The sequence below is a fragment of the Solanum pennellii genome, chromosome 12 (genome assembly GCF_001406875.1).
Source record: "Solanum pennellii chromosome 12, SPENNV200".
Taxonomy (NCBI): Eukaryota; Viridiplantae; Streptophyta; class Magnoliopsida; order Solanales; family Solanaceae; genus Solanum; species Solanum pennellii.
In genome coordinates, this window is record NC_028648.1 from 3,847,486 (window position 1) to 3,919,574 (window position 72,089).

The following is a 72,089-nucleotide window of genomic DNA, read 5'->3' on the forward strand; positions in this document are numbered from 1 at the left end:
TTTCCGAAAAATATTTTCTACTCACCAACCAAACATGAGAAAATAAGTCCAAAATCTACTTATTTTATAGAAAAAATTTTCCATGGAAAACATTTTCCTTCATACCAAACACACCCTTTGTCTAATAAATTTTCCAAGAAAACTTTGGGAAGTAATTAAGAGGTATTATTCATGTATTTTGGATAAGAAAGAATAGAATGAGTAAAACTTTAAACAGATTAATTACACAAATATTATTCAAAAATGGAAAAAAAGGTTTAAAATATTTTTAATACATTATATATATTTTTTATTTTTTAAACTGAACCAATTACTCCAAACTTTTACTTCTTTCGTCTCATTTTATGTGAGATAAATTGATTAAACACGAAATTTAAAAAATAAATTTTTAAAACTTGTGATCTAAATATAAATGATAGAAATTTATAAAATTATAAATTAATTCATTAAGAATAAAGATAAATTATTACCTAATACAAAAATATATCATTATGTATCATTTTTTAATGGGGTAAAAGAAAAATAAGTCATATAAATTGTTTCGAAGCCAGAGAAGGAAAATTTTTACATTGAGCATGAAATCTTTGAAGTTATAATTTCTTGTTTGATAGAAATTTTTGAGACAAATATTTGCACATATTTCTATGCTAAAGTCAATTTTATTTTGTTTTGTGTTTGTTTCTATGGGTAGGAAAAGATAGAGAAACTTATGTAAGCTAAAGTTTTTTGATCATATAATGATTTTTAGTGATAGCTGAGCTATTATAGAAAAAAAAAAGTGTTTGCTATTAGTTTTAATGAGATTATTTTTATATATATTATTAAAATAAAATCTTATATGTGAGTTATGTTTTTTCTTTATTTTTGTACTATGAAGTTAGAATATTTTATTTATTTATACAAAAAAATGTGACATTGCTTACAAAAATTTGCATATGGCCGCCAAGTACAATGAACAAATTGAGTAATTATTGGTGATATCTGATATGAATTTTAATCAACTTTATATCAGATATCTAAATATATTTCAATACCACTTAAAATTCAACTTCTTAATATTGATGATTAATATTTTTATTATTAAGATATCATTAACTTTACAAATTGAAAAATCATCTTTTAATTTTAATACGTGAATGTATTATTAAAATTACGTTGAATATGTTATTTTAGACATTGTCTAGTCCCTTCTATATTCTGTGTATTAATTTCCTGTTTTTTTAATGATTATGAATTTGAACCTTTTTGAATTGATTTTGTTTGGAATACTTTTCAGTATTAGAATATTCTACAATTTTCTATCAATTAAACCGATATTATTTTTTTAAAAAAATATATCCAATGTTCATTTTTCTTTCAAAATTTACCTTTGCATTTTTTTATTATTTTATAATCTATAATTCACTCTACGAGTTTAAATTTACTCACATAAAACTCATCTATATTTATGTATATTATAAAAAGAAAATTCTAATTCAAGGCTCAAGTTAAATATAGCATTAGTTAAATATTCTACTTTTTCTTCTACTAAAAAAATGAAAAATACATTAATTTTTTTTGGCATGAGATTTAATTATTATTTTTTGACAAGGCAAGAGATTTTAATTCAACATGAAAAATAAAATAAGAACGAGAAGACTTTTTTCTGCTTTAAAACTTTTATATCGAGGATACAAATTAAGCATTATGAATTTACATAACAATAAAAATTATTTTTAAAATAAATAGACACATTAATAAAGAATATTAAAATTTCTTATCATTATTAATTAAGTGTCCATTAGATTCAATATCGTTAAAAGGTTTTAGAAACATATATAAAGAGTGCTAATTATTGCTAAATACACATATTTAACACTAATTAAACTATATCGTTAATTAATTGTCACTAAATATTTTTTTTTAAAATGTAGTGTTATAATCTACATAATTTGAAAGTTTTGTAGCTTAATGATTTTAACTCAAACTTGTGCCATATATTTTATTGGTTTTTATTTATCTTAATTATTATTTAAATTATTAAAATATTTATCTATTTAATATAGTTTTTTTTTAATATATTACTTTGGATCCACTTTTAGAGTGACGGAAAAATAAATTTTGGGTCTAATAAAGAAGGTGCAGATAATATTGACAAAGACTAAAATATTCCTTTCTGATAAAAATGAGGCTCCACATGTCCTTTTTCACAGAATCTATTTTTTTATATATAATTTATACGATATTGATTAGATAGATATATAAAAAATAAATTATTTATATAAAAAATTATTATAATATTTAATTGATAATTTAGATATTCGTATACTAATAAATCTATAAATTACAAGGGAAGTTATGTAGGATAAAGAGTAGTATAACTAATTCATGCCTAATTAATAACTAATTCATGCCTAATTAATTTTGACATTGTTAATATTTGTATAACTCTAACCAACTATCAAGTGACATTTTAGGACGTGTTCAATAAGAATGAAAACACAATTATTATTTATGTTTGATTAATCAAACTTTATTCCTATCTTTTGAAATAGTGATTCACTTTTTCATTCAAATTTTCGTTATTGTTTAGATTAAAGAAAAAAATGAATAACTGATAACTAAAGAAAGCAAATTTAAAATCTAGATATTTTAATAAAAAAAGACTAGAAAATTAATATAAAAAATCCACACACCTAATAATTCAGTGTGAAGCTCAAATTCAAAATTGAGATCAACGACGATTGTAGTGGAGTGATAAGTACTGCTTCATCCTTAATCAAGAGATTTTGTATTTGAGGTTTCTTGAATATGGAGTTGCCTTTGTTAGGAAACACATTACCCCTAACTTGGGACTCCCGACGCTAATCTTACTCCAATGTAAATATTGGAGATCGAATAAGAAATCAAAAGAATATAATTTAAAATTAAGATATTTTAATCTGTTTTTACTCTTTAACTCTTTTAAAAAAATAACCATAAATAAAGAATCAAGATTAAATTATTTAGAATATTTCCTTAATAGACTCGACACTTAAAAAGAAAAGTAGGAGACGATATTGCTTTCTTTAAGAAAAAGATAAATTAATTAATTAAGCAACAACTCTTCTAACTGAAGATAAGGATAAAGTCATTAGCAAAAATTGATCAAATTTTGTCTATGTAAGATACTTATCTAAATGTTTTTTTAGCTTTTATAAACGTACTATTATATGGAGATTTAAAATTAAAGAATCATGAGATATATTTAATGTCAAATGAAATAATATAATATATCTTAGGATATAAACAATTCTTTTGCATTTTTTCTCTAACCAATAAGAAAATTCCATGACAGTCGAGACAGTGACACATGAAATGGAATTATTATTTTTATTTGTTAAAGAGAATAATCTTACGTTGGATTGAGACGAGAATTTAATTTTTTTTTTATGATTTTGATTTTTTTCTTCTTTTAAGTTAATTTTTAAGATATGATCTATAAGTTCAAAATTTAATTTAACAAGATATTAGAATCAGACTATATAAAGGGTTCTGAATATACTTTTGATTCTTAAATATCATACTTAGATCAAATATAATAAAACTTCAAATAAAAGAAAAAAAATTGAGTCAGGCATGAAGAAAGAGAGAGGTAATTATGAGAATTTTTCATATTGGATTGAAATTAAAACTTTAAACTCTTCATAAGAATTAGACATACATTGTCACGTTGCGATGGAGATAAGTGTCAACATCAAAATTTTTTAAAACTTTATAAGACGAGTTCAATTTTAATTAGGATTTTTGAATGATACTCAACTCTAAATCTTAATTCATATTTTATATAAAGGATAATATATCTTTAAAAAGACATCTCAAAACTTTATAAATTTATAAAAACATACACAAATAAATATCATGGAATGACCCTCAAATAAAGAAACATAGAAAAGAAAAATTAAAAATTATATATAAATTTATACCGATAATGTTCATCACTTTAAAATTTATCGTAAACAAGACATATTATCAAAAAAAAAAAGAGAAGGATGAACTTCTAATAACGCACGTCCTTCTCACACTAAGGACAACAATAGCATGAACACGACAGGCAAAGTTTGTAACAATCATATAAACAAATGTAAGTCTCATAAATAGGTCATTAAAGTGATCCTATATTAAAAAAAATATTTATTATATAAAACCTCAAATTAAAAGAAAATATAATTTTAACCTACAATCGCACACCTTAATGTTATTGATATTTGATTTCCATTCTGCTATTTTTTCTCCTCTAAATTATTTGTTATAATTTATCTATTTTAAAAATTAAATTATAAGAACTTTGAACAATATTTTAAAGTGTATTTTTCATATGAAAAAAAATTATAATTTACACTATTTTTAATACAATTTTTGAATTTATTCGCTCATGCTTTCGAATTCCACCACCAACTCCGTCACCAATGCCTCCACCTCAACTACCACTTCGTTATCCACCTTTCTGCCACGTATGCACGAGCTGCTTTTGGCGATGAATACGTAAAAAAAAACGTCTAAAAAGTATTATGAACAAATAATAACATACACGGTGTAATTTCAGAATTGAAATTTAGAAAGGATAAACGTGAACCTTATTTATACATAGACACTTAACATGAATAACTATTACAAATCAACTCATAGTTGCTGCACTGGCTGACTTACTTGTTTTTGGTGGTTATTACACGTTGAATTGTTATTTAAATATACTGTTTGTTTTGATTGTTATTTAAATATTACTGTATAGTATTGTTTAAAATTCATCTTTAGATAACGATGAAAAAATTCATTTTATGTAACGACCGATTTGGTGTGATTGCATCGTTACCTTAATATTTTCTTCTTAGTTTGTCTTTATTTAATATTTAACAATCATATTTCATCTTTTATCCTACCTTTTCATAATATATAGCTCTATCTCGTACCTATTATTGTATTTATTCATTAAAATAATACAATATGATATATTATGAAATAATCCGTAGCAACTATCCTAACAAAGTTTTGAGGAAAGAGTTCTTTTCTGGGCCGGGCCTCATTTGGTAATATATAGTTGGGCCATTATATTAGTTTTGGGCTTGTTTAAGAGGAAGCCCACTTTTAGATATTTGAACCTTTTTATATTGCAAGGTATAATGATAATTTAATACTATTGATTGTAGATGTGTTTTTTGTATCAATGTATTTGGAAAAATATTTAAGCACTAGCACTCTGATTGGATGGTTGTTACATATTGCTTCATATTATATTGTATTGCTATATTGTACTTTAATATTTTGATGTATAAAATATTTCGATGGATTATATCATTTTATAGCGTTAGACAATATCACATATTAGTAATTTAATAAATATGCATACAAGAAAAAAGAAAATATTATTTTGTATCAATGTATTTGGAAAAATATTCAAGTTAGTGTTATATCGTACTTTAATGTTTTGATGATTAAAATATTTGAATAGATTATATTAATTTATATCTCCAGACAATATCATATATCAGTTAGTTGAAAAATAAACAGTCAAGAAAAAAAAATATGATATAGAGTAGACTGTACTACCATAAAAATTAAAGGTATGATAAAAAAAATATAATTATTAGATAATAATTACTCTCTCCTTTCAAGTTTATGTAATATATTTTCGTCTTTTTACAGTCAAACAATTTAAGTTTAATCGAGAATTTACGGATGAAATCTTAAATTTTTTGAAATAAAATTTATAGATCTATAAACTACATAAATAGTGTTACAAGCCACAATAATTCAAAAGTCAAAATATTTTTTCAGAATTTTATTAAATTTTTTTTGTTATATTTTGAAGAATGATTACAGAAAACAGCTTTAATATCAAAATTCAATATAAATAATTTATTAACACACATGTCATGATGGACCTGAAAACATAAATTAATGGGAATTTAATTTTGTGAGATGTCCTAACAAAATGTCCAAAAATAACAAATATTGCCATGTTTGTTTATGTAAGTTCTGCAAAAATGATTTCCCAAAATTAGAAACTTTTTTTCTTTGGAATATAAAAAGATAAGAATGGTTATAGAATAATTCAACTAAGAGTCCAAAATATTTCAAAAATTCAGAAAAAAACAAACTTTTGTTTTTAATCTTTTGGATTAAACCATAACAAATAACTCATAATCTTTTGAATATGATTACTTTGACCTTTCCTTGTTTAGAAAATAATTAATCGATTTTTCCCCCTCATATTATATTAAGATTCTTCAAAATAACTTATACTACTTAATTAGTCATCACAATTATAATTTAATATGATTATCACTCTTGATCTCTTATACTATGTTAGTGACTTAGTGTAATACACGTTATTAAATAATCGTCTGAATTTACTTTGAACTTATATATATTTGATTTGGTTTTTATAATGAGACTTGACTAATACGAAGTCATATGCATAAAATATAATTTTTAAAAATATTCTTTTATATAAATTTTTTATATTCAAAACTTGAACTCGAAATCTATCGATGATCTGAAGTCGCTTGCTCGTTAGAATGTGTCAACTTGCACTAGTTGGTATTATTAATATCTTTCTAGTTCTTTAAAAAAAACATTTGTTCCACGTGCTTCAATCATGTAGACTTAAAAGGAATGGTAAATTGTTCCTCTTTATTTAAAAAATTATTTTCACTCTTTGTCATCACTTTTTACCATATAAAATGAAAAAAATAAATAATATTAATTTTTTAATACTTTTTTTTATTTCTTAAATTAGTTTTTAAGTTTTAAGACTAAATATTATAATAAAATATTTATACCAATTATTTTTTTTAAAAAAAATATAAAATAAATAAATAAATAAAAATGAACGATAAAATAATTTACATTTTTACCCTACACATATATTGAAAGAATCAAAATCTTTTATAACTTTAGTTTGTGGCCTGTCGTACCAATGTTCACATAATTGATTTTTTCTTCTTTTTTGGTAATAACATAATTGATTTAGTAGGTTAAAAGAAGCTTACCACCTTTTCCTATTCCTTTTTTTAATTAATATTTGGTTTATTAAGGATGGTCGTAATTCAATTTATAGTAATCAAAATATTTCATTCATTAAGATATGATATAACAGATGAAGTTATTTAAAGATTTCATGTTCAGATCTTAAACATAAAATAAAAAAATTAATAGGACTTATTTTTTTAAGTAAAATTTATACGACACGAATTCAAAATAACCAAATAAAAGAAAATTCGTAGTTTAAATTTGAAAGTTTTGATTAAAAGAAAAATTCAATGTGTGTTGTGATAGCGGTCATTTGATTGAGAATATATTATTCTGAGATTGACAATTTTGATATAAGTTATTTCGGATAAAACTTATCGACACCGTGTGTTTATATCAATTCAATATATGTATGTTATGTGTTTAAATTTATAGTTTATTTTATTTAACTTTAATTAATTAATATGTTTTACTTTATTAGATCACATAATAATGAAGATTTAATTAATTTGGTGTAAACACATGATGCAAATAAATTTTTTTCAAATTATTTTACCATGTATATGCAATAATTTATCTCATCATTATAATATAAATAATCGAATAAATAATCTCATAAAATTACCTAATTAATACCTTCTGTCAAAAAAAAAAAATAATTTTATATTTTATTTTGAGATTATTATCCTAAAATAACTTTTTAAATATGCTTTCATTGGTCCTTGGAATAAGAAAAAAGTATCTATGAACACAATAATTACTTCATGTCTAGCCATGAAATTGACCAAATTTTGGATTATATTCCATCTAGCTAAATTAATCATTTATATTATGAAAATATTACCGTGTACATTTTTCAAACAACAATGCAATTATTAAACCATGACAAAATCACCATCAAATAATTAAATAATGGTACTTAGTTGCCAAAAAATAACTAAATACATCCAATAATATTATCGTCGATTTTGTAACATTAACCAAATAAATCCTTACTTCACCATTTGATTCGCGAATAAAATTATTTAATTGCATATCTTTGGATTAATTTCTTCCACTATTTTCAGATAAGCATTGAAATATAACTTTAAAAAATGAGATAAATGTCAAAACACATCTAAACTATATTATTTTTTTGAGTTTTATACCTAAACTATTGGGAGTTGAGTTTCATACATAAACTATCACTTTTTAGTTTGAGAAACACACCTCTCTCTTTTATACCACTTTCATCATGGTGTGTGTAATATACTCTCTTTTATTATATAAAATTATTACATCACACTCCACATGGACAAAACAATAAATAAAAAAAATTATTAATATTGGTAGAAATTAAAAATTAAAAAACTATTATCCAAAAAAATAATATATTTTATAAAATAACATGTAAAATATGTTTCCAACCCCACTCCATCACTTCCTCTCACCGTCCTCACCCCGCCGGCCATGTTAGTTTTTTTTTTGTTTAAATTTATTTTATAAAAGCTTTTTTTTGCTTCATCTCCGCCCCTCCCCCCCTCTCAAATACTTCAGATATTATTTTAATTTTTTTAAATAATAATTCTGTCCACCTCACCTAATTCTCCGCTTCCAATTTTTTTCCTCATTTTGTGTTAGATATATACATATAGAAAATAATTTTTACTTCCCGCCGCAAGATCTTTTTTGTTTTTCATTTATTTATGTTCATAAACTAGTAGAAAAAAGTTCTAAAAATATATGTACGTACATATCTAACAAAAAATGAGAAAAATATAAAATAAAATAAAAATTAGAAGTAGAGGGTAATATAGGATGCGGTAGAATTTTTAACTTTTTAAAAATAAAATAAAAACAATTTTTTTTTTTGGGGGGGGGGAAAGGGGGGGAAGGTTACGTGGAGGAGGCGGTGGAGTGGGTAAAAAAATAATTTAAATTTTAATTTAAAAAAAATCATTTTTTAATGGATAGTAATACTTGAATCTTTAATTTTTAATTAATATTAATAGTTTATTATATAATTTTTGTCAATGTAGAATATTTTATTCATGTGGAATGTCATGTGTCAAGTTTTTTTCAAATAAAAGAGAGAATGCATTACACGCATCACTGAGGTGTGTTTCTCAAACTAAAAAATGTTACTTTAGGTATGAAACTCACACTCTTAATAGTTTAGGTATGAAACTCAAAAAAAGGATAGTCTTGCTGTGTTTTTGACTCATCTCTTAAAAAATTCAATACTTGTCATAATAAATATCTCGAATAAATAAGTATATGTCAAAATCAAACACTCCTTTTTAAAAATTTTGAAGTGCGTTTTTATCATATTAATTTATGCACGTTGCTAATTCATATTCACTACACTAAAAAAGAAAACTTTGCAAATAATTCTATTACTATTATTAATGAATATATTCAATCAAAAGAAAACTTCGCAAATAATTCTATTACTATTATTAATGAATATATTCAATCAAAAGAATTACTATTATTGATGAATATATCCAATCAAAAGAAAACTTTGCAAATAATTCTATTACTATTATTAATGAATATATTCAATCAAAAGAATTACTATTATTGATGAATATATCCAATCAAAAGAAAACTTTGCAAATAATTCTATTACTATTATTATTGAATATTCAATTAAGTAATTTTTTTTAGTAGAAAAGTCTAAAAAAAATTAATAATTAGTGTAGGGACATTAGCAAAATCTTCATGCTTTCTTAACTGCAAACCTATCACATCCTGCAACGCGGAGATTCGGTAGTATTTCCACCTCAAACTCGATCGTCCTATCAATTTGATTTTAATTTGATATGAAATTTTAAAAAAAATAATAAAAGACTTTTGAATTTCATTATTCTGACTATACTAGAGATTAGATATCGAATATCCTTCATTCTTAAAGTCTTAAATATATTATATGAAAAGTCAGAATTTAGAATTATCAAAAGATGAAAAGAGATAATTTCTTTTTTGAAACGTACTAAAAAATTAAATAAAACGAACAAATTAAAATGAAGATAGTAATAGATTAGTATGTTTTTACAATATATTTAGGGATTGATTGATACGAATTTCAAAAATATAGTGTTATTTATATCCGCATTTACCCCTAACTAAACGACCCCTAGGGATGATTGGGTTTCTTTAAAATGGTTTTTACGATAAAGAAAAAGCCCGACGAATGGAGGTGATCCTACTAATATACAAGAACAAATGTGATACTTAGAATTGTAATAATTATAGGGTTATCAAGTTGTTAATTCATATCACAAAAGTTTGAGAGAGAGCGATGGAGATGAGGATGAATGTGTCTATTTTATAGAATCAGTTCGGATTCATGTCAAAGCACTACTATGGAGAAGTCATTCAACCCGTAAAGGAGACTTGTGGAACAGTATAGGAAGAAGGTTCTACGGAGATCGATGCTAATAATAGGCTAGAGATGTGCCTATGGAATACATTAGGACGCTCAAGGACATGTATGATGGAGCCCTCAACTAAGATCAGGATGAAGATAGTGAGAGCAGACTCGAATTACTTCCCAGTGATGGAGTTGCACTAGGGGTCTACTCTTAGTCCATTTTTATTTGCCTCGCTAATGTATATTTAACACGACAAATAAGGTGAGGTTTCATAATGTAGGTTATTTGCGGATGACATATTTTTGATTAATGAGACTCGACGAAATTAATGAGAGGTTTGATAATGATTCCCGAAGTCTATGTAATTCAAGTTGAATAGGACCAAGACAGAGTACATGTGAAGCAATTTAAGTGACATAAACATATGAGAAAAAGTTTCAAAGTAACTTGAGTGTATTACTCAAGAAAATGGGGAAACTAATAGAGATGTCATTCACTTATTGGTGCATGGTGAATGAAGTAGAGGATCACATCTAGAGTCTTGTAAGATTAGAAAGTGTCACTAACATTTAAAAGTTAATTTTTACAGGGTAATAGTTAGACCAATTATATTATATGGACGAAAAGATTGCATAAACGAATCAAGTGTCTATATGAAACAACCCTTCTACATCTAAAATAAGTTTATGACATGCATAAATTCTATTCTTATAGACTTCACTTTGTGTCGGTATTGATATTGGAGTACACTATTCATTGGTATTGGAGTACACTATTCATTCGATAGGTAAAATAGATATTATTTTCCGAATTCAAATGCTCAAAGAAGTTAAAGTAATTTTGCTTAGAAGCGTTTTTCTCTTTAATAAACCTTATCTAACGTGAATTTGAAATAAGACCTTTTATCGTGAATTTAGATTAATTGGACCCTTCAAAGTTCAAACAGACAACAAACACGAATCGAGAAAAAAAAAGAAAAAGAGCTAAATATTAATATCTTCTATCCTCGTGCCTTAATTATAGCCCCGCCACTCCCTCCCTCCCTCTGTCTTGTGTGTCTCTATCCACATTCTCAGCCTCTTCAACAGCTTACAAAAAATCTAGTGATCGATCATATCAATTATCAAACAACACAAATAATGGTTTTTTCCCTTTAAAGTCGATTCCTTTTCATGGAATTCTGTTGTGTTTAGCTCTTTCTTGACGTGACACTAACTTCTTCTCTCTCAAAAAGTCCAAACTTTTTCTCATAGTTTTCTTGATTCTTCATCTTTCTTAACCCCCCCCCACCCCCAACCCACAACAACCCCTCTTCCTGCGGGAAACACGGGTATTTTTTTTTTGAATTTTTTGGTTAAGGGGTGTGTCATTTTCCAAAAATGAACACATTTGTGTTGAAAAGTTTGTAGCTTTATTGAATTCAAAGAAGGGTCTTTGGTTTTCTTGAGTTTTTGAGTTTTGGGGGTTTGAAATTTTTGGCTTGTTTGTGTTCTTGATTGAGGGGTTATTTTAGAAAAAAGAGATCTGTTTCCTTTTATTTCTTTTTTAAAAGTTTTCTTGTTAGGTAAAAGGGTAATAAAATCCTGTTATTGTCTCTTCCCCTCTCTACATTTCCCTTTTTCTTCTGTTTTGTGTTTGTTTTTCTTTGTGGGGTATCCTTTTTTTTTATCATCATATAGTTAGAAAGAGAGAGAGAAGCAATCAGTTTCATTTCTCTTTCTCTCTTGCTCTCTTTGTGTTTGTTCATTTTCCCCTTTGAAAACAATGGAGAAAGGCTCAATGCAATCAAATCTTGAGTCTTTTTTGGATTCTACAACACCATTAGTTGCCTCACAGTTCCTTGCCAAGGTTTGATTTTTTTTTACCCCCTTTTCAATGAATGATCATTTTTGTAATTTTGTATGATGTGATTGTTTATTTGCAGAGTGAAATTAGAAACCTTAATAAGCTTTGGCATCCTAAAGAAAGAGAGGAAATTGAATACTTCACATTGTCTGATCTTTGGAATTGTTTTGATGAATGGAGTGCTTATGGTGCTGGAGTTCCAATCAGATTAGATTCTGGTGAAACTTTAGTTCAATATTATGTGCCTTATCTTTCAGCAATTCAAATTTTCACCAGCAGTTCATCTGTAAGCATTTTAAGGTACCATTTTGTATGTTACATTGATATGTTGTTTACTTTTTAAAATTTCACATTATTTCGTTGTTGTTACTGCTGTTTAAGCTCTTCGATAGTGGAAACAACCTCTCTATCTCTACGAGTTAGGGGTGAGGTTTGTGTCTACTCTAACCTCTCTAGACCCCACTGGCTATGTTGTATGTCAAACTAATTGGGATCTTTTCTTTACTTGAAAAGTTCTAATTTTTGTAACTGATAAGTATAATTCTTGTGCAACAACTTTTGGATAGTCAAAGTTTGTGATGATGGTCCTTTTTCTTTAAGTTAAACTGGTGAAATCTTAATAATTTGTTATAGGGAGGAGACTGAGTCTGCGTGGGAAATGAGGGATTCTTGCAGTGATTCATTCAGTGAAGAGAGTGAGAGTGAAAAGCTTTCGAGATCGGATGGGGGTTCATCGGAGGAAGGTTTATTTGAGCAAGATAATCAGTTGCAAATGAATAATAGATTGGGTTACCTTTATTATCAATACTTTGAAAGATCTTCTCCATATGGAAGAGTACCTCTGGTGGATAAGGTATCTTGTTTGTTCAAATTTATGTCATTCTTTTCTACTAGTAAAAACTTTTTTGGGATTGTTGAATATAACATTGATTCCGCTAATTCATATTCCTCTGCTTCCAGACAATTTCTTTAACCCAAAATTTGTGGTATTAGCGAGTAATTCATGTATGATAGAAGTATAAAGCTTAGTTGTATTCTTTCCAACTTGTGCTTTTACTTCCAGTTTCCGCTATTTTCTTGTTTCTTCTTTGAGCCCTTGTATTATTCCTAACATGATTTCTGATAGAATGAAAGAATGGTAATGGTTAACCGTTAATGACAGGATTCTACAAATGATCACTCCTTTTTTTGCATTTCTTATCTATTACTACTATTGCCATTTGATGGTATAAATAACGTATCATTGATTCAATTCTGTCTGATATTATAGTAGTTACTTACTTTTCCCTCTTTATGTATGCGCCTCTGGTATCATTAGCATTTATTCTTCCTTTCTGCATTAGAATTATCCAATGCTTTCTTACTAGAACAGATTATACTATTCCGAGCAATATAATTTGAATTTCTTAAGAATATGATGCATTATTTTGTAAGTTTTATGTGACTCTAACTATTCATTTTGCTTTCAGATTAGTAGCTTAGCTGAAAGACACCCCGGATTAATGTCATTGAGAAGCGTAGATCTTTCACCAGCTAGTTGGATGTCAGTTGCTTGGTAAAATTACTCTCTCTCTCTCCCTCTCTCTTACGATCATGGAAGTGATGATTATTCGGGTGCTTTTAAATGTATAAAAACTTTCCCGATCAATGTTCTTGTATTTGGTGCCATTATTATACTTTCACCTTCTTGGTGTTTGAGGGGATCTTGTTTTCCATGTGATGGATCTTAATTGATCGTATCATTTATGTCGATGCTTTAGTTTCTTATTTGTTATAGCTTCTTTATTTGCAACCAGAAAATAACGAAAGATGGAATCAACGAAAGATGGAATCAACGAAAGATGGAATCACTAATAACTCTATTGATATGAAAATTACAGGTACCCGATATATCACATTCCCATGGGAAGAACCATTAAGGACTTGTCGACATGCTTTCTCACATTCCACACCCTTTCTTCTTCTTTTCAAGGTACTAATCGTTTTTTCGCCAATGTTACTTGATCGATAATATGCAGAAGATTCTTACCCTATATCACTGGGATTATGCAGATATGGACCTTGAAGATAACACAGAGAAAGGTATTAGGAAACGTAACGAAGGGGAAGCAATCCCACTTCCACCTTTCGGTTTGGGAACTTACAAGATGCAGGGTAATGTTTGGATTTCAGACAGAAGTGGGAGGGACCAAGAGAGGATGGTGTCACTATTAAGCGTGGCCGACTCTTGGCTAAAGCAATTAGGGGTCCAGCACCATGACTTTAACTACTTCTTGGGCATTCGTCATGGCTAAAAACTCCAATGATGACATACTCTTTATACCCCTCCAATAGACCGATACTGGAGTTGCCCTTTCTTGGCACTGAGGTCATGTCTTTTTTTAAGCTCGGAAGCATGAATATCCTCGAAAGAGGATCATAGTAATGTCTTCGTTGCAAAAGCGTTAGGCTTTTTTTTTTTTTTTCGTGATCCCCTCACCTTGATTACCAAAAGGAGGTATGTAGTAATGCAGTCTCTTAAACACCAGACCTATGTGATTTCTTATGTATAGGGATTAGCTTAGTTTTGAAGGGATAAATTTTGAGGTGAAGTGAGAGATTAGCGTGGACGCGTCGTATAACTGTGGATGAATGATCATAAAATGACTATTATTAAGACCTTCATATTGTGAGCAGTTCTTGCAAGCTTCTGCAAAAAAAAAGCTCCTTATATTGTATGATTTTGTACAAGTTCAACTCTTTTTTTTGTACATTTCATGTAAATGTCTTTAGATATTACATTCCATTTAAAAGTGGAGAAACAGCTAATATGATGTAATGTTTATAAGCAATTTTTTGAACTCCTCTTCCCACCAAACTAGAATTGTTTCATATATTAAGGTGATAAAAATTAGCTTATACCTAACCTTTTGGTGAATAGGATTCAATTGAACCATCTAGCCATAAGTTAGCTCCGCCACTTATTTAACGTCATGATAAATAGAGTTATATTTTCATATTTGTGTAAATTAATCTAAAATAATCGAGATGTATCTAAACCGTTAACACCGCGTTATCTCAAAAAAGTACATGTGTTGATGATGATGACTTGAGTAATGGACTAATGTTAGTGGATGATGTTGACTTACTTGGTTGATTGCTTTTGCATTTCACATGAAGTCTAAAAATATGAGGACATATGGGTCCATTTTTGTTGAATAAACAGCCAATGATTCTTATGTAGTTGGGAGTTCACACAGTATCACATCATATTCACAGCTAAAAAACTCATGAATTATACTAGTTATCGAAAATTTTTATAGCTAAACGATAAAATTTATTACTAATTTTATATAGTAATGAATTAGCCATGAATTATCGAAAGAAATTATTTGCTATGGAATAATTCAGTGCCGGATTGATGATAAAAAAAAGATATGACTTCACCAAATTATTGTGACAAAGAACATAGTATTCGGGGTAAAACTTATCCGCACCGAGTGTTTACACCAAATCGATATACGCATACCATGTGTTTAGATTTATAGTTCATTTTACTTGATCATAATTAATTAACATGTGTTTTACTTCATTAGATCACATAATAATGAATTTATTTTCTTAATTATATATTTCATATTTGAACTATATATGTTAGTGTATATAATTGTGTTTATCAAGATGCATTTTATTTTTAACGTACAACTTCGCTTGACATAAATTTAAATTTAATCGAGTTCCAACTTAAATACGGAAAAGCACAACCACTAACTATAGAAAACCAAGAGTACAATCACTAACCATAAAAAACCACTCAAACCAATGTTTAATAGCGAAGTCGGATTCAGGATTTTTATTAAGGGATTAAAAAAAATAAAGTATAGTGTCTAAGATTTAGACTTGAAAACTCAACGTGAATTTTGAATTCCCTAAATCACAGTAAATAAACAAAATACCTTATACATATAATATAACTTTTTATTGATTAAACTCGAATAAACACCCTCGCTTCCTCCTAGATCCGCACCCACAACTTACATCAAATAACTCTTAGATACACATGGAACATTTTGGTTTCTTGCAAGTAAATAATCAAGTCTATAGGCATGCTTACATTTGTTGTATTCCACTTGTTCTAGTTCATTTCTTACCTAAAGAGCCACTATTGATGATGAACACTTTTATATTGTAGTGGATGAAATTGACTTAGTTGTTTGATGTTTCTTTTTTCCTAATTGAAAATGCCAAAAAAATTATTTGAGTACATATGATTTCACTAAATTATTGAGACAAAGAACATAACATTAACCTCTAAAGTATTACCACTAACCATAATAAATATTCGAGAGCAATCGCATCGACAAATAACTGAGAAGAGAGGGTTGTTCAAATAGTATACGTCCTCCACCAACAACGTTGCGATCGTAGATTCTTTGAACCTTGCTCCAATTCAATTTTTAGACCATGTAACAACTAACATGTATGCACGATAAATAAATTGTGTGATCCACTATGGGAATCAAATTAGATGCACTACTAAACGTGTTATGCTTAGAGGAAGACAGTTGATCATGTATTTTGTTGAGATAATCGATAGAGCCTAGCTTATCGAAAAAATAACTATATAATCGATAGAGCCTATCGAAAATAAAATTAGTTTTTAAAAAGAAAATTGATAGAAGTCCTTGGTAAATTTTACATAAACATGGGCAGAAACTATGAAGTATGAAATTTGGCTGAGACAATTTCGAGAATCACTATAATAAAAATAATTTTTAGCGGCAATAAATACTGACATTAACAAAGAGTGCAAAAGTCTTTATCAGCATTAGTTAAGTGTTATTAGAATCTATGTCGCTAAAGATTTTAGGGACCTATACAAGAAATATTAATTGTCACTTAAAATATATATTTAGCAACAAATAAAAATTAATTACTGCTATGATCATTTTTGATATAGTAAATAATCATTGTCCTATTTGGTTTACAATTTCTTAAATTGGTACAAAGTTTTAATCTTTTGACATATAACCTTTTATGCTTTAGGCAAGAAAATAGACTTGGAGAGATAGAAGAGAGAGGCGAACGAGTTATATCTCAATAATTGAGATATACAAATCTCATATATACGAACACATAATCTCCTCACTCTCTTTCTCTTTCGATTTCACACAAATACACATATTAGCTTTGAAACTGAAACATATATAGATACAAATATATACGATGTATCACCCCTTAATAAATGCATAGATATACAATCCGTATCAATTGTTTTGTGATACATAAATGAAAAAAAATTGTATATAGTGACAAACTAATAATTTAAATTAAATGCTATAAAAACACTTTGATTTAATTGAGTCCTGTAGCAAAGTATTTGTCAGTCACCTCTCTCCCTCAAACTATCGCTCTTCACTCTCCCTCTCTCGCTCGCTCGTCTCTCTCGTTTTATACAATCAGAAATGTATAAATTGCGTTTCTGTTATTATAAAACGAGAGAAAATTGTATATACACATGCAAATACATATATCTATTCGTTCTATACACTTATAATTATACAATATAAATATTCCCCTGTCCAGTTCTCTTTTGTCTTTCTCTCTTTCTAGCTTTATATAAACACATATTATACAAAATACAATGTATAGTTTATATTTGTATAAAGCGAGAGAGAGAGAGCGAAATTTGATACGTTAAGTTAATCACATAAAATATGTCTCCTCCTTTTAATTGTTCATGATGTACACATCAATTGGAACAAACTTGAGATTTTACGACTTATTAAGTAATTAACTTATTTATGCAACATGTACTTGAGAATACATATATATTGTGGAGATCGCTTTTCCAAGATTCCGTATTAGAAATATTTTATCACATATTTAGATGTTTAATCAGAACTAATGAAATTTACAAACAGATTATCGATGTATCTTGCGATTAAAAAAATGAAACAAAGAACTCTCATTGAATACATATGAGAAATGATCCTACAAATTAGACCCTACACTAGGGAACTAAAGGATATTAAGAAGTACTATATGTTACATATATGATATTAGTTGGAAAATTGATAACATAACTAACATATAGTTTTTTTTTTTTTAAAAAAAACTAATGGTTAATTAATTAAGGTACAGGGTATGATTTGTTATGACACATACATTTGTAAGCAACAGGACAAGTCTCAGCTTCTTCTAATGATGAACAAACAAAACTAACCATCACTAATCTACAAGGTTTACATGATCCACATGCATGAGAACAATCTGGTAATCTTGATCCTGCTACTTGCAATGTATATGCTCTTTTTCCCATCACCATATGTCTTTCATCTAAAAAAAATAAAAATAAAAATGAGCATCATTAGCACAAAGTTTATGTGGTAATTAAGAGAAAGCAAGAATATTACGATAACAATAATATATTAAGTGTGATCACATAAATAGAAATCGTAAAGTATGAAAAGGATAGAGTGTAGGTCGACTTTATTAGTCATTTTTAATTATGGACATAGTAGTTTTATACTAAAATATTTGAAGACCGGTAAATGTCTTACTTATAAAGGTTGAGTAAAAATCTTAAAAACAAACTCTCTATTCACCTTAAAAGATATTTGTCACGTTTCGTGTTTTTTTATATAATTAAACTATATGAACTCTGATTAATATTTAAAGATGTACTACTATTTTTTTAGAATTATATTAATATGAGAAAAATTGTTAACTTATAGTAGTTTGTATGAGAAGAATTGAATTTTATTTTATGGGGCACCAATTTGATGAAAACAAAGATTTATGATTTGTGGTTTTAAACGTGTCATAATATTTGTATGACTATAAAAAAATTTCATTCAAGGTAAAATGAAAGTTTAACATTTTAATTCTTTGCAAGCATAAAAAGATAACATTTTGTTTTCAATAAACTACCAAAGAAAAACGTATCATGTAAAATAAAATACATATTTGAATGAAAAAGTAATTATTCATCAATGAAGTTTATAAAATTGTCTGTTGATAAAGAAAACTAAAGAGTTGATTCTTCAAATATTCACTCAACTAATAAGTAGCTATTATATATAAAAAAAATATTACGACTTTTTGAAATAATAACTATCAGTTCAGTAATCGAGAAATAAAAAGTTAAAAGAAAGAAGTTGATCATACATGAGTTAATCTTGGGAATTTGCCTTGCATTCATGACAATTGGAAGGAAAACAAGAAAAACAATGATCATAATTGCAATATACTTGAAACTCCTCATTGTATACATCCTTAATTTGTTTTTGTTTTTTTTCTTCTTCTTAAGCTCTTTGATCACCTAATTTATTGTTTGATATTATAATGTTTTGTTGAAGGAAAAAAGAAAGAAATGAATGGATATTTAAAAGAGGTGAGAATTGAATCAAGTCACAGGCAAGAGTGAGAGATGATATAACAATAAGCTAGGTCACATGAAATAGGCACATTTACACTCATAGGGCTTGAGAACCCTGTGAATCACACTTTGACACACTTTCATTTTTCGTTCCGTGCATTGACAATATAAAAAATATTTTATTTTACGTCAATTATGTCACTTAGCTTGTACTGATAATGCTATATCAAAAACTATCTTTAACGGTAATAGCTTATTGTCGCTAAATATATATTTTTAGCGCCAAATAGAACTCTTTGTAAATGTCTTTAAAGTCAATAGTGACACTGAATCCAATGAAAATTAACTAATGTCGATAAATTTTTTTACACTTTTTATTAATATATATTTATTGCCGCCAAAAGGATATATTCTAAGAGATATCTATTTTCTCAATCGGATCACTAATAACATAATTTAGAAGATTTTTCGACTAAATTAAATTATAGTAATTGATAGTGTAATGAATTTCTTACATTATGAACGTAATTTAATATGTTATGAGCTTATTAATTCCACTTGATTACCCGGACAGTGCTTCTATTAAACAAATATAGTTGTAATTATATTTTAAATGATTTGATCGTACAAATATCATGCGATTAATTCATATCTTTTCAATTAATTCTAAGGGAAAAATGAGAAATATTAATTAATATTATCTTAATTTTATAATTAATTAGACAAAGAGAATATTTCTTAATTTTTTTTTTGTGAAGTATGGTGATTAATTTATGGTACAAAGATTTACTATGACAAAGAAAAATGTTGTTTTAACGTGAAAATTTGAATGGTGAATTGAAGTAGGTTTGTCAATTTTCATGGACCAGCTTTAAATGAAGAAAGCATATATTATAATAAATATTATATTGGTAAAAATTATGGTAACATGATCTCAAAGATGAAAAGTAAATATAGTAAATTTATGAGCTTAGTGTACTCAAATGTGACTGCTATAAATGTTATTTTTACTCACACAAAATTAAAGAAAAACTCCAAAATGTGATTTCTATTGCATGTGATGTATTTATTACTTTTATTAAATATTAGAGTATTCTTTTATGATTACTTAAATTGATAAAATGTTCATACCCCATGTGAATATTTTCACATGTTTTAACAAGTTAATTGAATTGCTTTGACACATCAAACTGAGGTTCTATATTTATCTATTAAACGATAATTTGGAGTTTTTTTTTTTTTTATATATTTATATATATTTTCGTTTTATATGTGTTGTTCACTTGATTATATATAAATATTTACTTGATCTTTTAGAAAAAAATATTACTATCTTTTATTCACTTTTAATTGTTTTGAGAGTCCAAATAAGTTAATAAGTTTGAAAAAGTTTCTTTCAGAGAAGTAGGTAAATGGTAAATTATTTTAACTTCTTTTCTTATTTAAGATTTTTTAAAAAAGCATGTAAAAGATATAAATTGTAGAATATATTTATCATCTGAATGGATATAATTAAACAAATATGTTTTATATGAGAAGCTATGTACACTTACTAAGTGCACATATAAAATGTATTTCACTATTATTATGTATACATGAATACAATATATTCTGCTAAGTTTTCAAAATCAAAATACTTTTACAGTTTTATAATGAAATAAAATCTCATTATTTTTCATAAATATAGATGCAAATAACGTTATTAACAAAAAATTCTCTTTTAACAACACCACAAAATTGAAAATTCAATCCAATTAAATATGGGCAACTTTCACATATAGCAAATAAAAAATTTATATTTGTATGTTATAGCAAAGTTTGCATAATGCGCTCCATAGCAAACATAGAAACTGTATAATTCGCTATACATATACAGTTGAAGCAAATTGTATAAAACGAAGTGTATAATACAAGAAAGAGAAAGACACTTGGGCAGATAACTGTATAAAAACGAAGTGCATAAAACGAATTGTATTATTATAAGTGTATAGAACGATTATATACAATTTGAATTTGTATAAAATGAGAAAGAGAGAAAGACAAAAGAGACTTGACAAGGAATATACAATTGAATCGAATTGTATAAAACGAGAAAGAGAGAAATTAGATACAATTTGAAAATTGTATAAAACGAGAAAGAGATAAAGGCAAAAGAAACTGGGCAGGTGAGTATTTTTATTGTATAATTATAAGTGTATAGGACGAAAATATATGTACTTGCATGTGTATATACAATTTTCTCACGCTTTATACAAACAGAAACGCAATTTATACATTTCGCTTCTGTTTGTATAAGTGAGAAAGGCGAGGGTGGCGAGCGAGATTTGGGAGAGCGGCGAGCGAGATCTGGGAGAGGGGAGAGAGGGGAACAAAAATATATGTATTTATACAATTTTTTCTGCTTTATACAATTAGAAACAATTTTTATACACTTGTGTTTGTATAAAAAGTGAGGAAGCGAGCGAGAGATTGGAGGAGAGTGGCGAGCGAGATATTTGGGAGAGAGGCGCCTGACAATTTTTTGCAAACGTTTGCTATAGAGCACAATTAAATCAAACCCTAGCTACTCCATTTATTTTAGGTTATTAGTTTGCTATTATATATAATTCCCATTAAATAGGTTGTTTTTTCTTTTCTTTTCTTTTTAATTTCATATTGGGCTTCATGGTGATGGAGAAGCCCAATCTATATATAATGGGCCGTAATATTTGGTTGATGTTCAGTGTATACACTTATTATTCACTTTCAAAAATATTAAAACACGTGCTTAAATTCTTCCAAAACTATGCTATGATTTAGTTTATATATTATTTTGGGATAATTCATAAGTACCCCCGTCCGAAATCCCAGAGACACTTATACTATACTAAGGTCCTATAAACCCCTGAACATATTTTATAAATAATTTTCTACCCCTTTTTGGCCTATGCAGTATTAGTTTGAAAAAAAATGTCAACACGCGCTGGTCCCACAAAATAGTGCCACGTGGACAAAAAAGAGATAGAAAATTATTTACAAAATAAATTCAGGGGGCAATAGGACCTTAGTATAATAGTGACTCTGAAATTTCGGACATAGATTAAAGGAGTACTTGTGCATTTTTCCTATTATTTTTCTTACTATATTGTATATTAAGCAAAATTTTATTATTCTAGTGGAATAAAAATAATTTGTCCGATGGTCATTTCTGAAAACATAAATTCAATGTTTTAGGATTTAATTAATTACATCGATCCATTAGTCTCAACTTCTAGATATATTAAATGTTTTAGTTAAATAAATTGCTTCATTTTACAATATCTTAATATATTTTAGAATATAGTATAGTCTTGTTTCTTCACTTATGGAATGTCAACGAGATTTAGTTAAATAGCGACCCTATCGATGATTCTTATGATAAATTAATATTGATGACATACATGACTAGGACCAAAACACTTTTTAACTCGGTAGCTGATAATTATATTCTTATTAGAATTCTATGGAATTTTATAATTTTTTTTTATTGATTTAATCAAAAAATATATATAAAAACAGCCAATGAACATTATAAACAAGGAAAAAAACCATATATTGTCAGACTATTATCTTGTTGTTATAATACTAAACAAGTATATCCCTTCGTTTACAATTTCGTCCAAATTAACCAAAATTATTCAGTTTCTATCAAAATTAGTTATTACGAATAAATTTTTAATTAAATCCGACCAACAACCATCAAATATTTCATACTAATATTTCTTTTTAACAAACAAATTCCCCAATGTAACATTTGATTTTAAGATGACCATATGAAAACAAAAAAAAGCCTCCATATGTAGTCAAATATTTTGTGCTTGAAAGAAGTTTCTTCTTTATTTCTTTTCTTATTTATTAAGTATTACTTAGAACCCATTCTTTATATTGACTTATATGAAGTGAAAACAATTGACATTAATTACACTTTTTTTTAAATTCTAACTAATCCAATAAATGTTTTGAATATGACCTTCTTGACTTTGACTACCAATTTTAATATTGCAATGCTATATCAACATAATAACAAAAATGATCCATTATATTTGAGTGTGTGTTAATTTTTTTAAAAAAATATTGAATAGTTTTAATCTTTTAAGTTTATCAAAGATGCTAAAAATCATATGTTCGAATAGACAGTCAAGAAGTTTGACTTTTCTAATTTAGATTATATCATACTAATTAGGATGGAATAACAATTAAAGTTTGATAAATATTTTTTAGAAGATCAAAACTACTCATTATTTTGTAAATTTAAAGGGCCAAAATTTATTCAAGTGATACTTATATGGGCTATTTTGAACCTACTTTTAAAGATAATGTATCATTTTGTCATTTTCTTATACTAAAATCATTTAATTTTTTCAAACAACCAAGCCGCCTACCTAGACTAAAAATTGGCAAGTAGAGTCAAATAAACACATTTAAAATATCATCAATAATTTAACTAAATAAATACACAATCCATCAAAGACCAATTGCTTTATATATAATTATATTCATAGCTAAAACTATACTCTACCACCAAAATCTCTCCATATACCAAATATTTTCCAAAGTTTAAAAAGCAGAACAAACGTGGAATCAGAGCACTAGCTATGACAAGTCTGGTACGAAACACCCCGTTAAGTTTTAGCAGACGGGTGGATCGATACGAGCCGTTGGATCAACCACAAAGCATGGAAGGTTCGATGCAAAATGATGAAGATCGTAGTCATAGTGTTCGAAGAAGAATTATGAAATTAAAAAGGAGTGTAAAACAAAGAAGTAGTCCAATTATGTTGAGTTCAATTAGTTATAGAAGGGAAAGGGCAAGAAAAAGAAATATATTTTTGCAAAGCTATAAATTGGAATCTTCAAATAATTTAAGGAAAAAGAAATTGAAGAAAATTGTTTTAAAAGTTAAATGTGCTATGATTTCTATTTTTTCTTTTATGAGGGCTCATACTATAAAATCTTGTACTAATTCTAGTTCTGGTATTGGTGGTGTTTCTCCTTCTAGAGTCATAAAATGTTGTTGATTTTTTTTTATTTTTTTTATAATTGTTTATTGGAATTAATAGCATATCTTCATATGTAATAGAACATTTATTTGTGTTAAAAGATATATTATTTGTGAATGATGGATGAATGAAAATTTTGAGGCAAACAAACATCCAATGTTGTTCAAAAATTTTAATAGTTCAGCTAGTTGATTACTTAAATTTTTATTTTGTTGGTGAGAAATTAATTTTTAATCCTTAATTTTTTTAAAAAAAGATAAAATCCATTTAATACATGTTTCATAGTTATTGTTCTAGATATATAGGAAAGAAAAAAGTGAGAGAAGTTTGATTTCATCTTTGGCTCTATTTTCCATTCCCCTTTTCTCTTCTCATTCTTTAATTTAGGAAAATTCATGTCTTGACAATTTAAAGCTATAAATTAAAGATTTAAACAATATAAATTTTCAGATTAATTGTGACATTTATGATGGAGAATAGACTAATAAGATATTGAAGGTAAATATTCGTATTTATTATTATCACTCATAGATATAAAAATATAGCGATAATTATATTAATTACCACCAAATAACCGTCACAAAATTTGTGATGAAAGCTAATGGTGTCATATTATAGAGCATAACAACAATAAGTTGTTATGTGTAATTCTATAAATAGAATCATTCAATGAAGAAAATATATGTATATATATAAATCTTATTTTTATTTTAGACGAAAAAATTATTTTCGATAAATTCTTGATTCGAAAGTATCAAAAGGGAATCAAATTGTGTTGGGAGAATATAATTAAGGAATAATTATGATTACTATCTTATAGTTATCTGCAAAAGAAATGTATAAAAAAGTATAAAAGGTTATAAGAATATGACTTTTTAGTACCACTGCTTGCAATCATTATGCCTACTTCGTTATCAGTTGCTTGCCTACAAACTAATGTGATATAGTCCACTTTGTGTTATATATATATATATATATATATATATTTTAAAAATACTCACCTTATTAATCGAAACATGATAAAATAAGTAAGAAATTTTGACAATATTAAAAGTAAAAATGTAAAGGCACGCCATTCATCTTATTTTTTATTTATCAATAAGGATTGTGATGGAGTGATAAGTACTCTTTCATCTTTAATCACGCAGTTTTGAATTTGAATTTTTTGATACGAAGTCGTTTTTGTCAGAGAGCGCTTTTACCTCCAATGCGCAACTTCAAATTTAATCGGGTTCTACTATTGATATTGAAGATCGAATGAAAAATTAAAAGAAAATCTTATTTTTTAGAAATAAATATTGGCCTTCTTTTTTTTTCTTTCCAAAAGGGGTTTATTAAATGGTGATGAACTGTTTCTTTGACCCCCAACAGGACCACCAAATAGACAAGAAATCAGAGCGTGCGTTTAATTAGGACATGAGCAAATGATAATGCTATGATTCAAAATAAACGTTTAATTTTACACGTAGAGTGTCATGTAGAGTGAATATGTGTTTAATTTTTTAATTTTATATAAATTTAAATATCTATTAATATTTATGTAAATTTAAATATCATAAGTCAATCGCCATCAACTTAAAGATCATATTTATATTCATGTATTATACTTTTTCTAAACTTCAATTATCAAATTATTTATTCTTTTGTCTTAGCCAAATGTCGATCACTATCTTTAAAAAAAATATCAAATTATTATTTGATTGGTTCAAAATATTAGTCGTTTTTTAAACTTGAGATTATTTTAAAATATTTCATTTTTCTAGAAAAATATTTAAAATTAGTGTTGCCACTTTTTATCCAAATTGTCTCTTATTTCTTTTTAATAAATTACTGAAAATATGACATTTTAAGCAAAATAGAGGATAACTTAGACGTACTTTTTTTCCAAATCGTAATATCAATAAGTATCAAATAATTCGATTCACCATAGTTCAGAGTTAAGACTTACAATTTAAAAATTAACCTAATATTGTTATCTCCGTAATTTAAGCTTAACAAACATACATTTTGTTGTTTATTATTATTATTATTATTATTATTATTATTATTATTTTGGATAAGTGGAATGAGTTGTGGGGATTAACGAACATGATAAAAAATTAATGGGATAATGGTTATGACTTATGAGTATAGTGGAGTAGCAGTTAATAAAGCTGCTTTTAATATTTTTCGTTAATTTCATCTTTTTACCTTTTTTTTCCCCTTAAACTAAACTTTATATAAAAATACAAACTTTATTACTAGTGGTTCAGTTCATATATTCTTCAACCAAAAATATTTACTTTCTCTTTTAGCTAAAAAAGTGAAAACACACATGCTCTTTCATCTTTTCCATTTTCATCATTCACTTGACACAATAATTCTCTAACAATAGTTCACTCGTGTCGATCAATTTATCGCTACGTATTAAGGTTACCTGTTGTATCGTACACATTTCTGTTGACATGTTTGATGTAATTTTTGGATGGAGAAAAGCTACTAAATGGTACGTACAATTTCAATTTCACTTCCTTCATTATAATTTTTTTCTTATGAATTTATACTACTAGACAGAGCGTCTGTCTAACGTAATTACTAAATTATTTTTTTTGGCAGTAAGAATTTGATTAAAAGAGTTAAATGCCGGCTTAAACTGTTGAAGAACAATAGAAGTTGCATTGTTAAGCAATTGAAAGATGATTTAGGGCAACTACTTAGACATGGACATTACCAAATTGTCTTTGATAGGGTACGTATATCGAAAATTTCATATTTCTAACAACGTTCTGATAGAAATGTACATCTAAAATTCACGTGTTTTTAGTAGATATATGGATTATAAGTCCATGTAACAAGTTGAATTTTTATTTTTTATTTTCAGGTTGATCAACTATTTATGGATGACAATATGTTGGTAGTATATGATTTATTGGAGAATTTTTGTGAATTTATCCTCATTAATCTTCCGTATATACGTAGACACAAGTAAGGAATTAATATATGTACAAGTAGTTACGTGTAGTTATCTGTTAGGTGATCTGATACTTGTCGATCTTTGTTTTGATACAGAGATTGTCCAAATGACATCAATGAAGCAGTGTCAAGTCTCGTATTTGCATCTACGAGACTTGGCAATTTACCAGAGCTTCCTACGATAAGGAAGCTCTTCGTACAACGTTATGGGAAGAAATTCGAAACATCTGCACTTGAATTACTTCCTGGAAATCTTGTGAACCATCAGGTTTGTCCACATTTTACTATAATGAGTTAGTTGAGGTTGTAAATTTTTGTAAGTTTTGTTGTTCTTTTAATATATACAGATAAAACAGAACTTGTGTATAAAGTCTGTTTCAAATGAAGTGAAATATAAATTAGTGGATGAAATAGCAAGGATTTGCTTTCAACAAGGACCTTTACTTCTTGAATACAGAAATGAATCACAACAACAACAACAGGTAATTTTGTTATGCTGTTTACAAATTCGATAGAACCTAGTAATTGTGGTTTAGTGTTTACGTTTTCTACCTGAACTATCACTAACTGTTTATCATAATACACGCACAAAAAGTGATACTTGAGATGTGTAGGTGATTGGTAACAAGAGAGATGGAGAAATGAGATTTAAGAATTCCAACATCGCGACAGAAGCACATATTGTATCGATTGATTGTTCATCTGCAACTGATGAAACTTCTACGGATTATTTATCAGCAATCGAGCAAACTTCTATAGGTTCAGTTCATTGTTCGAGGAACAATGAGCATGAAAGAGTATCAAAACCTGTTCGATGTAGTGATTATTCGTCTCAATGTACAATTTCTAGTCCTGAGCTTGTAATGAAAAGAGAGTTTTGGAGAACCAATGGCTTTATATCTGGACAAACGACAGATCAATTAGCTTATAAGGACGACGTTGAGGAGTTTGAGTCTATTCTAAGCAAAGATTTAAACTTTCAAGATCAGAGGCTTTTCATGTTTAGAGGACCTCTCTTTCCCTTAATGTTAAAGATGGATACTCATCATACTGATCATATCAATGTGAGTATTTCTCCTCTGCAAAAGACGAGACTTATCGCTATGAAGGATGCATCATTCATGACGGATGATTTGGAGGGTTGTTCGTTTACATTCTCATCATCAGCACCAGCAATGACTCACGGACAACTTTATATGAGGACAAGGACTATGCCAGTTGAAAGACCTAAAGATAACCTCGCGGATAACTTTCTTCGATCAAATTCATTTCCAGTAATTCACGAGCCTAGTGAAGGATCGTCTTTGAAAAGCTATGTCCATCCTAAACTTCCGGATTACGATGAAATTGCAGCTATGTTCAAGGCTCTCAAGAAAGAAAAACTGCAAAAGAAAAAATGCTAGCAGAAAGGATGTGTGTTTGTTGAGTGTCTTTCCTTTTACTTATACAAAATTCATTAGATTTATGCATGAAATTACATTTCCCAACTGTAAACATTCTCGAATTTTCTGAGTTAAATAAGCTAGCGTTTGACTATGAAATTTTATTTGAAATATCTTTCCTGTGTAGTTTGTGGGCTATCACATTAGAGCGAACTTTCTCGTTTAATTCCACACTGAAGGCCTTATGGGACATGAACAGAGGATCCCCTGTTTTATTTTGTAGGGATTGAACAGAAAAATGATATCATCTGTTTGTTACTTTGCTTTGATGCAGCAATTGTCACTACAAAGATAAATCATTTACAGCCAAAGAAGTAACCTCTTCATTTCATTTAGCCAATAAAACAATATATATTTCGAAAAATGTTCAACATGGAGATTCTTTCGATAAATAAGAGGTTACATATCCTGTCTCAACCTTCGATATTTGTATCTGTTTCACTATAAGTAATCGATGTATGGTGTGATCTCCGTGGCTTCTCTTGTAGTGGCACTTGCAGATAGCCACTCCAAAACTTTACCACTCAAATGAATAATGATTCAATTCGATCAGTGTGTTTAACATGTAATCAACAAGGACTTTTGTATCACTTCTGCACTAGATGTTCAACATCTTCAAGTTGCACTTCACCTCCTTGAAATGTGTATTCATCCTGGAACAACAACTCTATCTGCTCCAACGATTTGCCTTTTGTTTCTGGAACGTGTTTATAGACGAATGCAACAGACAGTGCGGAGATTACTGAAAAGATTAGGAAGGTTCCACCAACTGTTATTGCACGGGAAACAGAGAGAAAAGACATCGCGACCAGCCCACTGCACATTCTATTACCTACTGCTCCGAGCCCTGATGCTTGAGCACGAAGTCGTAAGGGAAAGATTTCTGATGTTAAAACCCAACAGACAGGGCCAATCCCCACTGAGAAGAATGCTACGTTCCCACAAACGAATAGTATGGCTAGCGCGATGCTGATTGATCCTTCTTTCATTAAAAGTAGAGTGATCCCCACGCCTAACAAACATGTAGTCATACCAATTGTGCTCACATAGAGCAGTGGCTTTCGTCCGACTTTGTCAATGAGAATGATGGCTATTAATATAAATGCTGTCTTGCTGACTCCCACAGCAACTGTAGCAGCCAGAAGTTTTGATTCATCCTCAATACCAGCTGCTTTAAAAATTGTGGGACTGTAGTAAACAGTTGCATCAATTCCGGTAATCTGTTGGAAACATTGAATTCCAATACCTGTGATCAGCATCCTACGTAGAGCAGGAGAGGGGCTTAACAATTCACGCCAGACAGGTTTGTCTGTGTCTGCGGTTCCAGCAGCTTGTTGTATCTCGGCTAGTCTCTCCTCAACTTCCGAATCATTTTCATTTGTTTTCATAAGAACCAACCTTGCTTCTTCTACTCGGTTCTGCAAAACCAACCACCTTGGTGACTCCGGGATGATGAAGAGAGCTACTCCAATAAAGACTGAAGGAAGAATTCCAACAGCAAGCATTACCCGCCAGCTTATATGTGCTGAAAGACCGGAGAATGCATAATTTGATACATAGCCGAGTAGAATTCCTAGATTAATAAAAATCTCAGGAAATGATGTGAGTGAGCCTCTAGCAATAGTTGGTGATATCTCAGCTATATAGACGGGTGCAATCATGACGCCAAAGCCTATGCCAACACCAGCTAAAATCCTTCCTACCATTAGTATTTCGAACGAAGGAGCAATAGTCATTACAGCTGCACCTATTTGAAAAATAACAGCAGCGAACCCCATCGTCCACTTTCTACCAATCGCATCTGATGTTCTTCCACCAGCTAAGCTACCTATAAGTGAAATTATGCTCAAAACACCGACAAGAACTTCTTGTTGAACTTCTGTAATTTTCAAATCTTGTTGAATGAATAAGATTGCTCCACTCATGACACCTACATCTGCAAATTGAAAACATAAGCATCGAAATCAAACCTCAACTTGTCAATAAACTTTATAAAGAAACAGCGACCAGCGTGCAGCTACATGAACTGATGAATACATTCGAAAGCATTTCTTTGTACCCCAGAATCCCCACCCTGGATTTATTTTCGGCTACTCTGAAACTGGGTAAGACATATTCAAAATATATTATAATGTACTATATCACTAGTACTACACGTATTTAGTAAAAGTTAGATGAGAATTCTCACACTTTCTCTTGAATTCCAGTAGATAAAGCAGGTTATTTCTCCACTAATAACAAACTAGAACTTGCAGAAACTGGACTATTAGTTAAACATTTCCCTGATTGAATCCATAAAAGTAGAATACATTGTTAATGCAATTAAGCTCCATCCATTTGTACTTCTCCGTGCTGTATTGTGCTAGAGAAGATAACAACATTGTTGTTACTTGCTAACGAATTGCTCCCCGTGCTTCTCAAAGTGTATAGGATCTTCAAGTATCTACTTTAGTTGATCTGTCTAGCAAGTTGCGGACATTTTTAGACATGACAGGTCTGCAATGCCTAGTCTAAGAATTTGTTATGATCCATGTATTCATTGAGGGAAGTCACTTGCTTTTGTTCTAGAGTTCATTTTATCAACTCGTAATGAAGGGAGTCCTTCCTTCCTATGACAAGTTTTGGTGTAAGGTTTTATACATCCCCTATATGTAAGGATTGATTTCTCCTATGGTCACTCAACTAAAAGTCAGAAAAGATCAACCCCAATATGTGATTAGATGTAATGAATCAATCAAGATATCATCACTTAAAACTCCAAGATTGAAACCATATTGTTACACATAAAAATTATCAGTTCTCTCACTGCCCCAAGGATTGTTTGGCTTCAATCTTGAATCACATACATTTTCTCCAGAGACAAGCATTCACAATTGCTAAATTTACTGCTTATATAATCACCACTACTCTAGATTAATACTCGTTCTGTCGCAATTTACGTAACACACACATTCCTTTTTAGTTTCGAAATCTAGTACAAACTAGTATATCACAAGTCAAAGCTCAAAACACAAATCTTGAAAAAAAAGTCAATCTTTAGGAATAAGAACATCTCACAGACATGTAAAAACTATAATAAGATTTACCATAACCAAGGAGGACATTGTTAAGTGAAGCAAAAACAGCACAACCAAAAACATATTTTCTAGTACTCTTCTTCCTCTTTTCCAACTGATACTGATCACCATCATCTGTAAACACAGAATCCATTCTTTTATACTTGTTCTTGCTCCCCAATGGAAAATCTGACATACCCATTTCCCCATGTCCATTTTCTTGGACACCTGTCATACCCATCTACCCAAAAAATCCAATCTTTAACTGAAAAAAAACAGCAACTTAGAAGGTATAAACAGATGTTTTGACCCAAAAATCCAATCTTTAACTGATGAAAACAGAAACTTTGAAGGTATAAAACAGATATTTTGACCCAAAAATCCAATCTTTAACTGAAAAAACAGCAACTTTAAAGGTTTAACAGATACTTTGACCCTAAAAATCCAATCTTTAACAGCAAGATGGGATTTTGGCAGTTACAAAATCAAGATCTAGAAAAAAAAGAAAAAGGAAACAAAACAAGTGGGACAATTTTTATTTGTCTTTAGAGTGAAATGGTATTGTACATCTTACATTGCCTTGACCAAAGACCATCTAACTTTTAAAAATTAAAGAATTTGGAACTTTCAATGATACAATACAGCGTAAGACTTGGCAAATTTTGTGCACATTTCAGGTTGGTAAATCAATTCAAGTAAGTCTACTCAATGGAAGTTTCTTTGAAGCTATTATCACCTCTGAGTCTATACATGGTTACTTTCTTACGTTTGACTTTGACGTAAAAAAATATAATACATAAATATAATTCTTAACTTGACATCGGCTGATAACTATGATTTAAGTTTGGGTCGAGAAATGTTTTAGATCATAAACTTCAAAAAATTTATAGTTTCTCTCTTAAATTTTATCAATTCAAATAATGTCATATAAATAAAAATGAAAAAAAGTAATAAATGAAATAACATCTTTTTACTATTATTATATAACTATTAATTATCATAAGTCATCTCATTTAGGAAATGAATAATAATAGTTGATGTAAAAAAATAAAGATATAAAATAATAAATATTCTCTTATATTTTAATTAAATAAGTGAAAATAAATATTTATTTTTATATAGTAAACCAATAAAATGAATGGAGGAGTATATTGATTTGTAATAATATTCTCATTCACTTTTTTTCCATTATTATCAAAGCTATACTTTTGCGTAATACTTTAATGTACTTTGCCTTTTTATATGCATTGTTATCTAAAAATTTGCTCTCTCTTTTCTTTTTCTTTCCAATTTTAATTCTCCTCTTTTGGCATGTTGTGGATGTTTTTAACTTATATGTTATTTGTATTTCAATTGAAGTTAATGTGTATAATTAAAAGATCAATAAGATATAATTTTTTGTAATTAACGTAATGGATATTTGTATAGTATAATATAAAAGCTTTTACGAAATATAAATGAATTAGAAATGTTAATTGAAAATATTTCATCATGTGTTCAGTTAAGGATGAACATTTAGGTTGTTCATATTACTAGGCACTAGCGATGATAAATTCAATTTAGATTTTTGGGATTTCAAGAAATTGAAATCCAAACCGATTCAAATAAGTAATTAGGATTGGATTATACGTGAGCCGTTTCTACAATAGTAAGGATGTATATGAGCTACTTTCATCACGAGGGGCATATCAACTCTAAATAACAAAGTTGAGGAGTATATCAGACTCTTTTCCCTTTCGTATATTCATTTTTGAGCCTATAAGTTTAGTTTTTTCTTCTTTCAAAAATGAACATCGACTCTACTAAAATGTTCTTGTCAAATTACACTAATAATATTTAAGCTATGAAATCATCATCAAGAAATGGGGATCGCACAAAAATACATATTTTTATTGTGTTTGGGCATCTCTATCCTTACTTTTTTCACTTTCAGTAGAATCAGAGAAAAAAAATTCAATAACTATATATGGATTTCACTAAAATATATATAAATATAAAATAATTTTGGCTCAGTATATATAGTGCGATTTTTTGTCGAAAGGGTTCAAATGATCTCTTTGCACTTACTCTTGCAAATAAGTTGGTGGTGATAAAGTAAATATACAAATTTAAAATTTGACTAGTCAAGAATTAACTTCAAATATATTGAAATTCCAGAAATTTATATCTTAACTGCAAACATGGCGTGCACCTTAACTTTAATTACAAGTTTTTTTTAGTATCTAATGTAGATTTTATTGTTTACAAATGTTGGTATATCTGGTGAGAATTTCTACTTCTCGTCTCTTCTCGTTAAAATTCAAAAGCATCAACATTTATATCCGATCCTTTATGAATTTTACTCAAGACATAAGGTTTAGAGCGAGATAATAATTTATCCTTCGTATAATAACAAAGCCAAGAAAACACAAAGACAACCAATCACACGTAATAGAGTATAATCTGGTGCAATTCGAAATAGTTTCAAAAAAAAAAAATTGATTTTGGTGGTCTTAATGGTGTAGACTGTAGCATTAGTCCAAAGGGAACTTTAACATACTATAGTAATGCTCTATCAGTTTCAGCTATATATATGCCTATATTTCTATTCAACACAATCATTAATTTTATCAAACATATAATGATGAATAAAATATTGTGTAATTTTACTATCCCGCATAAATAACTTGTCAAGGCTTGACTCACAACGTTACACATTCAATAACCATTTCATGCAAAAAGATGTTGCTTCAATTTCTTATCAAAGTACTGTTGGGTATGTAGCAAGAATTGATGAGAAATAGATGAAAGAAGAGGAATTTGAAAAGTTGAGAACTTGAAGAGTTGGAAACTTGAAAAGTCCTCTTCTACTTTAATGAAAAGGCATTTGTCTCTCATCGGTGATGGAAAGAAAAATAGGAGAGTTTAAATACAGAAACACTTCTATTAATTGTTAAAAGGGTTGGAAAGAGGGACACCTCTCGCGCCGTCGTCGTCGCTCGTCTCGGTTTCGGCAATCGATCGACAGATTATTTTTTGTACAAAGTTTGTTTTAATTATTTATTTGATTAATTAATTAAATGGCCAAAAAAATATTTTCAATTGATTAGTTGATAACAGAAATTGAAAATTAACCGAAAATGTTTCAACTTTTTAGTTGACTAACCCTGAACCCAACTCGGATCCGCGCGCGATCCATTTTATTTGAACTTTTCCGTTTTATTTAAATTTTCCGCCATGACTGTTCTGAAATGTTGCAACTTTCAAGAACAGTCAGTACCATTTGAAAGGTTGCAAACTTTCATTAATGGTCGTGTGAATTCTGAAAGGGTTGCAACCTTTCAGAACATATATTCTTCTTGCCTATAAATACCACTCATTCTTCAGAATATTTCCAACGAATTTTTCTGATCTTCTTCTTCTTCTTCTGCACACATTTTTCTTCGTGTACTTTCCTGCTGTGGATTGATTCGCTGACTATAGAGTTTTTGGTATCTACACTCTGCTGATTAAGATCATTTTACCATAGGAGGTTATATTCCAAATCAAATCTCGGATACTAGAGGGGAATAATTTCCTTAAGGGGACACTGTGAGTTCAGTGGACTTGATCTTTTATCGATTTAAAAGATTTTTTTCAAATTCTGGTACGTTCTTATAGATTTTATTATTTGTGAATTAAATTTTTGTTCATCTCTCTTACTGATTTTATAATTTCAGTTACTTCGTATTTCTGAACAATTTATTAGAATCACTAATTTCTAATTTTGATGACACAGATCGAAAACAATTACTTCATAGTCCAAAATTCTATTTAAGTAATGATTCATATCATTACATCCTCCTCCTCAATGATCGAGAACAACATTTTCATCTTTATGAGATAGGAATAAAGTAATTATATACAGTTTATCTAGTAACTTTAATTGTAAAATTGTACTAAATATTTTATTATAACTACATATTTAATTGCTTTATGTATGTGTACATATAATATGTTTATTCTAATTATGTCTCCATTTATTTATTTCCACCGAAATTAATTCTTTTTATCCATCTATCTCACGGTCAAATTATTAGCAAAATATCTCATATTTAATAAAAAAATATTTAAAATAGATTAATTGTAATTAATGTCCTCTAGATCTTCACATTTTCTCCTATCACTATAAATTTTCATTGCTCTCTCTATATGAATTCATCATGATAAAAATAAAAAAGACAAGATATCATAAATAAAGTTTATATCTAAAAAAAATTGTTTAATTTGCCTCTTTTATCTTCGTCCCCCTTCTCAAAATAGCAAGAACCTATAATATTTTGAAATATTTAAACTTAAATATACATAAATATTATAAGTCTTGCCATTTTGAGAAAGGAAATGAGGACATAAAGATCTAACTCTTATGGGTTGTGAAAATTTATAAAGATTTTCTAAAAAAAATGTTGTTGATCTATGTATCCCCTCTCAATCCTCTCTCCCCGATATTACTAATAAATATATCTAATGCATGCATTATTTTTTTTAATACACTTTATTGAACGATTCCAGATTATAAAGGTGTAATATGGTTGATTAATGATATCGTATACAAGGTAAATAATTGTTTTTACTTTTTTTTATCAAAGAGATTTTCATTGTATATACATTCAACTATCCGAAAATAAAATAATAAAATAAAATAATTATTAAATTCAAGTTTTACTGTCTGGATTTAGATACATATGACGTCTATTTGGTCAAATTTATTATTTAAAACACAATAAGAATAATATATTTAATATAATTTCATAATTGATGTTTGAGAAGAAAAAATATATATACTAACCCTTTATTAAAAGTAATAATTGAAAAAAAAATAACAATAATAAAATAATATCCGATTCGTTGAACTAGTGAAATTATTGATCTTTGTGGATGCAATGATCCTATGTGACCATATATATATAGCTTAAAGATGATTCAAGAAAAAAAAACTCCAAATTTAAAGGGTACATTACATATCTCTTACATTTCATTTTCCAATCATCGATCAATATAAAATTGAACCAACCAAAACCAAAATAAATATTTAAAAAGGTTTAGTGAGAACAATAAATATAGGTTAATAAAACTATGTATTAAAATAAACAAGTTGCTGTGGTGTAGTGGTTATCACGTTAGTCTTACACACTAAAGGTCCCCAGTTCGATCCTGGGCAGCAACATATAATATTTATTGCTATTTTTGATTTGTCGATGACAATGTGTTTCTCCTCTTTATTGAAATGTTTTCGGTCCGACTTCTTCACTATTACACTTGCATGCTTGTTTTTTTATATATTTTACTTAAGCCGATTGTCTATCGAAAACACGATCTCCTCTTTATTATTTTCAAATTTCACCATGACTTCTTCATTAGTATATTTATATTACATACTTGTGCTTTTATATACTTTTCCTTAAGTTGAATTTCTATCTTCGCTACTATATTTACATTACATGCTTGTTCTTTATATACTTTACTTAAGCCGGGTGTCTACCGGAAATAACTTTATCTTCATAAGATAGGGTAGATTGCATACACGCCTTTCTCCCCAATATGTTGTTTAGGATTGCGTATTGATCGATTTGGTTCGATTTTAAAATTTATCAATTTAGCTTATTGTTATCGATTTGTAGAGATGTAAAATCATTATAGAATCATTAAGATATTGACTTATCGGTTATTGGTTTATCGATTTTTGATCATTATTGGTTTAACCATTAAGATTTGATACAAAAAAAAATGAAAATCACTTAAGCCTCATTTGTTTGCACTTAATGGAGGTCTGAATCTAAATCATTCAGATTCAGTCCGTTAAGTGCGTTTGGTTTTTAAGTCTGAATCTGAATGATTCACATTTAGCCTTTTAAGTTTATTTGTTTTATTTTTTAAAAAACCTCTTAATGGGTCTGGAGAGGTCTGAATGAATCAGATCTGTAGAAGACTCTTAACAACATTAAGAATCATTTGATAAGTTATCAAATAATAAATTATAACTACTCTGCTTTGGATAGTCTTTTTATCTCATAACTAAAAACTCTCTTTCTTATTTTTCTCAATCAAACACTATTTTTTTCCAACTGATAAGTTTTCATAAATCCTTTCAAGTAACTATTTTTTATATTAATAATTTTCTTGTATTGATGTGTGTCAAGAACACTGGTTGCAATAATATTTTTTGGTGTATTGTTGTTTATCAAGATTTTTGAATGAAAAAAATAGTACTCCAAGTCATAATTATTAAAACTTTTTTAAAAAAAAATTAAAATCAAAAGTTACATATTTTGTTGAAATGAAAAATTTATAATATTTTATTAATATAATGCTTAATTTCACTTCTACATTTAGATATTGAAAACAAACAACATTAATTATTTAGTGTTCAGATTTAGAGACCACATCTTAATATTCAGATGTGTATTCAGATTATAACACTCAGGTCTTAATGCAAATTTTAATATTTAGATGTGTATTCAGATTCAGACCTCTTAATCTTAACTAGAGCCGTCAATATGGGCTAGGCCTGTTAGGCCGGTTTGGCCTAACCCGGGATTTAATAGGGCTGGGCTACGATTTTTGGAGCCCATTTAAGAAAAGAGATTTTTAGCCCGGCCTGAATAAGTCTGCTGATTTGTGGAGCTTGAGAAATATCAGTAGGGTCAGCCCGTGGGCCAATAAAAATTAATTAAAAAATATAACATAATATTAAAATTTAAAATTAAAGAGAGTCCAAACTCAAAACAATTAGATTAATATTTCTATTTAGATATTTATATTTTTACTTGAAAGAAAACTTAATAAGTATTATAAAAATAATTTTAATTGTGGATTTGATTAAAAAGTAGAAACATTAACATCATGTTATATTGTTTCGCTGATATTTATGATAACATTTTTAAATTATAATTTATAATTTAATTTAATAATTCTAAAAATAATATAATTTTAAAAAAGTGGGCTGGCCCGGCGAGCCTGTAGCCCACGTACTTGTGGAATGAGCCGGCCGTTTTTTAGCCCACACCAAAAATGGACTAGCTCGGCTTGACCCGTAAAATGTTGAAACCGTATGGGTTAGCCCTGATAGGGTGGGCTAGCCCATATTGATAACTCTAATCTTAATGAAAACAAATGAGGCCTTAGAAATAATGTGACAAACCAAATAAATCATGCACATAAGTTCACAAGTTACATCTTATTCAAAAACAAACACTTTTATATTGTAGAATAACCAAATGCTTGAGACAACAAAAAATAAAAGTAGGAAATCAAATTCTAAGTCAAGGACTTTATATACAAAATGGTATAAATATAATTGTTTAGTTTACTGTTGGGTTATCTGTTAACCCATTAAGAAAAACCTCAAACCATTAAGAATCAATAACCCGATAACAAAAAAAACCTCTAAACCATTATCAAAATCGCTAAACCAATAATCCACTACTGGTAAACCAATAACTTTATTTTCAATTCTGGTTATCAATTTCGATTCGATTTTGAACAGCCCTAACGTTGTTGATGTTTACATTAAAAAAAAAATATGAGACAGCTGCAGGATCATGGAAAGATAAAATTTTCTCTTTACATCATTATTGCTATTATTCCATGTCAAAATCCAAATACATTCTATAGGCATTTCTATCTGAAGAGTAATAGCCCTCCACAAGAGTATCCACTTGGAAACTGAGTTTCTTGTATAGCTGCATGGCTGCAGTTCTTGTAGGATCTACATGAAGCGATATCCGATGAACGTTTCTTGTTCTGCATTTCTGGATTGCTGCCTTCAGTAAATTTTCTCCGAGGCCTTGTCCCCTGTAGTTCTCTTTAACTGATGTATTCCACAAGAACGACGCATCAGTAAACAAAACGAAAAATGCCAAAACAGAAGGAATATTGTAAGTGAATCTCGTTTTTTGACTTGTGTTGATTCAGTCAGGCCAGTGAACAACAAGAGAGACAGGCAGAAGATCACGATAAAAAGTTCATAACAGCAGAACGAAAGCAATTCTTTTGAAAAATAAACATCACATGAAAGATAGTTCTCTCTTCCTATGCAATGATGGACAATGCTTCACTGACTTATCGGGGATATATACTAATAGTATCAATTCACGTTCTGCCTTCCCCTATAGCGATACAATATGATGACGATCAGAGAAAGATATAACTAAACTCTCCTGCAAAATTCCTTGAAAACAATTGCTAGCTATTTCAAGGTTCAATGTTTCCTCAATAGTAACATATCAGCTTGCTCGGAGAGGAAAACTACGTAACAGCTCTCTAATTTAGAAATGCTGCACTTTCATCCAATCCAAGCTACAGAGAAAAACGTTGAAACAACAGAAGCAATTTTTCCTACCTCTCTATTCATAGAGAACAAAACTTGTTCGGCAAACGAATTCATGCATAAAAGCCAACTTTTTTGTAGTCACATTCACACTCCTGATTGTTCTTTTCTCATACGAAAAAACATTAACAAAGAGTCACATTCGAGTTCCGCATGATCATAACTTCCTAGCATAAATCACATTGGTCCTATCCAATCCGATAAATTCTACCTCATCACGCAAAAGTTCATCATCCCGACCTAACTGTAAGTTACATTGATCCGAACTTCATAGACCAGTATCAACTACAAGTCCAAGCACAATAATGCTTCTCGCAACAAAGCATCCGAAAACTTTCTCCCACCACAAACATTGACATGCTTAGCAATAGTTACACATATTAGAAAACTCCACTAGCTATAATGTTGTTTCCATTTAGCCAGTTATGATCTGACCTCTACCTCGTTATTTTCAATAGACCCTCGACTCAAAATAAGTTAGAGCGACTGTTTTCAATACACCCTCGACTCAAAAATAAGTTAAAGAGCTACTGTTTCCAATAGACACTCGGCTTTCAAGATAAGTTTTTTACAAGTAATCTAACAACAATTTCACTGCAAATTTCAACAAAAACACTTAAATAGCAATGAATCAAATCCTAATTGGCAATTGCAGCACCATAGTATCTCAAACACCTGAAATTAACCGAAAAATCGAACCAAACCCTAAAATTAAACAAAATGAAAAGGGTTTTTATTGTTCAGACCTGCTAACTTAGTGATACAAGCAGAGAGTGAAGAAGGCCAAGAATACATAACATAACCAGCAATTTCTTCACCAAATTGAGTGTAGAGTAACCCAGAATTCTTCTTTTTCAGTTCTTCATCAAAAGATCGAGCTAAAGATTCATGTTTGGGGAAAATTTTCTTCTCTATTCTCACTATATCGTCAACTGCTTTAACCCAATTTGCTGAATTTCTCTGCAATTCAACTATCTCTGCCATTTCTGCGATTTCATATTTCTCTGTTTTTGCTGCTGTATTTTAGGTTAACAAGAATCTATTAGGGTCATTATTGGAAAGAAAATTAGTTCCTTTTCTTATTTTAAATGTTTTTATTTTTTTACTATAAAGTTTTCATATATTTTTAACATTTTAATTATTTCTAGAAACTATTTATATACATTCTTTTTATTTTACATGGTTTATTAATATATATAAATTTGTATTCATGTATTAATTAACTTATCAATCTGAATGATGTTTTTTTTGTTAGTAATCCAAGGGATTGGTTTACTTTTGGACATGTTATGTTTTACTTTTTAAGTTCTACTTAAGGTTATGAAGGTCGTTTCGATATTATTTTTTTCTACTTCAATTAAAAATAATTTCTTTTTCTAATAAGAAAACGCAATTCAATCTAGATACGTTGTTCAAGCCTCCAAAAATAAAACAACATATCTATATTGATAAGCTTAAGTAAGTGTTTCTGATTGAGAACACTTGAATTAAAATATATTTGACAATTGAAGTAAGCATGTATATAACGACCTGTTTATATTCAGTTAATCTAAAGTAAAACTTATCCATACATACTATCCGACCAAATTATTTTATCAATATAATCGAAATATATAAAATATGTTTGATTTTTTTTCCCTTAAGATGGGTTGTAGCTAGGTGGAATTTTCTTGGGTTTGTTCAAATAAGTCTGCCTTTTGAAGAATAGGCTTATCTTGCTGCATCTTTATTTTTTTATTTTTATAATAATGATGTTCAGAATAACTTCTACGCCTTAGATTAATTAATTATACGAGATGTTTGTCAGTTTTATATTTGTCCAAATTAAAATACGTAAAAATAATATTTGAATTGATCAAACTTTAATAGTGAATTATATGTGGTAGAAGATTCTTTTTGGCCATTATGCAATGATAGTGGGACATGACAATATTTTTGTGATTGGTAAAAAGAGCATGGGAATGGTGAAACACTAGCTTTGATAAAAAGAATATGATACTTTATGACATTATCAAGGGAACAAAAGTCTTTTTTTTTTTTTTATATTTGAAGAAAAGAAAGTTGCACATTACAATAATTGGTATACCTATAATGTGTGGTTCAAAATGATAGTAACGAGGCATATACTATATTGATGCTTTAGTTAATCATGTTGAAAAATTAAAATATGGTTTACAACTTCTGCAAAGGTAATCTTATAATGTTTGTGAAAATTGATAGTCCCCGTTAAATCATCAAAACACTCTGTTTGAATCATTGTTACTCATTGTATTGTTATCATACATATAATAATTGTTTTGATTATAACTTGAAATATATTGTATTGATAAATTTCATTGTTACGTAATAATGAAAATCCTCATTTTATAGAGCAACTAATTTGATGTGTTTCCATTGTTACTTAATTTCTTTTTCCGATTATATTCTTATTTATATTTTATAATACTATTTTACCCTTTACTCTCTATTATTTAATAAATTACAATACAGTCAAATTAAACAATTAAAATGTTATTAAACAGTATCAAATAATACAATTTAATCAAATATTATATCTATCATACAATACAATACAATACAATATAAAATAATAGGTAACAATGATTAAAACAAAGTGTAAACCTATTACCTATATAAGATTTAGTGCTAATTACAATCATTTTTATGTAGTGTAAGTGATGTTGGATTAGGTGGATATCAACTTATCAAAAGTGGACAACAAAATTTTTAAAATGCTTTCCCTAGTGATACACTAACTTTAATAAGTGGAAATCTTTAGATAATTGTTGAAGATATCTATTTTTACCAAATAAAACATAAGTTATCACTCATACAATCAGATATATACCTTTCAAGTTTACTTCGACGTTTAATCATGTTTCATTGTAGAAATTAAATTATGTTTTTTTAATTTGTTTTTTCAAATAAAAAAGATAAATTAAAATTGCATATTGTTATCAACTTGTATACCACTAGTTTGAAAGGCATAATTTCTGATATTTAAATTTGGCCTCCGCTTATAAGTAAATATTTCAATTCTATCATTATATATGTATATATAAACACCTTAACTCGGATTCACACTATTCCTGCTAAACTCTTCAACATATATTCAAAATAATCATCTGAATACCTTTAAAATTCATTCATTACATTAAACATTGAATGTAATGAGATATAATGGAGACGAGTTTGAGTTTTTGTAAACCAAGTTGAGGTGTTCATACCTATACAACAATTATCATAGGTTATATGCTTTCAAATAATTTTAAAGTACTAAAAATAGATGCTTTATTATTAAAATAAGATGTTTCTCACCATAAGCAATTCTCAAATCTCTCACATCAAACACACCCATATTTGGAATGTTCTATACCATCACTCTCCACAGACGGCAGCCATCATGTCAATCACCACCCACCAGCAATTGCTCTTGTTAACCTAGCCAAACAGATGATGACAAGTTGGCATATGAGATAGAGGTGGCATAGCCGCAGTGGTGAAACTGTTCAATCTTTACTTAAAAATTTCAGATTTGAGTCTTTCATACGAAGAAAATTCTATTGAGAACGTCACTCTCAAATAAGCTCTGTGTCATGTAATTCAGATTTAATTGAGATTCTAATGCATATTTCGAATAGTGAGGGTGAGAAAAAAAGAGAGGTGGCCTATGCCTATTTCTCTTTGAGATGTTGATGCCTTTGATTTTGAATGTCTTGTTTTTCAATCCTTGTGCTTATATCTTTGAATATTCATTACTTTCTCTAGACGTGAAAACTACTATTTCCGTTTCAATTTGAATATTTAGATTATAATTTTTTTTATATATATTTTACGTGTTTTTAATTATATATCATATATTTTAAAATTTTATTTTACTTTTTTACTTACTTTTTGTTAAATCAGAATCAAATAAATAAATTAAAACGAAAAGAGTGATGGCTGAGATGTGCTGTAAAATGGTATTGGTCTCTTAAGTGGGATTTTGTCTTCTTAATAGAACCTTCCATGTCTCTAGAGAGGAAAGTTTTAGACATTATTTTCGATATTATAAAATTAATTATCTAAATTTTCACTTTATTAAAGCATATATCACAAATCAAAACCTTGGTTAAGTGATCAGAACTACTTTTAATTTTTTTTAATTATTATTATTGTACTCGTACATTATTGAGTCCTGTTTCCCTTAAATTTTCCTAAAAAAAGTAAAAAAAAAATCATAATCCTTCTTAGGCCCTTTATGATTAGATTCGATTCATCCTTACAGTTTCGATTGAGCCTATCTCAAAAATCTGTTATGCGGAATTTGAGATAATACGAGAAAATATAAACGCGAAAAACAAGACAACAGATTTACGTGGTTCACCAATAAATTGGCTACGTCCACGGGGAAGAGGGAGAGCAGTTTTATTATGGAGAGGCAAGAACAGAATTACAGAATAGGGTTTGCCATAGCGTCTATATATAGTGCTAAGCTACGCCCTAACAGGCTTGGGCCCAACATACAGAATTGACAGATAATTAAGGGCCCAATACAACAACATTGTATACCCCGTCCTTTCTGTTTGTAACGGGTCCGATTCAAGGCATTCAACAAAATCATATATGTTATCTATATAAATCCAGGTGATCATATGTTACATTGATCAAAGACGTATATTCATATAATATATCGCGTGTACTAAATATAATTACATTGTATGAACACGCGAAGAAGATGATCAAAACAAGAGAAGACATGTAGCTAAACAACAACATAGGAAAAAACAGATTCTGCTAAGTGATTGATCCGCTTGTAATAGTTGTCTTCTTAACCTTGGACTATATGAACTTGAATATGTATACAAATTAGTATTCAATGAGTTCCCAAACATTCGTGCATAAACAATTTCCCCTGTTGTCGTGACACCAGGACTTAGCATATGTTCTAAAGTTATATGATTTCGATGATCATCATGAGATGAAGGAGAAATATTATTATTATCTATTAGTCCGTGACTCGTACATCTCGGACTAGGAGGTCTTTGTGGTATGTCTATACCAAGATTCAGGGCCTTGGTTGATGTTTTTGTAGCTTGACCGCGACCATAGAGTGGAATCAATGTTTTTTGTGAGACTTCAGCTTTGCAAACAGGGCATTTTGGCTGTTTGTTATCGATGTTTTCAGATGATAAGGTGTTAAAATGTATCCATTTGTAGATACAAGGCCAACAATAGAGGTGACCACATAATGTAACAACAGGATCATGTACAAGATCTAGACAAATGTTGCACTCGAAACCTTGAGGTGAATTTTCTTCAAGTTTATCGAGATCACTTGTCTTCCATTTTTCAAAGGAATTATCGCGTTGATCAAAGGTAGTTTCTACTATATGGTCTTGAAAAATTTGTTCTAAGGCCATATATGCCTCTCTTGGTATTGATTTATTTTGGTGATTGGCAAGATGAAGAAATAGTTGGAATACAATTAGAAGTGAGAATTTATAAGGACAAGAATAGTAGTTTGCTAAAAAATGATTCTTAAGGTTGTCACTTGTCAACATCATGGCCAAAAAGAAAAGGCCCTACACATTATTAACCAAACACTATATCATATTACACGTTTTATCTTAATTTACGTGATACTATTTGATTTGATATAATATTTAATAAAAAAATGAAGATTTTTGAAGTATATGGTGTACAACAAATCTTTAACCATTTGTGTCGTTATAAATCTGTCATTAAGAATAATAGATGAATTTAAAAAAATTTCAATTATCGAAATATGATATTCTTTCGAACTGAAATAAATGTATTATATAAATTGAGACAGATAAACAAACGCATCATAATTAAGTGATTCGATGAAGTCGAAATATATATATTAATGGATCATGGTTAAGTGAGAGGAGTTTTATACGAACACATTTTTTATCCATCTATTTGATTTATTAACTTTATCATATTAGATATATATAATTAAGACATTATATTAGTTTTAATAACAAACTAGGCCTCATTATAGGAATCTTAATCTAGAAAATAACTTTTAGTCAATAAAAAGTAGCACTAGTTGCGTACAAGGAGCTACCACTTGATGACCTTCCACACATAGCCACATATAGTTTCATACTATAAAGAAAATAGATGTCTTTTTCATCGTGAATCAATAAAAAATTTAATGCTATAAGATATAATTTTTTTCATTTCAATTTTATTGAATCATGAGAAAATATATAATAAAAAATAATTTTTATTGAAATATTGAAAATGGCCACTTACAAGGTTTTAGGATATTATGTGTAAAAATTTAGAATGACGCGATTTTGTTATTAAAATACCTTTTTTTTTTAAAGAAAGCTAACTATCTTTATCAATTTGATTAAAATTATAAAACTCACAATACAATATATATGTATACGTACACGTAAATTTAATTATTATTATTTATTATATATTAATTTAAAATTATTATAGAAGCTTCTAAGCTCTAAATTTAGATCTAACTAAAGAGTGAATAGAGATAGTGGAGGATAAGAGAATACTTATACACATGGACGGTGTGATAAAAAAAATAAAAGAAATAATTGATTCGTTTCATTTAATTTTAGTATTATTTGAATTGACACGATATTTCAGAGAAGAAAAAATATAAAAATTATAATTAAAAATATTTGTGTCCGTAAAGTATTATTAATTGAAAATAAAAAAATAAAAATTTATTATTTTTAATTATAATAGAATAACATATTTTTAAAAATAAATTAATAAATAAAATATCCCATAAAATAAAACAAAAAAAGTACAATTTGATTATAAAGAACGAGTCTGCACATGTATTATATAATTAAAATACTTAAAATACTACATGTGTCTCGATAATAGCAACCTTTTGTCAACTTGTTATTTTTTTGTTTACTTGGAACTTGGAAGCAATTCTATCCTATCCTATCCTATTCAATCAGATATTATTATGCTAAAGATAATATATTATATTAAAGTAATATAATCATTAATTTGATTATGCTAAAGATATATAATAGAGTAAATTTGAATAATTATAAATAAGATAGCATAAAAAATCCATTAAATTATACATAGTAAATTAATCGGTGGAAAAATTAGAATGTAATTGGAATTTGGAATTTTCAAATAAGTAAAAACATAGAGTAATCGAAAGGTGAATTTAACATTTATCATATATATCCACATTAATGTAGGTCTGATTCCAGAATTGAATAGGTCGATGGAAAGAAGATTTGTCCATCAATAATGAAAATAACATTAGTAGGAATATAAGCCGAAATATTCTCGGATTGAGTTTCAACTATTGGTAAGGCGATCATACTTTCTTCACCTAAACTAGAACTTATTTAGTGGATCTTTCCAAAAGGCGTGAATGCAAATAAAAAACATCTCCTAGATAAGCTTCACGATCGCGCGGTCTTCATAATAGAAGAGATATTTAGCGATAAGCTTGCAACTTGTTTGGAGAGATCATCACAAATATTTGGATTGATTTTTGGATTCTTGATTTGATTTTGGATTTAAGATTTACTTTGTTTGTATATATATATATATATATATATATATATATATATATAAGAGGGAACAACAAAAGTTAAAAGTTGAATTACAATTTTACCCTTACTATAAATTAAAATGTTATAAAAGCATTTAATTATTTAGTTTAAATGTTAAATTGTATCATTTTAAAAAAAATGTAGATGACTTTTGCATTTCCTTAAATTAATTCTTAATTAAAATATAAAAAAATAATTAAATGTTTGAAATGTGAAAAGATATATTTTAATTGCACATGTATATCCTAAAATAATTACTGCATATAAAAAGAGTGACCCCCCATTTATCCGATTAATGTCACTGATTTTATTTATTTGATTTATTATTACTAAGATATTAAAAGTGTGTTATTATATATGAATGAATTAGTAATAAATTATTGAGATGACTTGTAATTGCCTCATTTATTATTAATTACAATAATTTGTGTTTTTCATCTTTTTAATTATTCATTCAAACTAGATTAGATTCCAAGTTCAAAGCAATAATTATTAGTGGTAATGATTTGTATTTTTCATCTTTCCATCTATCTATATATTAAAGACTATTATTTAGAACTGAAAAATATAGAATTTAAACAGACATTTTTACTACTATTTAAAAATTAGGTGATAACCATTGAAAAATGAAAGAAATTGTCATTCAACTGATAATCAAAAAACTATTCCATCTATGATAGTCAAAAAAGCTATGAAAAAATAGAATACATGAGGTGGGGAGAAGAACTTGAAAACTTCTTTTTAGACATGCCTAAGTCCTCATATCTCTTTCGATATATATTCTCCATCACGAAGATTATTGTTATTTCTAATTTCTTTTGCATTTCTAATAAACTCATTGTGGTGTTGTAATCTTTTAGCTATTATTATGAGCTTTTGAAATAAATGTATGTATGAAGTTCTGTATGAAGTTCAGTGTTTAAATTATAGATCTGTCAATTTTATATTTTAAATGTAATTGCTTTTAATCTTGTATAATTTAATAGTACTATCTTTTAATTTTAGAACCTTACTTAAATAATTAAATATTTCACACTATCGTTTCTCATTAAAATAAAATAGGCAATCTTATCAATAAGTGTACACGTATTTTTAATATCCATTTATGGCTATAAAAGATTATCACTGATATTTAGATCATAAAAAAGACTTATACAAAGTTAAAGGAAACTATAGTATATTAATTAATTTCACATACTTTTTGCTTAATGCCAAATGCGCAATCCCTTTTTATTTATTTTTGTTGATACATGAAATATAATTGGTAAAATTAATATTGTTGATTTAAACATTTTTTATTTGATAGCACAATTTTAAATTATATAACAATAGTAAAAAGTAAACGTGCAACGCACGTTGTCAGAAACTGGTATATATATATATATATATATATATATATAAGTTAGAGTTAACCACTTTTGTCCTTTTTTAGTTATTTTCATTATGATTTAATTTATTATCTTATGTTTGGACATCTATAATTGATATACTTTTAAGTATTGTGCTTTACGTTTTACTTGTGATTTATATTAAAGTATATATTTAAGAAATTCAATTTTATATATATAAAATATTTTTTGAAATCACCAATATAACATTATTATGTTTCTAATTATTGACATGACCGATTAACCATACTGAAAAAACCAAACCAGTCCAAATTTATTTTGGTTTGAATTGAGTTACACTTCTTCAAAATCAAAAACCAAAAACCCATACCGAATAATATAAAACTGAATCTAAAAACCGAATACACACCCCTAATCACGTGACATTTTAGGAATTAAAATTCAATTTTTAGAAATTTTTTTAAAATTCAATAAATATAAATCTAATTACGAAAAAAAATATTTATGGGACGAAGAAAATCTTAAGATCAATGATATTCATACACTATTTTGACAAGGAAACACAGAATATGTTGCTACATAATTATCAAATACTTCTTGTGGCCGCGTCCATTTTTATTTATTCATTTGATTTGACATATCTTTTTAAGAAAGAACCCCCTTCATTCGGTTATACTTCTTTTTACTGCTAAAAATAAATATCCACTTTAACTCGTTCATTTTGATAAAATAAAATAATATTTATTGCTTGATTCTTAAAAAAGATATAAATTTTGAGTAGGCTAATTTACAAACCATCTTTTAGAGGTCATCATCGTCATATTCATCGTCATCTGTCATCTTCTCTTCTTCTTCTTCATCATCATCATCATCATCGCGGTCATCGTCATTTGATTCCTCACTATTGAAACAAAAGATGAAAAATGAAATGGTATGCAAGTATAGCAAGTTACACAATATTGGAAGGATTTAAATCATATACAATTACAACGTAAGATCTTTTACACTATAGGTGTCATTTAACTTATTAAAGCAACTTATAATTATTTTATTACTAGCTCTGGACACGTGCTTTGCATATGTATATGACATGTTTAGTCACTATTGTAATAAGGTGCACACCAGTTCATTCAAAGAGAAGAGTTGTATGTACCATTTTCCTCATTGTACTTTGTACATGGATGTTGTCCATCAGAAAATTACTTTATAACTAGTGAACTATTAGGTGAGCGAGCTCCGTACTGAAGTATTACCAACTATTTATCAAAACACATATCAACTATGAGTTGTTCTTTTTTTCTAGTGGTGACATATGACAGATTTGGACGGACTGAAAATGGATTGGATTGGTATGGATAAAAAATAGATTGAGCAACATGGTCGTTACTCACTTTAATCTCTTAAAACCAGAAAAAGTGTCAAAGGGTTAATTCAAATCAACTTAATGATTATCAAAAGGTTTTTCCTACCTGAAGTATCACCATCGTTTAGGTAAGAAAAAGGAAGTAAATCGAAAGGTTTTTCTCCAGAATACGGAGAGTCTTGTGCATAAACAAACAAGAATCTCTCAGTACAACAGTGAATGGATATTTTTTTAAGATTTGCTTCATTGTTGTATGACTTTTGTAAGATAATTCTGGTAAAAGTTTAAAACAATGATCCTGTGGAATAAGCACAGTGAATTCCTTAATATTCGAGTAGAAACAGCAAGAGAGTATCACATTGCTGATTCGTACATAATAACAGATAGTATTAAATAATATTAGTATTTACTGTGTACTAATCCTAGTCCTATTAGGATTAGTACTCCTTCCTATATCTCCTATATATATCTCCCATGTATTCCCTTATTAGGTTAACACTTCAATACAATCAATATTCCTTCATGGTATCAAGAGCCAGAAAACCTAGATCTTCTTTTCTCTAGGTTTTTTCTCTCTTTAGGGCACCGATCGTTCCCTCTCTTCTCTTGGGCGGCGGCAGCCATGACAACCGAGGTGGATCCTCTCGATTCACTTCCTTCTGGCGTTAAACTCCTTCTCAGGCATCTTCATGCCCTGATTCCCGAAAAATTATCAGACATAAATTACCCTACATGGAAAATCACCGTTCTTACAGCCCTTGAGGCCAATTACCTTCTCAAATACGTCGATGGAAGCACAGAACCGCCGCCGGCAGTCATCACCGCCACGGACAAATCAGAAAAAACCAATCCGGCCCATGCCGCCTGGAAAGCCGTGGATGGCCAGATCCGATCATGTTTGATTGCGGTCATCTCTCCCACGGTTCAGAAACACGTCCGATCCTACACAACTGCTTCAGCCCTGTGGACGGCCCTCGCAACACGCTATGCATCAATTTCCCACTCTCATATTTTTCAATTGCGTGATCGTCTCCACACAATTACCAAAGGCACGAAAACTATGGCGGAGTATTTAGACGAGGTCTCCACCATCATCACAGCCCTCGACACCGTGAATGAAATCATTCCCGAAAAAGATCTCGTCATGTGCGTCGTTCGGGGGCTCCCATCAGCTTACTCCTCCATTAAACAGGCGGTTCGCATCAGTCCAACGCCCGTTGACCTGGCTACTCTCTCCTCGTGGCTAAAAAGTGAAGAAATCAACGTGGATCTGGAGAGCAAACTTCTTCTCCGAGAAGCCGCTGTTATGGAGCCGGCCACCGCCCTCACCGCAAGCCAGAACTATCGCGGGGGGCGTGGTGGCGGCCGGCAGGGGAGCCGCGGCGGCTACGGCAGAAACAGCGGAGGCCGCGGGCGCGGCGGTCGGCAGGGCAGTCGTCCGCCGTACGACGGTCAGCAGCACGGCAGCAACAACAGCCTGCACTCCTTCGGCAGCGGCGGGCAGTCATCTTCCAGCGGCGGGCAGGGCACTTACGAGCGGGATCGTCCAACTTGTCAAATCTGTCAGAAAACAGGACACACCGCTGTTCGTTGCTGGTTTCGGTATGAGGAGAGCCGAAATAGTGATAACCGTGCCAATTATGCATCTCAAGCCGGCCCTTCCTCTGAATGGCTGTTGGATACTGGGGCCAACATGCACGTTACTTCTGATCTATCCAAGCTTAACGCTCCAAATCCATATCATGGCTCCAATGGTATTACTGTTGGCAACGGTGAGTCCCTTAATATTTCTCACACTGGCACGGGTACCATTAAAACCCCCACCGCTATCTTTCACCTAGGTAACCTTACCCACGTCCCTTCTATTAAATCCAATCTCCTTTCAGTTCACCAATTCACAAAAGACAATAATTGCTCACTCTTGTTCACCTCTAATGATTTTCAGATCCTAGACAATACTACCAAGAGGGTGATTTTTCAGGGCCCCTGTGAGCATGGTCTGTACGTTCTTCCTGGCACAAGTTCGTCTGCCCACCCAGTTTCAGAAAGCGTTCCTGTGGCTCCGGTGGCTCTTTCGGCTGATGGCCACAGTCTGTTGTGGCACAGTCGTCTGGGTCACCCGTCTACTCAAATAATAAATTCTTTAATGTCTCAATTAGGTTTTTCTTCCATTCATGTAAACAATTGTGACTCCTGTTCAATTGCTAAATCTCATAAATTACCTTTTACTTTATCTGAGAAGCGTACAACTGCACCTTTTCAACTTATTCATTCTGACCTATGGGGTCCTACTGCTGTTCCTTCATTTGCTGGTTTTCGCTATTATATTTGTTTTGTGGATGATTTTACAAAATACACTTGGTTGTACCCACTAAAACACAAATCACAGGCATACACCACCTTTGTCACTTTTGAAAAAATGGTCAAAACACAATTCAATTCTCATGTTAAACTTTTTCGAAGTGACAATGGAAAGGAATATGTCAATAACATCTTTGGCCAGTTTCTGCAATCCCTGGGAATTATACATCAAACCTCCTGTCCATACACTCCCGAACAGAATGGGGTGGCTGAGCGTAAGCATCGCCATCTCATTGAAACGGTGGTTACTCTTCTACATCAATCTCATCTCCCTGTCTCCTTTTGGGTAGAAGCTCTAGCCACCGCAAACTACCTCATTAACAGAATGCCCAGTCACACTCTCTCCAACAAATCACCCTATCAACTCCTTTACCAAGAACTTCCCAATTATACCAACCTCCGCGTCTTTGGGTGTCTTGCCTACCCTTGGCTACGCCCTCATATTACTCACAAATTACAACCCCGATCCCGTCCTTGTATTTTTTTGGGCTATCATCCTACCTCCAAGGGTTATCGCTGTCTTGACCCACAAACTCATAAAGTCTACATATCTCGTCATGTCAAATTTGTCGAAAATGAGTTTCCCTACGAGTCTATTTCCTCCTCCACAAATACATCATTCATTGGCGTCCTTCCCCTTTTTCCAACATACTCACAGGGTCCCTCACCACCTTCCCCCACACCTCCACCCACTACCCAACCACCCCTCATCACCCCTTCGACCGTCACCCACAATACACCCGCAACCACCACCCACACTCACAACCAACCCGAACCACCCCATACCCACAACATCTCCAGCCCGATCCGTTTTGGGTCCTTCCCGGCCACCCCCGAATCACCACCGCCCGTGCCACCCCCCAATACTCATCCCATGTTAACCCGTGGCAAAGCCGGTATCTTTAAACCCAAAACCTTTCAGGCTACCATACTACCAAATACACCCCTTCCCGATAGTGAACCAACAACCTACTCTGTTGCCTCAAAAAATGCTTATTGGCGTCATGCTATGGATGACGAGTTTAAGGCTTTGACTGATCAGAAAACTTGGGTTCTTGTACCTAAGCCCCATGGGCGGCACCCAGTGGGCTGTAAATGGGTGTACAAAATTAAACACAATGCGGATGGCAGTATTTCCAGGTACAAGGCTCGTTTGGTTGCTAAAGGCTACAATCAGGAGTATGGGCTTGATTACTCCGAGACATTCAGTCCTGTTATTCGGCAGGAAACCATTCGCCTGGTACTGTCACTCGCCGTGCGCAACAATTGGCTCATCAATCAGTTGGATGTTTCCAATGCTTTTCTTCATGGCATGCTTGATGAAACTATCTACATGACGCAACCACCGGGCTATGTTGATCCCCGCTTCCCTCAACATGTTTGCAAACTCCAGAAGTCTCTGTATGGGCTCAAGCAAGCCCCCCGTGCTTGGTACACACGTCTGAAAACGTTCCTCCAGGGACTCGGCTTCACGTGTTGCGTACACGACACGAGTCTGTTTACTCGACATTCAGCACACGGTACAGTCATTCTTCTTGTCTATGTAGATGATATCATTATTACAGGCTCTACTGCAGCTCTCATTCAGGATGTCACTCGAGCTATGCATACTACCTTCAAAATGAAGGACCTTGGCCCGTTACATTATTTTCTGGGAATGGAGGTTTCTCGGACAGGCAGCGGCTTGTTTCTTCATCAGTCAAAATATGCTCGAGATCTGTTGCAGAAAGCTGGACTGGAAAAATGCACCAGTCAACCAACACCGATGGCAGTCTCTTCGTCTACGAATGGAGCCGACACCCCCTTTGCCGATATCACCCACTTCCGCAGCCTCATTGGGGCTCTACAGTATCTGGCCATTACCCGTCCTGACATCCAGTTTGCTGTCAACCGAGTTGCTCAGCGCATGCATCAACCAAGTGAACATGATTACCATTGTCTAAAACGCATTCTCAGGTACATTTTTGGCACTCTTGGTCGTGGTTTACTCATTCGACCCGGGGACTTGGAGCTTCGGGGTTTCTCAGATTCAGATTGGGCGAATGATAAAAATGACAGAAAATCTACATCGGGGTTTCTCGTTTTTTTGGGGCCGAACCTGATCTCCTGGTGTACAAAAAAACAACCCAAGGTCTCTCGGTCCTCGACTGAAGCTGAATACCGCGCCCTTGCTCTTCTTGCTGCTGAGACCATGTGGGTCACATATATTCTTCGCGAACTCCGCGCCACTCACACTGTTCCTGCTCTCTATTGTGACAACAAATCAACCATCTGTGTGGCCAAGAATTCCGTCCTACACACCAGAATGAAGCATGTTGATACCGATTGTCTCTTTGTTCGCGATGAAGTTCAGGCCGGCACCATGACTGTGCAGTATGTACCCACTGAAGAACAACCGGCTGATATTCTCACCAAGCCTCTCCCGAGCCGACAGCACGATTACCTCAGTTCCAAGCTTCCGTTCGCTTCCGCTCAGCTCAGCTTGAGGGGGGATAATAACAGATAGTATTAAATAATATTAGTATTTACTGTGTACTAATCCTAGTCCTATTAGGATTAGTACTCCTTAATCCTAGTCCTATTAGGATTAGTACTCCTTCCTATATCTCCTATATATATCTCCCATGTATTCCCTTATTAGGTTAACACTTCAATACAATCAATATTCCTTCAGTACACCTATCGTGAGACTAGTAGTCTCTTCAATATTACACCTTTCTACTGGTGGCCTAGTTTTTCTTATGACGTTGCTGGTGCCACCGGATTTAGCCTTCTGTCTTACTTTGCGAGGTAGATTTAGGACTCCCAAGAAAGGAAACACAAGTTACTGAAGCCTGTTCTGGCCTATACAGTATGTATGTACATTTATTTCAGAGAACTGGCTAGTCCTCAAAACACCTTAACTACTTGCTGCAGAGAAAAAAAAGGCGCAAAAAATGGAAAATGATATGATAGATGTCCCATAGTTAAGGAACACGAGAACATTATAGCAAGAATGAGCATGCAGGTATAAGAACTTACACATTATTGCGGCAAGAAGGAACTTCATTCTCAAAGTCATCATCATCATGATCTTCATCTGTTGTCACACTATCGAAAATGCCAGCAAAAATGAAATGTTACACTTTCCGAAATCAAGAATGAGCATGCAAATATTAGAAGTTACGCAATATTGGAAGGTTTCAAAGCAAACACAATGACAGCCTTAAGAACTTTTGTTCAATTGGTGCAATTGACTTACTAAAGCTATTATCCAGATTACTGTATCGAGTTACTATGATGATAAGTTAAATGTTATTGTAAATCCAGGAAGAAGACGTCTTACAAAAAGATCGCGAGTATGGACCTCGATAGAGCTTCCATAGTTGTCTTGAATGTCCTGTTGAATTTGCTTTGCGGAATTCCCAACAGATTGTTGACAGTTACATATATCAATAAGAGCAAGAGTGGTTATATCTGCAAAATCTCGAGGGATTGAATCCAAATAACAGCAATCTCTAAAAAAAAGTCGTTCAAGGTACGGAAAGTGATCACTACTAGCTCTCCAGTACCGAGCACAAAAAAACTTGAATGCAGTTCTAACTTATCTACTTCTTAATAACTTTTTTTTTTCATAATGAACCACTGGGAAACCACTTCACCTATGACTATTTAACTTAAAATTTTCAAATTGAAATTTTATTATTTTGGCTAATCTATTCAGAAATATAGAAGATTTAATCATGATAATGAGTAGTTTGGCCATGAAATTTGATCCTGGCATTAGGCCATGAATTTTTTACTTTTCCCCATAGTTCAACCCCAGAAAACACGTTTGGCCAATTAAATTTCAACTTCAAGTTGAATTCTAGAACTTTCTAGAAATCCAAAAAAAAACAATCACTTTTTTCACTCCAAATTACTCCCAAGAAAAACTCTCCAACTTCTATTCATCATGACCAAATATAAAAGGTTTGAATTTCACAAGGAAACATGGTCAATAATGATAATATGTAGTTTGGTTCATTACTCTGTTTAAACCCTGATCATACTGAAATTGTTCACCCTAGATTCCACTCTTAGGTACAATTGATCAAAAACTTAATACTTTACAACGTTCTCCTTGATTCAAATGCAAGCAGTGCTGCGATTAATATAGACAATGAAGAGAAAAACAATGAACCTGGTCACGCGACGGTGATTGAAGTGAGAGAGGATGAGTCACTGCTGCCACCCGATGGAGAGAGTGGACTTGTTCTTCACTTTTGTAATCTCGATGTCGAAATTTGAGTTCCATGAAGCCAAATTTGTGCAATTAGCTACAGGATGCTATGCGAATTTCAGAGAAAAATGTCAATTTTGGTAAGGAATATATATATATATATATATATGTCTCGCTCTACTTTTCAACGATGATACGTGTTTTTGACACGGTACACTGTTACGATAATTTGTGAATTTTATCTAAAGACGAAATGAAATATTTTTTAATAATAAATCAAAAAAGATTTGATTCTAATTAAGTATTTATGTGTATTGTTATTAAATTTAAAATTTATTGGAGTTGTTCATCATCAAAGTCTATACAAAAGATATGTAATTGTTTCACTGTCTATATATTTGTATGTTCAAAAAGTTGTACAACCAATATATTCATCAATTGCGGGAGTTTTTCTCCTATTCAAGACCGTTACACACAAAATCTAAATATTATACATCTTATATAATTAGTTGTGTACTTAATAAGTTAATTAAAATATAAAAACACATCTCTTGGAGTTCAATGAAATAATGCATGTTGCTCAAATTATTTCAATTAAATGATGTCTTGACAAGTCCCTTATTCAAAATCATACGCAACCGATGACACTACTTTGATAGCCAAAAGACATATTTTATTGTTTGTGTTTCAATCAATATGGTTAAAACTTTATTCTTTTCAGGACTTTTAATCTAAAGTTTATAAAGAGGTAATTATTTCTTTAATATTCGAGTAATATTGATTCATCTTACTTTGAGGGGTAATTCATTGACTCCAACCCAACATTTGAACTTCAAGCGTTTGATTAAGGTTGAGCATAATACTTACCATCCCACTACATTCCTTTTTTTTATTGTCACCTAATCGATTGAATAACTCGATAAGATAGAAGTTGAATAAATAAAACTCAAAGGTAGTGTGGGACCACCATAACTTTTGAACACTCAAAGTCCTTTCTTGCATCCCATGAATCTTTTAGCCACTAAAACTCAATAAAGGTTAAAGTCATTTATTTTTCAAGTTTAAGAATCCTAATTTGCATGACACCAATAGTCTAATGATTACATCAAACTCTTGATTAACATATCTTTACTTCAACATAATGATCAAAAACATAAACAACAAAGTTTAAAACATGTACATAAAAAAGAAAAATTAATAAAATAAGCATAAATTAATGATTGTAAAAAACATACTAAGATCTGTAATAATAAAATGAAACATAAAGAAAAAATTGAGCCAACTGAATGCATATTCTTCCCTTAAGTAAATTATTTCATTCTAATACCCGAAGTTTAAAGGAATAGATCCTCTCAGGACAGAGCCATTCTATTCACCAGTGTGATGATACAAAAACAATGGTGTGTGTCAATCACTCAACATGAGCAAAGTAGACGAATACACAATTCTGCAGAAGAAGAAAATAAAGCTCAAAATTTTGTTGTTTTAAAATGAGAGGAAATCCCTTTATTTATATACAACAAAGGGTGNCATCCCACTACATTCCTTTTTTTTATTGTCACCTAATCGATTGAATAACTCGATAAGATAGAAGTTGAATAAATAAAACTCAAAGGTAGTGTGGGACCACCATAACTTTTGAACACTCAAAGTCCTTTCTTGCATCCCATGAATCTTTTAGCCACTAAAACTCAATAAAGGTTAAAGTCATTTATTTTTCAAGTTTAAGAATCCTAATTTGCATGACACCAATAGTCTAATGATTACATCAAACTCTTGATTAACATATCTTTACTTCAACATAATGATCAAAAACATAAACAACAAAGTTTAAAACATGTACATAAAAAAGAAAAATTAATAAAATAAGCATAAATTAATGATTGTAAAAAACATACTAAGATCTGTAATAATAAAATGAAACATAAAGAAAAAATTGAGCCAACTGAATGCATATTCTTCCCTTAAGTAAATTATTTCATTCTAATACCCGAAGTTTAAAGGAATAGATCCTCTCAGGACAGAGCCATTCTATTCACCAGTGTGATGATACAAAAACAATGGTGTGTGTCAATCACTCAACATGAGCAAAGTAGACGAATACACAATTCTGCAGAAGAAGAAAATAAAGCTCAAAATTTTGTTGTTTTAAAATGAGAGGAAATCCCTTTATTTATATACAACAAAGGGTGGTATGAATAAAAATTATTGTGCCTAATCAGAAAGGTCACAAACTTGTCACATCCGGGTTTACCCCCTAGAAATAACTGGCGGCGCCGTCCTCTTTGAGGACTAAGACTAGCCTCTTAGTCTTACATCATCACATTCATAAGTCGAAAATATGGAAAAATTGAAACTTTTCATTACATCTACTTAAAGGTTTACATAGACCTCTACAATCACCTAATATATATTCGTATCGAGTATACATTGACCCTTCGTAAAGGAAGGTTACATAGCCTTCTACTTTTATTGCACATACGTATACATAAAATAGAATATAGTCTCATCTCATACCATCTAAAAGATCATAGCAATTTGGGTATAACCCTACATGAATGTAAAGAAGCCACATATAGGCTTATTAAAATCGTACTCAAATGAATGTAGAATGAACATAAGAGTCATAGAAATAAAGCAACTCCATAAGCTAGATATCGGCATCGCCCTCGGAAAGTGAGGACCTACCCTTTGGATGATAGAGAATATCCAAGTCTTCTTCAAGTCGTCTCAAATTAGCCTTCAACGACCGGAACTTAAAATGTTTGGGAAAAAGGGAGAAAATGAGGTTAGTACGCCACTTGTACTAAGTATGAGATCATATGCACAAAACATGCTAAAAAAGGGACATTTAGCTAAAACATGCCAATTTACCCTTTAAAAAAAGTCTCATGCCTAATCAAGCAAGTCATACCAATCAACCAAACATGCTTACTAACTCAAACAAGTAAAATGTATAAACCGATGGAAGGTGGTCTACCGGCCAAGGTAGAACCTAACGTGAACATAGCATCTAGGTGGATACACTAGCTAGTATTCCAATGGTGGCAACATAGTTTAAGGAACTTGGGGCCGTCTCGGAAACATCACTCTACACCCTATTTGGGTCATGAGTCTATCCACCTGTGAGGACCGTAGTGAACCTTACCTTCCCTACTTGGGAAAGTGTCACTCCCTCACATACAAGATCACTCGGTGCTAAGCTAGGTCCCTTTATTGAAATGCCTTTAAGTCTTTATTAACAATCATAAATTAGTTTAGGTCATAGGGTCTAGCCCTTGTATATTCGTCATCACCATAGCTAAATAAGAATTGCATGAGTATAGTCCTTTCATCACAATTCATATAAGTGAGGTTAACATATTGCATATCACTTCATAATAGGGCACATGGGTAAACATCATCATCCTTATAACATGTACACCTTAATCAACCTCACAACCATAATCAAGACATTTTACCATCCTATCAATCCTAAATAACGCATACTCCAACACAACATCATGACTTAATAACAATTAACCACAAGTTGAAGTAAAGAATAGGAATTACAAGACTTACCAAGCCTCCTCCATATTTCATATAAGGGTCTTACCACCAACCCACAACCCAATTGGGTCGTCACACTAATATAATTCAATAACCAACATGGTAACAAAGCTATAAGATTCACTACACCATAATTCAATACTAGATTAAAAACTTTAAGACAAGATACTTAGGTCAATTCTCTTAACCTAGATCACTTCTCAAGAACTAGTATGAAAGACTACAATTCATCCTAACTTTTTTATGATTGGTGTAACAACATTATCTAATAGTGATTTAACCAATAATCAAGTCAATTGAATCAATCCCAACCTAATTCACATGAAGAACAAACCTAGGCTTAAGGGTTAAGGATCACGTTCTACAATCTAGATCAGACCATCTCAAGTTATCATGATCAAGTTAAAATACATGTTAATCTATTCATTATATCCTAAAGAATTCATAAACAACTCAGTTCATAACATCAAATTCGTAATTGGATGAAACCCACATGAAAACTCAACTTTTAGAAATACTTTGAAAGAGCCCTTTGAGGAAAGAAGTCTCAAAGGTGAATTAGATCACATACCTTAACGCTTGATGAAGATTTGATGATGAAATCGTCCCTTTCCAGCCCCCAAAACCTCCCCCTAGCTTGTCTTCAATGGTGTCTTCCAATAGAGAGAGAAAGAAGAGAGAAGAAAGAGAAATTATTTTGAGAGTTCCCCTTAAACTAATTGGGTTAGGGTCTTTATATTGGGGGTTAATTAACTTAATTAGGCTCCCTTAGTCCACTAGATAACCCCCCTAACCCCATAACTAATTAAATGAACTTAATTTAAAATGTGTAGAAAAGTTGCAGACCCCATCGACGAGACCACGATCGATGGATCGTTGGTCCATCGACGAGCAGGCCTGCCTCTGTGCTGCACAACCGTAGTTTCGGTCAGAGACTGGTGCAGGCGGGGGATTTCTCCATTTTTCTAAGTGTTGGTGACGTTTGGCAATGACGCCCCATTGGTCCATACACAAATCATCGCCTGCATCTAGTAGATGCACACTGCCTAGACAGTGTTGACATCCACTTGCAAGGGTCCTCCTCAAGGACCCTTGGTTGGTCCTTGGGGATTCGTACCCGAACGTTTCAACCATCAAATAAATTAAATACATGTTATACACCTTCTTACTCAATTTCATAAATTTTTGACTCTTACTAGCTAACCAAATAGGCTAATGCACGCTAGTAACTCTTTGAACAAACTTTCGGACGTTCTTTGACGTTTTTGTTTCTAAACTTCTTAAATGACCTATATTCATTGACATAGACTCAAAAACAGTGCCTAGACCTCATGATGCCTATGTTAGACTTTACGACACATCTTGAATTTTCGAAGTGTTACACAACTCTTTGGACAAGTCACAATTTTTCATAAAAGTTGCAACTCTTCATAAAATTCGCAACTCTTCATTAAACTTGCAACTCTTCGTAAAAGTCGCAACTCTTCGTAAAAGTCACAACATTTTATAAAAAGTCAAAACTTTTTGTAAAAGTCGCAACTTTTCATAAAAAAGTCACAGTGTTTTTGTAAAAGTCACAAGTTTTCATAAAAGTCACAACTTTTCATGAAAGAGAGGACTACTTTTTGAAATAAATAAGTTAAAAAGGAATCCTGGTTTGTGGTTGCGCCACATAGGCAGCCTAACGTTCTCTTTCATATAAATATATGATTAGTTTCACGAGACGTGTTGTATCGTATATATAGTATACGATGTTGTAAAATATAAGTAATATTACTAAATTAAAGCTTTTTAGTAAAACTAAAGAATATCGAGATTACAAAACTGAAGAAAATTGATTTTTGAGTTCGAAACACTTTGATAAGAATCTGATAAAAGAAAATTGATTTTTGAGTTTTAAACACTTTGATAATGCATATAAGAATGTCAATTTAAATGTTAGATAATCAATTTTATGATAAACAACTTTTATCTTAAAAATTTTAAATTTCCCCTAATTTTGCATAAGGATTTTTGTTCCTTATATAGGTATATGAACAAGATTTGATTAAACAAATGGATTTGGAGTTGGAAATATCATTTTAATACGTTCATTTTAATATCAGGCTTTTGACTGAGCCGAATTTTTGAAACACAACTTTAAGCCAATCAAAATTTGAATTTCCGCAATTTTGTAGACAATTATAATTTTTTTTTTAAGAATCTTATAAAATATAATTGATTTTTGAGTTCAAAACACCTTGGTAATGTATGTGTGAATGTTAATTTTACATGAGGATTTTCCATTCTTTTATACAAACAGATTTGATGAATGAAAATTGATTTTGGAGGGTATACCTGCTTTAAGGCTCATTTGACCTTGAGAATGAGTCATTTTGTCCGTCAGGGCCAACTGGATCCATAACTAACATCTTAATGGACATCCACAAAAAATTTGGGCAAAAAAGACGTCGGAATTTCTGATCACCAAAAATCCATGGAGTATAGCACACACAAATTGGTAAAATGAGAGGTTTACCTACTTCAGGGCTCGTTTGACCTTGAAAATGGGTCATTTTGTCCTTCAGGGCCAACTGGCTCCATATCTCACGTCTTAACGAACATCCACAAAAAATTTGGGCAAAAAAGACATTGAAATTCTAGATCACCAAAAAAGATGGTGGACTATACCACACGAAAATCAGTAAGATGGGGGTTTACTTGCTTCGGGGCTCGTTTGACCTTCAAAATTGATCGTTTTGGCCGTTAGGGCTAACTGGATCCATAGATAACGTCCTAACGGATGTCCACAGAAAATTTTAGCAAAAAAAAATCTCGAAATTCTGGATCACCAAAAAAATAGTGGACTATAGCACACGAAAATCAGAAAAATGGGGGGTTTACCTGCTCTGGGGCTAGTTTGACCTTGAAAATAAAATTTGGGGTTTACCTGCTCTGGGGCTCGGAAAGTGAGGACCTACCCTTTGGATGATAGAGAATATCCAAGTCTTCTTCAAGTCGTCTCAAATTAGCCTTCAACGACCGAAACTTAAAATGTTTGGGAAAAAGGGAGAAAATGAGGTTAGTACGCTACTTGTACTAAGTATGAGATCATATGCACAAAACATGCTAAAAAAGGGACATTTAGCTAAAACATGCCAATTTACCCTTTAAAAAAAGTCTCATGCATAATCAAGCAAGTCATACCAATCAACCAAACATGCTTACTAACTCAAACAAGTAAAATGTATACCAACATACTTGAACCCATGATCTACTACAATCCTATCATCAAGAAATAACATCACAAGCATGAATAAGAGTTAACCATATCATAATAAGCAAGACAATTACTCATGGATCCTCATCAAGTCAACAAGTGCAATGATCAAGCAAAGCCCCATAACCTTACTCAATCACGAAACATAACTAATGCCCAACTTCACATAACCAACCTTTAATAATGCATAATGTCATACTTTAATAATATAATCAAATTACATGCTCCAAAGGATAATCATCATCATATAACACTATTCATATTGTACATCAACATATTATCATCATTTACATCATTGTCAAATACATACATAATATTAACTTCCTAAAGCTCCCATCAAGGCCAACTAGTGCAAGGCATAGGTAGAGTCCCATACCTCTACCTAAGCTAAGTTAAACCCCTCAAGTCACCTTAGTTAGTTTATACTTCATTACTTCATTTTAGTTTAGAGAACACTTGCCTTAACCGACATAGACCACATGAGCTAAGTGTGGAATCCGGTGTCATAAAACCTTACACCGTGGAAGGTGGTCTACCGGCCAAGGTAGAACCTAACGTGAACATGGCATCTAGGTGGATCCACTAGCTAGTATTCCAATGGTGGCAACATAGTTTAAGGAACTTGGGGCCGTCTTGGAAACATCACTCTACACCCTATTTGGGTCATGAGTCTATCCACCCGTGAGGACCGTAGTGAACCTTACCTTCCCTACTTGGGAAAGTGTCACTCCCTCACATACAAGATCACTCGGTGCTAAGCTAGGTTCCTTTATTGAAATGCCTTTAAGTCTTTATTAACAATCATAAATTAGGTTAGGTCATAGGGTCTAGCCCTTGTATATTCGTCATCACCATAGATCAATAAGAATTGCATGAGTATAGTCCTTTCATCACAATTCATATAAGTGAGGTTAACATATTACATATCACTTCATAATAGGGCACATGGGTAAACATCAACATCCTTATAACATGTACACCTTAATCAACCTCACAACCATAATCAAGACATTTTACCATCCTATCAATCGTAAATAAGGCATACTCCAACACAACATCATGACTTAATAACAATTAACCACAAGTTGAAGTAAAGAATAGGAATTACAAGACTTACCAAGCCTCCTCCATATTTCATATAAGGGTCTTACCACCAACCCACAACCCAATTGGGTCGTCACACCAATATAATTCAATAACCAACATGGTAACAAAGCTATAAGATTCACTACACCATAATTCAATACAAGATTAAAACTTTAAGACAAGATACGTAGGTCAATTCTCTTAACCTAGATCACTTCTCAAGAACTAGTATGAAAGACTACAATTCATCCTAACTTTTTTATGATTGGTGTAACAACATTATCTAATAGTGATTTAGCCAATAATCAAGTCAATTGAATCAATCCCAACCTAATTCACATCAAGAACAAACCTAGGCTTAAGGGTTAAGGATCACGTTCTACAATCTAGACCAGACCATCTCAAGTTATCATGATCAAGTTAAAATACATGTTAATCTATTCATTATATCCTAAAGAATTCATAAACAACTCAGTTCATAACATCAAATTCGTAATTGGATGAAACCCACATGAAAACTCAACTTTTAGAAATACTTTGAAAGAGCCCTTTGAGGAAAGAAGTCTCAAAGGTGAATTAGATCACATATAGCACACGAAAATCGTCGAATTAAGGGGTATGCTCGCTCCGGGGATCGTTTGACCTTCAAAATAGGTCGTACGGGCCGTGAGGGCCAACCGGATGCATAGAGAAGGTCTTGACGGACGTCCACAAAAAAATTTGGCATTTTTGACATCGGAATCCGGATCACCTAAAAAATGGTTTGCTATAACACAAGAAAATCGTCGAAATGAGGGGTATGCTCGCTTCGGGGCTCGTTTGTTCTTCAAAATGGGTCGGACGGGCCGTGAGGGACAACCGGATGCATAGACAAGGTCTTGACAGACGTCCACAAAAAAATTCGGCGTTTTTGACGTCGAAATTCGGATCACCCAAAAAATGGCTTGCTATAGCACACGAAAATCATCGAAAATGAGGGGTATGCTCGCTCCGGGGCTCGTTTGATCTTTAAAATGGGTCGGACGGGCTGTGATGGCCAACCGGATGCATATATAAGGTCTTGACGGACCTCCACAAAAAAATTCGGCATTTTTGACGTCGAAATCCGGATCACCCAAAAATGGTTAGCTATAGCACACGCAAATCGTCGAAATGAGGGTATGCTCGCTCCGGGGCTCGTTGGACCTTCAAAATGGATCGGACGGGCCGTGAGGGCAAACCGGATGCATAGAGAAGGTCTTGACGGACGTCCACAAAAAAATTTGGCATTTTTGACGTCGGAATCCGGATCACCCAAAAAATGGTTTGCTATACCACATGAAAATCGTTGAAATAAGGGGTATGCTCGCTCCNCTCGCTCCGGGGCTCGTTGGACCTACAAAATGGGTCGGACGGGCCGTGAGGGCCAACCGGATGCATAGCCAAGGTCTTGACAGACGTCCACAAAAAAATTTGGCATTTTTAACGTCGGAATCCGGATAACCAAAAAAATGGTTTGCTATAGCACACGAAAATCGTCGAAATGAGGGGTATGCTCGCTCCGGGGCTCATTTGACCATCAAAATGGGTCGGACGGGCCGTGAGGGCCATCTGGATGCATAGACAAGGTCTTTATGGACGTCCACAAAAAAATTTGGCAATTTTGGCGTCAAAATCCGGATCACCCAAATTATGGTTTGCTATAGCACACGAAAATCGTCGAAATGAGGGGTATGCTCGCTCCGGAGTTTGTTTGACCTTCAAAATGGGTTGGACGGGCCGTGAGGGCCAACCGGATGCATAGAACAGGTCTTGACGAACGTCCACAAAAAAATTTGTTATTTTTGACGTCGGAATCCGAATCACCCAAAAAACGGTTTGCTATACCACACGAAAATCAACGAAATGAGGGGTATGCTACCTACTGGGCTCGTTGGACCTTCAAAATGGGTCGGACGGGCCGTGAGGGCCATCCGGATGCATAGACAAGGTCTTGACGGACGTCCACCAAAAAATTTGGCATTTTTGACGTCGGGATCCGGATAACCCAAAAAATGATTTGCTATATAGCACACGAAAATCGTCGAAATGAGGGGTATGCTCGATCCGGGGCTCGTTTGACCTTCAAAATGGGTCGGACGGGCCGTGAGGGCCAACCGGATGCATAAACCAGGTCTTGACGGACGTCCACAAGAAAATTTGGAATTTTTGGCGTCGGAATCTAGATAACCCAAAAAATGGTTTGCTATGGCACACAAAAATCGTCGAAATGAGGGGTATGCTCGCTTCGGGGCTCGTTTGACCTTAAAAATGGGTCCGACGGGCCGTGAGGGCCAACCGGATGCATAAACAAGGTCTTGACGGACGTCCACAAAAAAATTTGGCAATTTTGACGTCGGAATCCCGATCACCCAAAAAATGGTTTGCTATAGCACACGAAAATCGTCAAAATGAGGGGTATTCTCGCTCCGGGGCTCGTTTGACCTTCAAAATGGGTCGTACGGGCCGTGAGGGCCAACCGGATTCATAGAACAGGTCTTGACGGACGTCCACAAGAAAGTTTGGAATTTTTGGCGTCGGAATCTGGATCACCCAAAAAATGGTTTGCTATAGCACACAAAAATCGTCGAAATGAGGGGTATTCTCGCTCCGGGGCTCGTTTGACCTTCAAAATGGGTCGGACGGGCCGTGATTGCCAACCGGATGCATTGACAAGGTCTTGACGGACTTCCACAAAAAAATTTGGCATTTTTGACGTCGGAATCCGGATCACCCAAAAAATGGTTTGCTATAGCACACGAAAGTCGTAGAAATGAGGGGTATGCTCGCTTCGAGGCTCGTTTGACCTTCCAAATGGGTCGGAGGGTCCGTGATTGCCAACCGGATGCAAGGACAAGGTCTTGACGGACGTCCACAAAAACATTTGTTATTTTTGACGTCGGAATCCGGATCACCAAAAAAAAGGTTTGCTATTGCACACGAAAATCGTCGAAATGAGGGGTATGCTTGCTTCGGGGCTCGTTTGACCTTCCAAATGGGTCGGGCGGGCCGTGATTGCCAACCGGATACATAGACAAGGTCTTGCCGGAAGTCCACACAAAAATTTGGCATTTTCGACGTCGGAATCCGGATCACCCAAAAAATGGTTTGCCATAGCACACGAAAATCGTCGAAATGAGGGGTATGCTCGCTTCGGGGCTCGTTTGACCTTCCAAATGGGTCGGGCGGGCCGTGATTGCCAACCGGATACATAGACAAGGTCTTGCCGGAAGTCCACACAAAAATTTGGCATTTTCGACGTCGGAATCCGGATCACCCAAAAAATGGTTTGCCATAGCACACGAAAATCGTCGAAATGAGGGGTATGCTCGCTTCGGGGCTCGTTTGACCTTCCAAATGGGTCGGGCGGGCCGTGATTGCCAACCGGATACATAGACAAGGTCTTGCCGGAAGTCCACACAAAAATTTGGCATTTTCGACGTCGGAATCCGGATCACCCAAAAAATGGTTTGCCATAGCACACGAAAATCGTCGAAATGAGGGGTATGCTCGCTTCGGGGCTCGTTTGACCTTCCAAATGGGTCGGGCGGGCCGTGATTGCCAACCGGATACATAGACAAGGTCTTGCCGGAAGTCCACACAAAAATTTGGCATTTTCGACGTCGGAATCCGGATCACCCAAAAAATGGTTTGCCATAGCACACGAAAATCGTCGAAATGAGGGGTATGCTCGCTTCGGGGCTCGTTTGACCTTCCAAATGGGTCGGGCGGGCCGTGATTGCCAACCGGATACATAGACAAGGTCTTGCCGGAAGTCCACACAAAAATTTGGCATTTTCGACGTCGGAATCCGGATCACCCAAAAAATGGTTTGCCATAGCACACGAAAATCGTCGAAATGAGGGGTATGCTCGCTTCGGGGCTCGTTTGACCTTCCAAATGGGTCGGGCGGGCCGTGATTGCCAACCGGATACATAGACAAGGTCTTGCCGGAAGTCCACACAAAAATTTGGCATTTTCGACGTCGGAATCCGGATCACCCAAAAAATGGTTTGCCATAGCACACGAAAATCGTCGAAATGAGGGGTATGCTCGCTTCGGGGCTCGTTTGACCTTCCAAATGGGTCGGGCGGGCCGTGATTGCCAACCGGATACATAGACAAGGTCTTGCCGGAAGTCCACACAAAAATTTGGCATTTTCGACGTCGGAATCCGGATCACCCAAAAAATGGTTTGCCATAGCACACGAAAATCGTCGAAATGAGGGGTATGCTCGCTTCGGGGCTCGTTTGACCTTCCAAATGGGTCGGGCGGGCCGTGATTGCCAACCGGATACATAGACAAGGTCTTGCCGGAAGTCCACACAAAAATTTGGCATTTTCGACGTCGGAATCCGGATCACCCAAAAAATGGTTTGCCATAGCACACGAAAATCGTCGAAATGAGGGGTATGCTCGCTTCGGGGCTCGTTTGACCTTCCAAATGGGTCGGGCGGGCCGTGATTGCCAACCGGATACATAGACAAGGTCTTGCCGGAAGTCCACACAAAAATTTGGCATTTTCGACGTCGGAATCCGGATCACCCAAAAAATGGTTTGCCATAGCACACGAAAATCGTCGAAATGAGGGGTATGCTCGCTTCGGGGCTCGTTTGACCTTCCAAATGGGTCGGGCGGGCCGTGATTGCCAACCGGATACATAGACAAGGTCTTGCCGGAAGTCCACACAAAAATTTGGCATTTTCGACGTCGGAATCCGGATCACCCAAAAAATGGTTTGCCATAGCACACGAAAATCGTCGAAATGAGGGGTATGCTCGCTTCGGGGCTCGTTTGACCTTCCAAATGGGTCGGGCGGGCCGTGATTGCCAACCGGATACATAGACAAGGTCTTGCCGGAAGTCCACACAAAAATTTGGCATTTTCGACGTCGGAATCCGGATCACCCAAAAAATGGTTTGCCATAGCACACGAAAATCGTCGAAATGAGGGGTATGCTCGCTTCGGGGCTCGTTTGACCTTCCAAATGGGTCGGGCGGGCCGTGATTGCCAACCGGATACATAGACAAGGTCTTGCCGGAAGTCCACACAAAAATTTGGCATTTTTGACGTCGGAATCCGGATCACCCAAAAAATGGTTTGCCATAGCACACGAAAATCGTCGAAATGAGGGGTATGCTCGCTTCGGGGCTCGTTTGACCTTCCAAATGGGTCGGGCGGGCCGTGATTGCCAACCGGATGCATAGACAAGGTCTTGACGGACGTCCACAAAAACATTTGTTATTTTTGACGTCGGAATCCGGATCACCCAAAAAAAGGTTTGCTATAGCACACGAAAGTCGTCGAAATGAGGGGTATGCTCGCTTCGGGGCTCGTTTGACCTTCCAAATGGGTCGGGCGGGCCGTGATTGCCAACCGGATGCATAGACAAGGTCTTGACGGACGTCCACAAAAACATTTGTTATTTTTGACGTCGGAATCCGGATCACCCAAAAAAAGGTTTGCTATAGCACACGAAAGTCGTCGAAATGAGGGGTATGCTCGCTTCGGGGCTCGTTTGACCTTCCAAATGGGTCGGGCGGGCCGTGATTGCCAACCGGATGCATAGACAAGGTCTTGACGGACGTCCACAAAAACATTTGTTATTTTTGACGTCGGAATCCGGATCACCCAAAAAAAGGTTTGCTATAGCACACGAAAGTCGTCGAAATGAGGGGTATGCTCGCTTCGGGGCTCGTTTGACCTTCCAAATGGGTCGGGCGGGCCGTGATTGCCAACCGGATGCATAGACAAGGTCTTGACGGACGTCCACAAAAACATTTGTTATTTTTGACGTCGGAATCCGGATCACCCAAAAAAAGGTTTGCTATAGCACACGAAAGTCGTCGAAATGAGGGGTATGCTCGCTTCGGGGCTCGTTTGACCTTCCAAATGGGTCGGGCGGGCCGTGATTGCCAACCGGATGCATAGACAAGGTCTTGACGGACGTCCACAAAAACATTTGTTATTTTTGACGTCGGAATCCGGATCACCCAAAAAAAGGTTTGCTATAGCACACGAAAGTCGTCGAAATGAGGGGTATGCTCGCTTCGGGGCTCGTTTGACCTTCCAAATGGGTCGGGCGGGCCGTGATTGCCAACCGGATGCATAGACAAGGTCTTGACGGACGTCCACAAAAACATTTGTTATTTTTGACGTCGGAATCCGGATCACCCAAAAAAAGGTTTGCTATAGCACACGAAAGTCGTCGAAATGAGGGGTATGCTCGCTTCGGGGCTCGTTTGACCTTCCAAATGGGTCGGGCGGGCCGTGATTGCCAACCGGATGCATAGACAAGGTCTTGACGGACGTCCACAAAAACATTTGTTATTTTTGACGTCGGAATCCGGATCACCCAAAAAAAGGTTTGCTATAGCACACGAAAGTCGTCGAAATGAGGGGTATGCTCGCTTCGGGGCTCGTTTGACCTTCCAAATGGGTCGGGCGGGCCGTGATTGCCAACCGGATGCATAGACAAGGTCTTGACGGACGTCCACAAAAACATTTGTTATTTTTGACGTCGGAATCCGGATCACCCAAAAAAAGGTTTGCTATAGCACACGAAAGTCGTCGAAATGAGGGGTATGCTCGCTTCGGGGCTCGTTTGACCTTCCAAATGGGTCGGGCGGGCCGTGATTGCCAACCGGATGCATAGACAAGGTCTTGACGGACGTCCACAAAAACATTTGTTATTTTTGACGTCGGAATCCGGATCACCCAAAAAAAGGTTTGCTATAGCACACGAAAGTCGTCGAAATGAGGGGTATGCTCGCTTCGGGGCTCGTTTGACCTTCCAAATGGGTCGGGCGGGCCGTGATTGCCAACCGGATGCATAGACAAGGTCTTGACGGACGTCCACAAAAACATTTGTTATTTTTGACGTCGGAATCCGGATCACCCAAAAAAAGGTTTGCTATAGCACACGAAAGTCGTCGAAATGAGGGGTATGCTCGCTTCGGGGCTCGTTTGACAT

At 32.3% G+C, this 72,089-nt stretch overlaps 6 protein-coding genes, 1 long non-coding RNA gene and 1 other non-coding gene across 8 annotated transcripts; 3 read left to right on the top strand and 5 right to left on the bottom strand.

Annotated features, from left to right (window-relative positions):
- Window positions 1–11,255: 11,255 nt before the first annotated feature.
- LOC107005518 lies at window positions 11,256–14,999 on the top strand. The gene is made up of 6 exons (XM_015204131.2): window positions 11,256–12,194; window positions 12,271–12,491; window positions 12,825–13,044; window positions 13,661–13,746; window positions 14,072–14,163; window positions 14,244–14,999. The coding sequence occupies exons 1-6, from the start codon at window positions 12,111–12,113 to the stop codon at window positions 14,483–14,485; spliced, it is 945 nt and encodes a 314-aa protein (XP_015059617.1). The 5' UTR covers window positions 11,256–12,110; the 3' UTR covers window positions 14,486–14,999.
- Window positions 15,000–18,114: 3,115 nt separating this feature from the next.
- LOC107006692 (protein EPIDERMAL PATTERNING FACTOR 1) lies at window positions 18,115–19,565 on the bottom strand. Its single transcript, XM_015205209.1, has 2 exons — window positions 19,341–19,565; window positions 18,115–18,509 (listed from the first exon to the last, which is right to left on the bottom strand). The coding sequence occupies exons 1-2, from the start codon at window positions 19,444–19,446 to the stop codon at window positions 18,304–18,306; spliced, it is 312 nt and encodes a 103-aa protein (XP_015060695.1). The 5' UTR covers window positions 19,447–19,565; the 3' UTR covers window positions 18,115–18,303.
- Window positions 19,566–26,814: 7,249 nt separating this feature from the next.
- Window positions 26,815–29,062, top strand: LOC107006749. The gene is made up of 6 exons (XM_015205264.1): window positions 26,815–27,054; window positions 27,165–27,297; window positions 27,430–27,533; window positions 27,618–27,789; window positions 27,869–28,003; window positions 28,136–29,062. Exons 1-6 carry the CDS (start codon window positions 27,014–27,016, stop codon window positions 28,922–28,924), a joined length of 1,374 nt encoding a protein of 457 aa, XP_015060750.1. The 5' UTR covers window positions 26,815–27,013; the 3' UTR covers window positions 28,925–29,062.
- Window positions 29,063–29,262: 200 nt separating this feature from the next.
- LOC107005507 (probable polyol transporter 4) lies at window positions 29,263–32,738 on the bottom strand. The gene is made up of 2 exons (XM_015204117.2): window positions 32,050–32,738; window positions 29,263–30,899 (listed from the first exon to the last, which is right to left on the bottom strand). Exons 1-2 carry the CDS (start codon window positions 32,258–32,260, stop codon window positions 29,551–29,553), a joined length of 1,560 nt encoding a protein of 519 aa, XP_015059603.1. The 5' UTR covers window positions 32,261–32,738; the 3' UTR covers window positions 29,263–29,550.
- A 4,393-nt stretch (window positions 32,739–37,131) lies between these two features.
- TRNAV-UAC lies at window positions 37,132–37,204 on the top strand. The gene has a single exon. It is a non-coding gene; the product is annotated as a tRNA-Val (tRNA).
- A 2,256-nt stretch (window positions 37,205–39,460) lies between these two features.
- On the bottom strand, window positions 39,461–41,428 carry LOC107005661 (putative ribosomal-protein-alanine acetyltransferase). The gene is made up of 2 exons (XM_015204302.2): window positions 41,113–41,428; window positions 39,461–39,847 (listed from the first exon to the last, which is right to left on the bottom strand). Exons 1-2 carry the CDS (start codon window positions 41,348–41,350, stop codon window positions 39,618–39,620), a joined length of 468 nt encoding a protein of 155 aa, XP_015059788.1. The 5' UTR covers window positions 41,351–41,428; the 3' UTR covers window positions 39,461–39,617.
- Window positions 41,429–44,955: 3,527 nt separating this feature from the next.
- LOC107006800 (E3 ubiquitin-protein ligase RMA1H1-like) lies at window positions 44,956–45,832 on the bottom strand. Its single transcript, XM_015205319.2, has one exon. The coding sequence runs from the start codon at window positions 45,766–45,768 to the stop codon at window positions 45,088–45,090; it is 681 nt and encodes a 226-aa protein (XP_015060805.1). The 5' UTR covers window positions 45,769–45,832; the 3' UTR covers window positions 44,956–45,087.
- A 4,114-nt stretch (window positions 45,833–49,946) lies between these two features.
- Window positions 49,947–57,340, bottom strand: LOC114075395. Its single transcript, XR_003575846.1, has 4 exons — window positions 57,167–57,340; window positions 56,330–56,460; window positions 56,026–56,094; window positions 49,947–50,181 (listed from the first exon to the last, which is right to left on the bottom strand). It is a non-coding gene; the product is annotated as an uncharacterized LOC114075395 (long non-coding RNA).
- Between the last annotated feature and the right edge of the window lie 14,749 nt (window positions 57,341–72,089).

Excerpts from the sequence above, each read along its gene's own strand:
- LOC107005507 (XM_015204117.2), bottom strand. The coding sequence starts at position 32,260 with ATGGGTATGACAGGTGTCCAAGAAAATGGACATGGGGAAATGGGTATG. Across the intron at positions 30,900-32,049 it reads CAATGTCCTCCTTGGTTATG|ATGTAGGTGTCATGAGTGGA; the intron begins GTAAATCTTATT and ends TTCAATTTGCAG.
- LOC107006749 (XM_015205264.1), top strand. The coding sequence starts at position 27,014 with ATGTTTGATGTAATTTTTGGATGGAGAAAAGCTACTAAATG. Across the intron at positions 27,298-27,429 it reads ACCAAATTGTCTTTGATAGG|GTTGATCAACTATTTATGGA; the intron begins GTACGTATATCG and ends TTTTATTTTCAG. Across the intron at positions 28,004-28,135 it reads AATCACAACAACAACAACAG|GTGATTGGTAACAAGAGAGA; the intron begins GTAATTTTGTTA and ends TGAGATGTGTAG.
- LOC107005661 (XM_015204302.2), bottom strand. The coding sequence starts at position 41,350 with ATGGCAGAGATAGTTGAATTGCAGAGAAATTCAGCAAATTGGGTTAAA. Across the intron at positions 39,848-41,112 it reads TTGTATCACTAAGTTAGCAG|TTAAAGAGAACTACAGGGGA; the intron begins GTCTGAACAATA and ends GGAATACATCAG.
- LOC107006800 (XM_015205319.2), bottom strand. The coding sequence starts at position 45,768 with ATGGCCTTAGAACAAATTTTTCAAGACCATATAGTAGAAACTACCTTT.
- LOC107006692 (XM_015205209.1), bottom strand. The coding sequence starts at position 19,446 with ATGTATACAATGAGGAGTTTCAAGTATATTGCAATTATGATCATTGTT. Across the intron at positions 18,510-19,340 it reads AATTCCCAAGATTAACTCAT|ATGAAAGACATATGGTGATG; the intron begins GTATGATCAACT and ends TATTTTTTTTAG.
- LOC107005518 (XM_015204131.2), top strand. The coding sequence starts at position 12,111 with ATGGAGAAAGGCTCAATGCAATCAAATCTTGAGTCTTTTTTGGATTCT. Across the intron at positions 13,045-13,660 it reads GAGTACCTCTGGTGGATAAG|ATTAGTAGCTTAGCTGAAAG; the intron begins GTATCTTGTTTG and ends TTTTGCTTTCAG. Across the intron at positions 14,164-14,243 it reads CCTTTCTTCTTCTTTTCAAG|ATATGGACCTTGAAGATAAC; the intron begins GTACTAATCGTT and ends GGGATTATGCAG.